The 56,513-nt window shown below is 55.1% G+C and overlaps 3 protein-coding genes across 3 annotated transcripts; 1 reads left to right on the top strand and 2 right to left on the bottom strand.

The window, feature by feature from the left end:
- Positions 1-3,928: 3,928 nt before the first annotated feature.
- On the bottom strand, positions 3,929-12,376 carry LGALS12 (galectin 12; the record flags this gene model as incomplete). The annotated part of the gene is made up of 9 exons (XM_081099286.1): positions 3,929-4,846; positions 5,197-5,347; positions 8,064-8,152; positions 8,709-8,735; positions 9,341-9,379; positions 9,936-10,055; positions 10,226-10,439; positions 10,568-10,656; positions 12,308-12,376. 9 exons carry the CDS (start codon positions 12,374-12,376, stop codon positions 4,700-4,702), a joined length of 945 nt encoding a protein of 314 aa, XP_080955412.1. The 3' UTR covers positions 3,929-4,699.
- An 11,003-nt stretch (positions 12,377-23,379) lies between these two features.
- Positions 23,380-28,322, top strand: PLAAT5 (phospholipase A and acyltransferase 5; the record flags this gene model as incomplete). The annotated part of the gene is made up of 4 exons (XM_081099285.1): positions 23,380-23,469; positions 23,696-23,804; positions 25,824-26,086; positions 28,131-28,322. The coding sequence occupies 4 exons, from the start codon at positions 23,380-23,382 to the stop codon at positions 28,320-28,322; spliced, it is 654 nt and encodes a 217-aa protein (XP_080955411.1).
- Positions 28,323-34,716: 6,394 nt separating this feature from the next.
- On the bottom strand, positions 34,717-46,777 carry LOC308525043 (organic anion transporter 7-like; the record flags this gene model as incomplete). The annotated part of the gene is made up of 10 exons (XM_081099742.1): positions 34,717-35,682; positions 36,503-36,706; positions 37,395-37,503; positions 38,804-39,018; positions 39,908-40,023; positions 42,324-42,447; positions 43,212-43,380; positions 43,865-44,019; positions 45,053-45,156; positions 46,376-46,777. 10 exons carry the CDS (start codon positions 46,775-46,777, stop codon positions 35,622-35,624), a joined length of 1,659 nt encoding a protein of 552 aa, XP_080955868.1. The 3' UTR covers positions 34,717-35,621.
- Positions 46,778-56,513: the final 9,736 nt, after the last annotated feature.

Here is a 56,513-nt window from a genome sequence, read left to right as displayed (position 1 = left end):
TGTTTTCCTGTTTGCGTCCCGTGTGGGCTCAGTAGTGGCCACCCCCCTCTCCTTCAAGGCTGCTGGGCTGTGCATCTACCACCAAGCTTCCCCAGAGACTGACCCCAGGAGTCTCCGCCTGTGGGGTCACCATGGCCACCACTACTCTGGCCCTGGGGATAGATGACACTTTCCACTTGGCTTCCCATCCCAAAGACATGAAAGTCTGGACCCTCAATCCCCAGAGCTCAGCGAATCCCAGTCTGTAGCTAATAATGGGAATTTACCAGAAGCTCAGAGAATTTACCAGGAAGGAAGAACAGCTAGGCCAGTGGTCAGCAAACTCATTAGTCAACAGAGCCAAATACCAACAGTACAGTGATTGAAATTTCTTTTGAGAGCCACATTTTTTAAACTTAAACTATATAGGTAGGTACATTGTTATTAACATAATTAGGGTACTCCTAAGGCTTAGGAAGAGCCACACTCAAGGGGCCAAAGAGCCACATGTGGCTCACGAGGGGATAACTCTTCGCTGCCACGATGTAATGTGACCATGCTCCGATCCAGGACGCACGTCCGTTCATATATTTACAGAGTCAAGACTGGCTGTCCCTGCAATGACCCTGACCTGCCTCCACGCCCACGGGCTCAGCTCACCTTCCACCAGGCGACGCTGGGACATGGCTGCCCTCCCAGAGCCACACACAGTGGAGGAGGACCTTCCCTGTTCCAGCATGACTCACGCTCTGACACCTGAGCTGCCCCAGGATCGGCTTCTTCCCAGGACAGCTAACAACGCGCATGCCCTTCCCCGGTCGGAAACGGGCTCTCTCCTGTGGAGCCCGCGTCTGCTCCCTGTGACTAGGTCGAGGCGCCCACGTACTTCTCCCAACTAGCACTTGTCACACTCCAACTTCACTTGGACTGGGTGCTTTGTGGCAACTATGTGCTTTCCCTACAAGAACTGTTATTCTACACAGCCAGGCCTCATGACTCCTTTCCTTCCCCATTGTCAGCCCTGAGCCCACCGCAATCTCTGGAATATGAAAATGTTCCCACTGAAGATGCCTACTAAGTGTACGGCTGAATATAAACGCTGATATACCAGGTGCCGGGAGTGAAGGTGAGTTGAAGTGGTAGTGACCCTGAGCCGGCACCTGTGCACCAGCTGGAGCGCAGATCTGCGGGTTTAGTCCAGGTCCAGCCCCCAGAGGCCTCCGGGTGGAACTGCAGGGCCTGTGTGCGGACAGGGGTGTGCGCGCTGGGCCAGGAGAGCTATGGGAGGGGAACTGGGATCTGCAGAAAGCTGAAGCCCCGAAAGAAAGAACCCCTTGGTAAGAGGGGAAGGATGATGGACACCACCCACCCCCACCCCCCAGAGCTTTGGGTGTAAAACTAGAAATGTGTCCCACGAGAAATGGCAAAGCGGAGCCATTTCTGTGTGCAAGGGGCAAGTCTGTGTTGCTGCTACCCCTGGAGGAAGCCCGTGTAGATGAGGTGGTGCCCGCAGCCCTAAAAGCAGGGCACGCGGCCCCCACAGGAGCACCCGAGCCGTCAGCCGTGGGGGCAGCAGACACCTCAGCGGGAGGATGGGTGGCTTCAGGACTGAAGATAAGAAAGCCTGGCAGTGCGTGGGCTTTTTCGGACACGTGCACGCAGTTCTCTTGCGTCCGTGGCCAGCTGGCAGCTGCCTGGTCACGAAGCCGAGGAGTGTGTGCTCAGCTCTCGTACACGCAGCCCAGCTTCTCTGAAGTGGCTAAACCACGCACCCCTCCTCCGGGAGTGTCCGTCTGTTCCCCTTCTGGTCCCCTTGTGCCCTCCTCCCTGCTCCTCATGCTCTGTCCCTCCTTCAGGGCAGCTGAGTGTCTCTAGGCCGCTCTGCCCACCAGCTTCCATTCTGGGGCCTTAGGAGACAGAGCACTGCTGGCTGCCTAACCAGCCCGCCCCCCATCACCACCTTCGCCGGGGACAAAAAAGCTCCTGAGGTTAGGAAAAAAGAGCCTCTTTGCAGAGCCCTCGGTGGCCTCGGAGCTGCTGGGCGGAGCCTGCGCCCCTGCCTCCGCTCCCCCTGTCCCAGCGGACAGATGGCCAGGCTGGGGAAGCCGCTCTCAGGGAAGTTCAGCTTCTCACAGTCACAGGCACCCCAAAGCCAATGAGCTCCGGGGCCCCTTGTCCTAAGGCACCGCCTGCTGGAGGTCCCCCCTGCGGGGTGCAGGAGCCCCTGGATGCCCCACCGTCTGCGGCCCAGTATTCTGAAGGCCTTGCTAAGACCATGTCACGGGGGGGGGGGGGGGGGGCCACGTCTCTGTGCCTGGAAATGCCTATTCTCTCGAGACAGAAATGGCAGCCCAGGGTCCAGTGGGAGAGGCCCCGAGTTCCTCCAGCAGGGGCGGCGGGGGCAGAAATGCGGCTTCACGCCTGCTCGGGCTGCTCCCGGGGGCTGCGAGCCGGGCGAGCCCACCTTCGGATGCAGGTTATTGCACATTTCCATTTAGGACAAGGCACCGATGTGTCCATCTTCTGATGTAGTTAACAGTTAGTTTTCGAGGTAGACCATATCTCCCAGAGCGCCATCTGAAGGAAATTGGGAATGGAAGTCTCCCTGTGGCATAAAACCCGCCCACCAGCCCCAGGACCCCCGACGTGGCCGGCCGCCGCGAAGTCCCCTGGAACCTCCTGCCAGTGGCTCTACAGAGGAGTGTGTGTCCCTGGCCTTGGCCACCGTGAACTGTGAAGTCTCGTTTCGGAGGCTTTCATGAAAACGTGCTTGCCATTTGCCCTCTTCTTCTGTGGGCCAGTGAGGTCTTCAACAGAGCAAGCCTCCTCACTGCGCTGTCTGGCACAGCGGGTGGGGGGTGGCAGGAGAGCCCTGAGGTGCTGCGGGCACCCAGTGGGCAGAGCTCACGATGCTGCTAAATGTCCTGCAAGGCACGGGCTGCCCAGCAAGGATTGATCTGGCTCAGGACGGCATTGGTGCTGAGGCGGAAAGTCTCTGCCCTAAGCCCTCACTAAGAATGCAAAAGAGGAGGCCAAGCTGATGAGTCCATAACTGGGGTGAAATAGAAACAAAAAATACTCAATTAAGGTAAAAGACAGAAGTAGAAAAAGAAGGGAATAGAGAAATCATAGGACAAGTAGAAAACAACATAGCAATAATGTAAACATATCATGTATATGTAAATAGATGGAGATGGAGATGGAGATGGAGATGGAGATGGAGATGGAGATGGAGATGGAGATGGAGATAGAGATGGAGATAGAGATCTATATATATAAAAAGCTAGCAACCTTAATGCCGTCACAACCAGAATGACCAAAGACCAGAACACCATGGCCCCTCGCCCAGGCCGCCTCACCCTCAAGTGGAGACCCCCCACCCGGATATGGGGCCCCCATCAGGGCAGGCCAGCCGGTCCCCACCCATGCACCAGGCCTCTATTCCTATATAATAAAAGGGTAATATGCAAATTGACCCTAAAGGCGGAATGACCAGAACGACTGCTGGACCAGTCACTACTGAGGTACCCTGACCACCTCTGGGTCCCTTTCCCCGGGCTGGCAGGCTCTGATCACCTGATGGCGAATGGGGAACGGGGGTCGGTGGTGGGGGATGCGGGCAGCGCCAGGCCAAGGCCTCCACCCCGCCGATCGCCCCACACACAGTGGGCAACCTGTGGTGGGGCGGGGCCTGTGAGCAGGCGGGAACAGCTAATCCCTCAGTCCCTTCCCCCGGCCGTCAGGCACTGATCACCCGATGGCCGGTGGGTGGCAGTGGGGGGTGGGGCCAGCCGTGGGCAGCTGGGGAAGATGGCCCTGATCGCAGGCCAGGCCCAGGGACTGTACCTGCACACAAATTTTGTGCACTGGGCCTCTAGTATAGAGATACAGAGATAAAGATATAGAGATAGAGAGAGTTATAGTTAGATTAATGTAAATGGTCCAAGTTCTCCAACAGCAGTGAGAGCCACCATTTATTGATTCCAATTCGGTACGTGGCATGTTAAACAATTTCAACTCATTATTTCGCACAACCACCTGCTAGGTGGGTTTCACTTCCCACGCCTTTCCGACGAGCACACGGTGTTTGCCCAAACCCATGGCGGCTGACCTCCTACAGGTGTTTCTCCTCCCGGGACAACGCTGTGGCCGGGGAGCCGCACGCCCAGCACCGTCCATGGGAGCCTGAGCATGAGCGCTGACCAGGGGACAGAGCTGCTTCTGACCTGGTGCCCGGGGACCCGCTCTGCGACATCGGACAAGCCCGCCACGCTTTGTCCTCCATCCCGTCCGCATCCCTGGGTTCTCACAAGAACGAAATGTGTGGGCAAGTGCCAGGAGCAGAGCCACCCCGACGTGCTGGCCTGGGGCGGTGGGACGCTGGCCTGGATGACCCGGGGGTCCGTGGGCACAGCCCGTTCTCTCCCGCTATCAGGTGGGTGGCAGGAGCCTGTCACGTCCCTGAGCCAGGACTCTGTCCCTTTGTTCGGCTACACAACCTGCCTCCTCTCCAAGCCCTGAAGGAAGATGGAGGCAAACCCCCAGCTCCTGGGGGAGGGAGGCCCAGAGCTGGAGGCGCCCTCACACCCCCCTGCCTGCCTGCCCTCTGCGGGGGGCCCAGCCCCTGCGGACCCTGGAAGTGAGCTGGGCCTGGCATGGCGGCGACAGGCAGGCACTTCGAGGGGTGGCAGAGCGCGGGGCCGGGTGTGGCGGGCCCTCCTCAGTGGTGCACACAGTACAGCTGGACGGTGCCGCTGACCCGCAGCTCCCGCAGCCGCTCCAGGACCTGCCGGCCCAGGCTGGTGGCGCCCAGGCCCTGCCCGTTGAGCGCCAGCTTCAGCCCTCCCTCCTGGCACAGCAGCAGCACCTGGCAAAGGAGGACGTGAGGCCCGCGGGCTTCCTGGCGGGCCCTCCGCTGCCTGCCTGGGGCGCGCCCAGCGAGCCCCCCTCCCCTCCACGGGCCCATGGGGCACCCCGTGCTGCCCCCGGACAGAACGAGGGCCCCGCTGGCCACCAGCCCTCCCACCGGGATCTCAGCTCGGGGCCTCACTTCCAGCAGCTGTCCCAGGCGCTGCTGCCCTCGGACGCTGGTGCCAGGCCTGCCCCGGCCCATGGGGCCCCTGGCCACAGTGCGGGGTGGAGAGCCCTGGCATGGCGGTCCCCCCGGGACGCACCCCTGCTCAGTGTCCCGGGTGGGCGTGCTTGGCTCTGACCCACCTCGAAGAACCGCTGGGGGTAGAAGAGGAAGGGGGCCAAGATCAGCTGCTTCCGCCCCCAGGGCGACACCCACGCCAGCGTCCTGTCCGCGAAGGAGGCCCTGAGAGCCACGGGGACACGCGCGGCCTCGTCCACCAGGCTCAGCGTGAAGCTGCGGGCAGGAGCGGAGAAGGGGCTCAGCCTCCGGAGCCCCCGGCCCTGGCGCCCCGACGCCTCCAGGCTGCGGCTGCCGGGCCCTGAGGGGAGGCGGCGGCTGGAAGATTGGGCGGGTCCCCCCAGAAAGCAGCTCTGGGCCCCTGACAGCCCCTTGTGGCCATTCACGGGCTGCAGGACCACGGGGGAGCCCACGACCTCGCCCGAGCCTCAGTTTCCCCTCCTCGAAACGGGGAGAATGACCACCTTGGCGAGGGCCAGCGCTTCCTGCGGGCGTGTGCCAGGTACTGTTTACGTGTTTTGCAAACGGCGCAGGGGTTAGAGTGAGGCTGCCTGGGTTCAGCTCTGCCTCGGCCTCTCTCCAGTCCCGGGGCCCTGGGCAAGTCAGTGTCTCTGTGCCTCAGTTTCCCCATCTGTAATGTGGAACGACAGTACTGAGCAGAATTAAATGAGTTAACACATTTCACTCAAAGTGCTCAGAGCCACAGCTGCTGTACAACAAGCACTCAAATTACACCTATCGTTTAAAAAACACTATAAATGTTAAAATACTGTGCCAGACCCCTCAGGGCACTGCGAGGAACAGAGGAGGAATGTGTGTGACACGTAGCAAGTACCTGGCACGCAGTAGGTGCTTTGTAGATGCAGCGTTGGCTTTTCTGGTCCTGTCCCGGGGTGTGTCAGCCCATTTTTTCGGAGGCAAACGGGAGGGTAGAGGACTTCCCTGCTACTAGGAACAGCCGCGGGGCTTCCCACGGGTTGTGCACCAGGATTCAGGACTCGGGGGGTGGGGGGTGTCTTTCTGTCAGGACAGCCAGGTTCTGTCCCAAAGTCACTTTCTTTGAAACAGCAGCCCCGACACTGTGGCCGGAGCCCTCGGCAGGAAGTGGCTGGGAGTGGAGAGGGGCCTCGGGCTCAGAGGGCACGGAGCCCGGGAAGGGCCTGCCTGGGGGGCCTCTCAGGGAATCCCTTCTGGAACCTGTTCTGGCGGACGCTCCATCCATGTGCAGCTTTGGGAAGAGGACGGCAAGGACTTGACGCCGGGCAGAAGCTTGAAGGCGGGGACCCTGGAGAGGGGCCTGCAGGGAGCCTCCAGCCGCAGTGGCCGGGAGCTGGCCAGCCCCCCCACCCCCGTGTCCCCCTCAGCCCTGCCCAGCACAGTCGATGCGTACTGACTCCCTCCGGATGCCCGGGGAGCTCTGGGGGAGCTCTCTGAGGCTGCCGCCGAACCCCCAGATCCTCAGTGCTTGGGGGATGGGTCAGAGGAGGAGGACACCCTTCCAGGGCACACGAGGCCCGCGCCCTCACATGCTCGCCCCGTTTGTCCCAGGCCAGCCACAGCTGCTTTCCGAAAACCAGCGACAGCAGCCGTGGCGGCGTTGCCTGCAGCCACTGTGCTGAGCCTGGGTGCGGGAGGCCCCGGCCCCGGCGCCTGTACAAGTGCTCTGGCCGGTCCGCGCTATTCTTCCACTCTCCAGCCATTCCCTGTCCCGCAGCTGCGAGCGTTTGTGTAAGAGATGGCTCCCAGCTTCTCCTTCAAAATGACCCGATCTGTCATGGACACATGCTCTCCACTCCCCCGTTCCCCAGCCTGCTTCTGCCACCTGTCGGGCCTCAGAGGGCCCGCGGATTCATGGCCTGGCAACAGAGCGGCTAAATCACTCGCCCTGTCACTGATAACCGCGGGACTCGGAGCCTGGTCTCAGGCCTCCACGTTTTGGGGGGACAGGGAGGGTGTTCTTTATCCCTGGGAACCATTCCCTATATGGTTGGAATTATTTCTCTTTTTTTTTCCTGGTGGGGAAACTCGGGGCCTCTGACACAGAGGTGTGGGACCTGCCCAGGCCACCTGGTGTCGGAGGCAAAATCAGGAGCCCAGCCCAGCCCAGCCTGGCTCTGAGGTCCGTGCTGTCCAGGGCTGGAGCAGGAGGGCAGGGTTGAGTGAGGTCAGTGACCTCAAACACAGTCACAGAGCCAGCAGGAGAGTGGGGGCACTGAGGCGGTCCCCCCACTCCCCCGCCCCTCCTCCTCGGGAAATCGGATACAGCACCGTGGAACACCAGCTGTGCCTGGCACAATAGGAGCCTTCACACCGCCCTGAAGTCAGCCCTGTTAATACCCCTTTCATAGGCACAGAAGCTGAGGCGTAGAAAGGGAAAGGAATGCCTTGAAGTTGCAGAGTTAGTAACTGTGAGTCAAACCCAGGAGGCAGCCTGCCCCTCCCCCCCCCCCGCCCCCCCCAAAAGCCAGGGAATCCAATGCGATTCCAGGGACAGGAAGAGGAGGCAGGGTTGGGGGTGGAGCACGAGTGCCCCCAGGGGGAGCAGTTAGGCAGCTACGTGTCCCTCCAGGTCCCCACTCCCAGCGCCAGGCCTCCTCTGGGGCCGCCTGCTGTGTCGCCGCTGGAGGTCGCATCCTCTCGGGCCTCAGCCCGCGCCTCTCCAGGGCCTGTCCCGAGCCCCCAGGCAGGGCCTGCGATGAGCGGCCTGGAAGATACTCCCAGAACTGGGGCTGCTGGGGCGGGGAAGGCAGCTGGGTCCTGGCCCCAGTCCCAGCCTCCTTGTGCAAGCCCTGCCACCCTGACCAGCTGACTCCTCTGTCCGCTCGTCTGTAAAACGGGGTTAAATGGCGGCTTTGGAGACTAAGGCAAATGCGTGTAAAGCTGGTGCCTGGCCTGGCGCAGGGATGCCCTCCCTCCTCCGTCCTATACTTACTCCTTGGGCTCCGGCAAGACCAGCCCCCGCAGCACGATGACCTGTCCCGGCCAGAGACCCCGGGGAAGGGGGCGTGAGCAGGGCACCTCCTGAAGGAACATGGGAGGTGACTGAGGGGACTCACAGGGGGCTCAGGGAGGGCAGCTTCCCCCAGGAGCACTTTGGGGGGCACCCTCAGGGGCGGGGGGCCCTGGAGCAGGTAAGTCTCTGCCTCGAGGCCTGCAGCTGGGGGGACTCGGCTCTGCCCGTTATCAGACACCCTCTGCAGGCCTGGCCTCTCCCTGCCTTTCCAGGCTGAGCTCGCTGCCGCTATGCTGCGGGCACCACGATGCCCCCCATCCCGCACCCCGAACTGCAACGGCCCGTTCCTTGGGCAGCCTCCCACCAGCCTGTGAGCTGGGGGCCTGGGACTGGCTTGTCCCTCTGTCCTAGAGCCCAGCCCGGAGAGGATCCAGTAACCGTAACCGTGAGCAGAATAAAGTCAAGGCCAAGGGGAGCCGGAGCAGCCTGCCACTGCCCACACCCCCACTTCTCTCTGGAGGGACGGAGAACCCTGGGGGGGGGACGGGAGAGGGGGCGGCATTTCCCGCCGGGTGGGGGCCTCCTACCCCTGAGGGCAGGTGAGGGCTGGGGGCACTCACTCACCAGCCTGGGGCTCCCCAGCAGGAAGGGCTGTCAAGGAAAGAAGAGGGACGCGGAGGTCAGGCGGGGTTCGCTCAGTGAAAGGGAGACTCTGGGCATTATCGTGAAAGACAGGGGGTCAGTGGGGTTTGTCTCAGAGATAGTACAGGTGAATGAGTGGGGCCCCGGTGGGACCCTCGTGAATTCAGATGGACGCCAGCTCTGGAAACGGGGCAGAGGTCTGTCCCTCACTCACTGGGTGGCCTTGGCAATGCCTGCGCCTCCTCCCCCGCCACCCTGCAGGCCAGCCCAGCCCAGCCGCCTCCCTCGTGGGCTGTGGGAATCGGAAGCTCCCATCTACAGGGACCTTCTGCTATGAATGCGGGGCCTGCCCGTTCAGGGCACCCCTCCCCCATCCTCCTCCCAAGCTGGCCCAGGAGAGGAGCTGGGCGCTGGGCCAGGCCAGGCCAGGCTCTCCAGGGACCAAGGCAGAGCTAGTCGTATCCATGGCAACCATGCAGTGAGGGAGGGGCAGCTGGGCCTGTGCCGGGGGACCACAGCCCAGCAGGCGAGGGGCGGGTCACGTGGGGAAGGGAAAATGGGGGCTCGGCTCCTGTGTCTGGGACAAGGGCCCACCTTGCTCCCAAGAGACTCACGTGTCCAACTGGATACTCGCTGCCGCCCTCTGGGAACGGCTGTTGGGAAAGAGAAAAGGCAACCCCGGATTCAGGGCTGCTGCCCGCCCCGGGGCCATCTGGTTGCCCTGCCTGCCTGGCCGGATGCTGGGCCCGGATGGGGGCCTTGAGCGCTGCCCACAGGCCTGGACAGTGGTGCTCAGAGCTGGCCTCGCGGGTTCCCAGGCTCCATCTCAGACTTGGAATCAGAATCTCTGGTCTTGGCCCCCAGAAACCTGCCTTTTAATCCGCCCCTCGGGGGAGTGACACCGCCAGCCGCGATGTCTGGGCCCCTCAGCACCACATTTCCAAGTGAGTCGCCTCCTGGCCACCGCTCCCCAAGTTGACCAGACCCCACGCCCAGCGCAGACTTCCGTCCCCGGCTCCCGGACCCCTCCTGTCGTCACCTTCTCCTGCCCTCACCTCACCCATGCCCGGCACCTCCAGAACCCCTCCACCTTGGTCACAGCTGCTGCGACAGGGCTTGTCTGGGGCGGGCGGGGGTCCCGGGCCTGCCCACATGTCAGAGGAGGTCAGAGGTCACTGCCATGCCCGCCCTGGCCCCACGGGAACTTACGTTGATGTTCAGGAATCCAACAGCCTTCACCAGGATGTCCCCGAATATGCCCAGGGTGTCCACGCGGGACAGCGGGAGCCGGTAGCGGTAGTGGAGAAAGTGCCGGCCGTTCACGCTCACCTGCAGGCGCGGGGCCGCCTCAGCGCAGCTTGGAGCCGGGCTTGGCAGCTCCTTGGTCCTCTGGGGCCCTCCCCTCCCCCATCCCCTTGAACACAGTGCCGTGGGGGACTCCGCAGAGGAAGGACGGACGGAAGGACGCCCGTTCTAGGGCCCGGTGCCCACGCACTCACCTTCATGTCCTCGTGTCCAAAGAGGAAGAGGATGCGGAAGCTGGCTCCCCGGCGCAGGGCCAGGCGGGGCCACCGGGCCTCGGCCTGCCAGCGCCCGGCCTGCAGGGTGTTGCAGATGGCGTGCGGCTGGGTGGTGTGGAAGCGAGGGTTGAAGTGGATGGCGATGTCGGGCGGGGGGTGCAGGCTGCAGCCGCACTGGAAGTCCACTTGGAACCTGTGGGCGGCGAGGCTCCGAAGGGCACTCCGCTCAGCAGCCCCGGAGGCCCCGAAGGCAGAGAAGAGCCCCCCTCACCCCCCCTCCATCCCCCGGGGCTGAGCCCGCACCCCGGGAGGCACCCCTACCTGCGTGCCTCTAGCGGGACCTCGCCCTGTAGCATGACCATCTTGCCGGCACGTAAGCCGCCGAAAATGGTTGTGACATAAGGAACCACCTGACGAGGGGAGAAACCGCCCTGACGTGGTTGGAGAAGAGGCCGAGGGACCCCATATCCCACGGGTGGGGAAGGGAGAAGAACGAGAAAATTCGGGTCTCCCCCCCCAAGCAGCTGGGGGAATTAGTTTTCTCTGGAATGTAGTCTTCTACCCACTCCTCTTTCCTGGACCTCCACCTGTCAAGCCACACTGCCCTGGGGAAGCCAAATTCAGCTCCTCTGCCCCCATCCACCCCTCCCCCCGCCCCCAGCGTAGGCCCAGCCCCTCCCCCAGCACCTAGGGTGCAGCAGTGCCCCAGGGAGGCCCGCTGCCCACTGCTTGCACCCTCCGGGAGTCGGCAGTGAGGCTCCCTGAGGACTGTTCCCTGGCCAGAGCCTGGGACCTGGGAGACAGGAGGATGGACAGGTGGGGACCTGAACGTGGCCCCTCATCTGGACGCCTGGACAGGTACCTGACAATGGCCTCGAAGCTGCCTGGCAGCCATAAAACACACGCACTCTTCACAGCTCCCTGCCTTCTCCGGGCTGCCTCCTCCCTCTCCCTGTGCCCCGGGACCTTGACCTTTGAGGCTCCTGACATCTTCTCTGACAGCTTCTCTGGCTCCTTCTCCAGCACCAACCCTTTAGTGTCTGGATTGTTTCTCCCCTCCCCGTGCTCCAGAAAACTAGGCTGGTTTGGCGAGCGTGGCCCTTGCCGGCTGGCTCACGGCGCCGTGTGGCTGGCTGGCCATGGGAGGCACAAGGCCCTCAAAGCCGCAGCCCCGCCCCTCCCTTCTGTAGGCGCAGTGCCCGGCCTGGCACAGCGTGGGCTCTGAACAGGTGTCTGCGGCAGGTACACAGCGGGCAGGGTCACAGGACCAGCCTTCGCGCGGTTTCCCCACCCCCAGCAGCCTCCAGGAGCCCCAACCACCTGGACCAGGGGTCGCCAGCCTTCTGGACCTCACAGACCACCGGCTGGCGGCCGCTGACCCGGACGGAGCCCAGACCCCAAGGCTCTGCCCCCCGGGTGGAAACTGCAGCCTGGAAAGCAAGGAGGGGCTGTAGCGGGGGGCAGCGGCTTCCCCCCATACTAGGGCCTGGAGAGATGCGGGGGGTCCGGAGGCCAGAGCACCCACAGCTCGGCTGGGCTGAGCTCCACGTCCCTCCACTCCCCAGGCTCCAGGCTTGGCCTGTGAGTAACAGCTGCTGCGGCTCTTGTGAGAGAAGAGGCCACGTGAAGAGAAAGGGCTCACTGCTGCCCCCCAGTGGAGGGTGCCGTCGCCTGCGGGCTCAGCCTTCCACAGCTCGGCCAGGCTCCCGCAAATCCTCAGGGACACAGCGGGAGGAGGCAGCCAGGAAGCCCCCTGCCAGGTGCTCAGGGTCCCCCCAACGTCCCCCCAACGTCCCCCCAACGATACTACCCACTCCCCCAGGCCCTCCTGGTCACCCACTCCCGCAGATGCTCCTACTCACAGCTCTACTGCTTTTTAAATGCAAGCTCAACAGTCACTCACACCCAAGTGGGAACAGCTGGCCGGCACTGTGCTCAGCTCAGGAGGACCTTCCGGAGCTGGAGGGCAGGTGCAGGGGAAGCCGCCGGCCAGCTGGGGGCTGCGTCCCTCCCTCCCACCACCTGGAGGCGGGCCCAGCCGGATGGGAGGCGGCTGCTCACCGGGTGGAAGACGGGTGGCTGCAGGATGAAGGTGTCAGGAAGCGGGTCCAGTTTTTCTGCCGGTGACATGGGTGGTGGGGCGCCCCCAATGGGAGCTGCTGGTCGGGATTCCAGGAGCCCGGCCCGCTGGCTGACTCACCTTCCCAGCTGGGATCCTAAGCCCTGGGGCAGCGTGTCCAGCTGCTGGTCCTAACGCTGCTGGGAGCTGGCCTGGGAGGGCATGGGCCACCCACTCCGGGTGCCACACCCACACTCTAGCCCCACCAGCTGGACTGGGCTGTCCGGGTAGGAAACTCACACTAACTCACCAACCAACTGACCGGCTGCCCCTCTGGGCCTGCAGCACCGGGCCAGCTGTCGCAGAGCAGAGCGGGGTGAAGGGTCAGAGGCTGGCTCCTGGGGGCCAGGGAGGTTGAGGTTTCCAGGCCGGCCCCCTGAGCCCTCCCGGGTCAGAGGCAGGCTGGTAGCCCCGCCCCCAGTTCCCCAGCTTCCTGGACACCTTGGCCGGGCTTCCCATTCCCTCCTCCCCTCCCGTACTCCCCACAAGAGGTTCTCCTCTCTCCCCCGTGCCCTTGCCCTTTTCTCCATTTTTCTCAGTTTTGTAAGTTGTATCGTTCCCTGGGGCTCCATTTCAGCATTGGCTGGAAATGCCAGGGCCCAGCTGGTGCCCCAAGAAAGTGGGGGAGGGGGTGAGGAAGGGGCAGGAGGGAGAAGGACCCCTTCAAGTTCAGAAAAGGCAGTGTAGCACAGTGAGAGACACAGCGTGCCCAAGGGGACCTGGGTTCTTGCTCAGCCACTGCACTACGTGCTGGGTGCTCTGGGACAATCACGTCCCTCGCGGGGCCTCCCTCTGGTCGTCTGTATGTAGAAGGGCGACCATAGCCGTGTGTGTGTGTGTGTGTGTGTGTGTGTGTGTGTGTTTCCTGGGGAGGTCTGTGTCTGGGGGTGCACTTGGACACCTGCATTTTCATCAAGTTCCCCCATGACCCTTTAGAACAGTGGTTCTCAACCTTCTGGCCCTTTAAATACAGTTCCTCATGTTGTGGCCCAACCATAAAATTATCTTCGTTGCTACTTCATAACTGTAATGTTGCTACTGTTATGAATCGTAATATAAATATCTGATATGCAGGATGGTCTTAGGCGACCCCTGTGAAAGGGTAGTTCGACCACCAAAGGGGTCGCGACCCACAGGTTGAGAACTGCTTCTTTAGACAGAGGCAGTCCAGTTACGGTTTGAATCCCAGCAAGGCTTTCCCTGTAAAAAGCAGCACAGCTGTTCACCTTTACCCTGAGTTGGGAGGTCCCGGGATCTGCCCAGTGTCAGACTTGGCAGCAGGGAATTCATGGCCACACCAGGCTGGGCAGAGGCTCAAGTGCAGCGGGTGCTGGGGAAGGGCCAGGGCTGTGTTGAAGGAGGGCGAGTGCATGGGCTGTGGGGGAGGGGAAGGCATCTCAGCTGCCAGGCAAGGACGGTACCAGCATCAGCATCAGCATCAGCAGCAGCTAAAAGCTTGTTAGAAATGCACACGGTGACCACACCCTCTGTCTGAGGAACAGCCGCTGTGTGTGAAGCCTCCCCCCACCAGCCAGAGGAGCCACCACAGCTGTGAACAGCACCCACCAGAGGAGCTGCTGCCAACTGAGGAGCAGCTGCTACCACAACCGCCCGAGGAGCAACCGCAGCCCGAGGAGCCACTGCCACCCAGAGAGCAGCCACTGAATGACTCACCATCTAGATATGTCGGTGAGATCAAACATGGGTAGACAAAGAAATCCCCAAAGGAAAGAAAAGGAGGACTCGCTAGAAAAGCTGCTAAGTGATACAGAGGCATGCAATATGACAGAAAAAGAATTCAGATTAAGGGTCCTAGAGTGCATAAACCGGATGGAGGAAAAAATCAACAATTTATGCAAGAAGCAAGAAGAAACAGATGAAAAAAATCAATAAATTATGTAAGAACCAAGAAGAAATGAAGAGTGATATAGCTGCAATAAAAAAACACCATAGAAAGTTTCAACAGTAGACTAGGAGAAGCGGAGGACCGAATTAGCAAATTAGAAGACAGGGAAACAAAATATACCCAAACTGGACAGCAACTGGAGAAAAAAATTAAACGACAGAAGGAGAGCCTAAGGGAGCTATGGGACAACATGAAACAAAACAACATACAAATAATAGGGGTGCCAGAACAACAGAAAGAGGAACAAGGATTAGAAAACCTATTTGAAGAAATAATATCAGAAAACTTCCCTGAGGTGGGGAAGAAAAAAGTCACACAAGCACAGAGAGTCCCAAACAAGATGAACCCGAAAAGACCCACACCAAGACACATCATAATTACCATGGCAAATGTTCAGGACAAAGAGAGAATCTTAAAGGCTGCAAGAGAGAGACGGAAAGTTACATTCAAGGGATCTCCCATTAGATTATCAAATGATTTCTCAACAGAAACACATCAGGCCAGAAAAGAATGGACAGAAATTTACAAAGTGATGCAAAGCAAAGGACTGAATCCAAGAATACTCTATCCAGCAAGGCTATCATTCAAAATTGAAGGGGAAATAAGAAGCTTCACAGACAAAAAAAAAAGGCTAAGGGAGTTTATCACCACCAAGCCAGCAATGCAAGAAATGCTAAAGGGACTGGTGTAAAAAGAAGAAATAAAAAGCTCAGAAAGAAAACAGCCACACACAAAAAGAAATGGCTACAAACAAGTACCTTTCAATAATAACTTTAAATGTAAACGGACTAAATGCTCCAACCAAAAGACATCGAGTGGCTGAATGGATAAAAAAACATGACCCATACATTTGCTGTCTACAAGAGACCCACCTCAGAAGAAGGGACTCACACAGACTGAAAGTGAAGGGATGGAAAAATATCTTTCAGGCAAATGGAAATGAAAAAAAAGCTGGGATAGCAATACTTATATCGAACAAAATAGACCTCAACGTGAAGGCCATAACGGGAGATAAGGAAGGCCACTTCATAATACTAAAGGAATCAATACAACAAGAAGATATAACCCTGATAAACATATATGCACCCAATACAGGAGCACCCAAATACATAAAGAAATGCACACGGTGAGGGGGGATCTCAGGGCCAGGGTGACTCTGACGCACACTGAGGTGTGAGAAGCACTGACTGGTCCTCACGGGCAGGGCTGGGAGTGTGGAGCCAGGACGTGTGTTCACATCTTTCTGAGTGGGTGGGGCCGGGCCGCTCTGTGTGGGGAAATTCGATCCGAGGTGTGTTCAGGTAGAAAAGTCTATATGCAGACGGGGGATGGGGGGCGAGCAAAGGTGGAAAAACCAGCTGGGCAGCGACCCTGGGCATCAGATCTGGGCCCTGTTCCCAGCCTCCCAGCCTCCCAGCCTGAGGCAAGTGCACCATCTCCCTCCTTCCCACCCCAGCCTCAGCTCCTGTCTGTCAATCAACCAGGAGGACGTGTTCACTCGCTCGGGCTGTTACAGACATTAAACATCAGATGTTGAATGTCTCATGATTCTGAGGGCGGGAAGTCCAAGGTCACGGTGCGGCAGGGTCCTTTTCCCTGAGGCCTCTCTCCTCGGATTGCAGATGGCTGTCCCTCAGTCTGTGTGCTTGTGCCCTAACCTCTTTGGCTAAGGCAGTGCTTCTCAACCTGTGTGTCGCGACCCCTTTGGCGGTCGAACGACCCTTTCACAGGGGTCGCCTAAGACCATCCTGCATATCAGATATTTACATTATGATTCAGAACAGTAGCAACAATACAGTTATGAAGTAGCAGCGAAAATAATTTTCTGGTTGGGTCACAACATGAGGAACTGTATTTAAAGGGCCAGAAGGTTGAGAACCACAGGTCTAAGGGGATGCGATTCAACTGTAGCTGTAACTGTTCACTTTCTAAACCCCAAGGCTAGTGCCCAGCCAGGCCTGGGGCTGGTGACAGCCTGCAGTGGAGGGGGGCGGGGGACGGGAGGGGGTGGTAGCAGAAAGAAGGACGATGGCACATTCCGTTTCCCTTTGCAGGTGATTCGGGACTTTGGCAGCTCGGAGGGGCTTCTAGCGCCCCCCCAGAGCTTGTTGAATAACCGAGGTTCCAGGGTAAGAGAGAGCCTTCGTGTCTGTTTGTCTGTCTGGGCTGGGGGAGGGCAAATCTTCCGTCCTGAGCCCGAGTGAGGGGGCTCGTCAGGGAGGTCCAGGCTGGCAATGACCCTGACACCTGCAGGGGGATCCCCCTCTTCCCCAAGCTGGCGGCCCCACTCCCACTCCCACTCCCTTTCCTTCGGTCAGAGCACTTATCAGATCTCGTCACAGTATGTTGACGTCTTGTTTAATGTTTGTCTCCCCTGCTCTCCAAACATGAGGGCAGACTGGGTCTCACACCCTCAGTGCTGCGCAGACGCCTGACACAGAGCCAGCGCTCAAAATGTCGTTCCAGAATGAGTGACAGTAACAGGGATGGTGCAGGGCCCCTGCCAGTCTCGGCCGCCTCCTCTGTCCCCCCCAGCAGAGGTGGGATTGTGGCCCAAGCCACAAACTAGTCACGAACTGTTCTAACCGGGCACAGGTGACAGGTGATCAGTTGCCAACCCACAGCCTGGGGAGCGTACCCGCGGCCAGGGATCTCATGGTGCCCGCTCCCCCATTCTGCGACCCGGTGGCCTCTCTCACAGTCCCTGGTCTTGAACGGGCCTCTCCAGGGACAAATGCAGAGAGAAACCGACTTCGGTTTACATCTCTGCTCTTTTCTTCTGTCTGAGTCTTTTCTGCGTCCCTGCAAACTCTCACCGACCCTGGTTCTCGAGGGACCAGTTTGCAGCATCCTGGACAGAAGGTGGATAATCAGGAGAAACGCTCGGCGAGAAGAATCCACGGACCTGGCAGACAGATCGGGCGCCGGCCGATAAGGGAGGCCCGGGCAGGGTCCCAAAAGGGCGACTCCAACACGGGACCGAACGATGGGGAGGCTCCGCTGGCCTTCCTGAGAGGCGGGTGCGGGAGCAGCATCTGCGCCGGGACTTCCCATCCTCACCTGGGATGCAGCATTCGTGGGCAGACATTGTATTATCATGTGTCATCGCTGCGTGTGCTTCATGTATGCTTTTGTATACGGTACATGGTACATGGAATTTTAATTAAAAATATAAAATAAACTATATGTGTGAAAAAATGCACATAAAACCCCGAATCCCTCAAGATTTTAACTCCTGAGCGAGCCGCCCCAGTCCCTCCTCACCTGGCCTCCACCCCTCTCTCCTCTGCTGCTCGTGACCTCAGCTTCTCCCGTGACCTCAGCTTCTCCCGTGACCTCAGCTTCTCCCGCCTCGTCCACGCCACCTCCGAGCCTGTGCGCACTGTGTTGCGTTTCCTTGCGCCCCTTTCCCGGCCTTTCCGCTCAGAGCCCATTTGCACCCTCTCTCTTCCGGGTGCGCTCAGCGCCCCGCGCTCCCCCTCGCCCCGCGCCCCCCTCGCCCCGCGCGCCCCCCTCGCCCGCGCGCCGCCCCATCGCCCCCCCCCCGCACCCCCTTCGCCCCGCGCGCCCCCCTCGCCCCGCGCCCCCCTCGCCCCGCGCCCCCCTCGCCCCGCGCGCCCCCCTCGCCCGCGCGCCGCCCCATCGCCCCGCGCGCCCCCCCCCCGCACCCCCTTCGCCCCGCGCCCCGCCCGTTTGTGGACACCCGCATCCCCCTCCCCAGTTCTGCCCGCGGGGACCTGCGGCCACGCCCACCGGGAACCGGCTGCCTCCTCCCCTCTGCGAGGCCTGAGGACCCCCCACGCCACAGCTTCGGGATGGGCCTGAGCCCGGATGCGGGGAGGAAGGGCCCGCTCTGTCCCTCTAGGTTCCCCAGGTTCGGGCCCAAACCGACCTCAAGAACAGCAGGTAGGGAGGGGCCAGGTGACGCGCAGCCCGCCCCTGACATTCCGCTGGGCGCCAGTGGGTGCTGGGAATGGCCCCTCCCATGGAGCCGCCACGGTGGGGGTCCCCCCAGAAAGTCACCCTGGCTGTCTTCGAGCCCTTCTTGTAGACGTTTGTTGTTTGTGCGAAATGCCTGTTTCCCGGAACGAGCGGATACGTGGGAATGATCGCTTATTGTTAACTTCAGTGGAGCAGGCGCCCAGCGTCCAGCGCCCAGCATCCAGTGTCCAGGGCCCAGCGTCCAGGGCCCAGCATCCAGTGTCCAGGGCCCAGCGTCCAGGGCCCAGCGTCCAGTGTCCAGGGCCCAGCGTCCAGGGCCCAGCATCCAGTGTCCAGGGCCCAGCGTCCAGGGCCCAGCATCCAGTGTCCAGGGCCCAGCGTCCAGGGCCCAGCGTCCAGGGCCCAGCATCCAGTGTCCAGCGGTGGCACAGCGCGGGCAGCTCCCGCACGACCTCCGCAGACGCCTCTGTGCTCAGGTCTAGCCTGGGGTTTCTTTTCTTTTTTTCTTTAATATGTTTTTTTATTGATTTAAAGAGGAAGAGAGAGAGAGAAACATCAGTGATGAGAGAGAATCATTGATTGGCTGCCTCCTGCACGTTGGACGGAGCCCACAACCCAGGCAGGCGCCCCTGACCGGAATCGAACCTGGGACCCTTCGGTCCGCCGGCTGATGCTCTATGCACTGAGCCACACCGGCCAGGGCAGCCCGAGGTGTCTGCAATCTGGAATAGAGGCACCCGTCTTCCTCCTCTCCCAGATCCTGGCCCCTGGAATTCCCAAGTCCTTCCCTCCCAGAGAAACTGAGCCCGCTCCGGCGTCCAGTCCTACAAACCCCTTCGTTCATCCAAAAATCAATCCCAGCTAACGGGCCTGCCAGGGTCTAGACCGGAGCTTGGAGCCCACCTTTCCAGGCAGTCATTTGAGCCCTTGTTTCATAGGTTTAACCTCCCAGGAATGCAAGTGTGTTTAAATCACTATTTTTTTTTTTCTTGAAATAGAAGAATCCTTGGGATTTCAAGTGCTGGTCCAGCTCTCGCCCAAGCAGGGCCCGTTGGAGCCGGGGTAAGTTCTCTGCTTGGAAGGCCTGAGTCCGAGTGGGAGAGCCTTTTGAAGAACGGGTCTTGCTGGTAGTTTTGTAAAAGCAAATCTTGGGGTGATTTCTGTGCAAACCAGCCTGCCACTAAGCAGTCAGCAGAAGGCGGAAGGGGGGTGGGGCAGGGGGGGGTGCCTCGCCACAGGAGGGCTTTCTCGTAGCAATTCCCGCCCACAAGGCCTTCCTTCTCCAGAACCTGGGGATGGAATTGCTTTGAAGGACCCTCCCGACACTGCCAGTTGGTAACCAGTGCAGGATGCAACCAGTGTCCTCAGTTCCCTTTCATTGAAATCAGGGTTTGCTTCTTTTTTTAAATCCCGAGGGGCTTTGAGTTTCCAGACGCGCATTAAATATGACAGCCTCCCCCCGCCCCCCCTCACTACACTTTAGAGAAGATTTAAAGCTGCGAAAAGGTCAACAAAATGCCTTTGGGGGCTGGTAACGGGCCGGATACATACGTCACTGTGGTCACAGTGTTGGGGCTCAACAAGATTTCTCAGGAACATGGAGCTAATTGTCGGAAGCAGCAGCTCAGGGCTTCCAGGGGCCAGCCTCTGGCAGTAGGACCCCGGGTGACCCGGAGGGAGCAGAGGCCTCTTGCATTTCATTATAAGCCACTGTGTACTGTTACCATTTTTTAAATTTTTTTATTGATTTCAGGGAGGAAGGGAGAGGGAGAGAGAGATAGAAGCATCAATGATGAGAGAGAATCATTGATCAGCTGCCTCCTGCGTGCCCTACACTGGGGATCGAACCCGCAACCCGGGCATGTGCGCTTGACCGGAATCGAACCCGGGACCCTTCAGTCTGCAGGCCGATGCTCTATCCACTGAGCCACACCGGCTAGGGTCTGTTGCCATTTTTTGACAAAACGATATGCAAGTGTCACTTTGATAAACGTTCAAAAAATATTATTAGCAAATACAAACATTCTGAAAGCTACTCACTGTTGTCATTAGCATTTAGAACAATTGTCTGGAAGGCAGTAAGCGGCAGTTCTTTTGTGTGACAGTGGACGGTGTCCCAGAAGCAAGCTTGGGGGGTGGGGGGGGTGTGTCCTAGGATCTCAAAAGTGGAAAGTGCCTTAAAGTCACATATCGGGGTCATGCAGAATGTCTAATCATTGTGAAGTCATGTTATCCGTTAACTGTATGATCACAAAACTCACCAGGGAGAAGCCGGGAGTTACCTCTGAGCCCTCGCCCAGGCAGCGGAGAACAGAGTCGAGCTTGTCCCTGAAGTCGGAGAGCGCCAGCCAGGTAGCGAAGCAAGCAGCCGAGGTGGGTGTCACGGGTTCTCACACAGCCCTGGTGGCCGCTCTGCAAGTTCTAGTTCGCTCCGTTTAGACGGTGTGGCAGGCGGAACTGCATCCTGACTTGGGGTGTTGGCTGTGGCTTTTTAGTTTTGTAGAAAACAGCTTTGTTGAGCCGTTTATTGAGCTTCATTGAGGTGTAACTGACGTTCCTATAACTGGCAGACCATCAACCGCACATAGTACTTGGGATATGGAGTTGAATATGCTTTTGACATAGGTATGTACCCCTGAAGCCATCACCACAAGAAAAACTTCCCTTTCTAAGTCCCTCCCTCTCCCCACCCCTCCCCATCCCCAGGCCACAACTGACCTGCTTTCCACCGCTATACAGATTGGTTTGCATTTTTGTTTTGTTGTGTGGTTATTCATCCTCACCCGAGGATATTTTTCCATTGAATTTTTAGAATGGAAGGGAGAGGGAGAGATAGAGAGAAACTTCGATGTGAGAGAGACACATCAACTGGTTGCCTCCCTCAGGCATCCCGATCAGGGCTGGGAATAGAACCTGCAACCGAGGTACCTGCCCTTGACTGGAATCGAACCCAGGACCCTTCAATCTGAGGACTGGCTAGTTTGCATTTTTAAGAGATTTATATGAATGGGATCATATGACATAGGCCCTTTTTTTTTTCTGTCTCCTTCCACATAATTATACATAATTATGTTTGAGTTATACCCACGTAGCACGTTATCAATAGTTCATTCCTTTTTTTATCACTGAGCAGTATTCCGTTGTAGGAAGATTTATTTGTTTGTTTGCTCATTGGGTTGCTTCCAGCATTTAGCTATTACAAATAAACATTATGAATATTTGTGAACAAGTCTTTGCAATACACAGCTTTCCTCTTGAGTGAACACCTAAGAATATACTGGCTAGATCATGTGGTACATGCATGTTCAACTTACTCTTTTCCAAAATAGTTGTGCTATTTTACATGCCCACGAGCACTTGGCATAGTCAGTCCCTTTCATTCTAACTAATAGGTATGTAGGTGTCTTGTTGTGGTTTTCGTTTGCATTTCCCTCGTGACCACCCACCTTTTCACGTGTTTATTTGCCGCCCGTATATATCTTCTTTGGTGAAGCATCCAAATCTTTCGCCCATTTTTTTCTCTCGGCTCGTACGTCTGAGATCAGGTGTGCCGTACTTCTCCAGATAAATGCCCTGCGGCGCTTCCTGTCCGTCTGTGGCTTGTGTGTTCATTCTCTGAGTCTCTTTTTGAAGAGCAAAACGTTCTAATTTTGATGAAGTCCAGGTACCAGCTTTCCTCTTGTGAATTGTGCCTGTATTGTTATAGCTCTGAAACCACTGCCTGGCCCAAGTACAAACTCCGTGAATTTACTAAAAGTCATTGAACTGTAGGCCTAAAGCGTGTGCATTTTATGGGATGTTAATTATATCTCAGGAAAGTGTGAAAAACAAAACAGGCGACACGCCCTTTTTCCTGCTGTGACTTCTTGCCCTGGCAAACGGGGGCCTCAGCCAGGGAAAGAAGGCGGGGAGCTGGGGGAGAGAGACACCTCGGAAGCCGGACCAACAGGAAATGATTGCAAGTTGGGGGAGGCAGCCAGGTTCTTGTCAAGCCGATGGGTGGGTGGCGTTCTTGTCTCTCTACCTGGCTCAGACTTCCCAGCATCCTCCTCCTGCAGGGGTCTCAGTGAGCCGGCTTCTTCCCTGCACCACTGAGCAAACCTGGAGGTCCCTGGGAGGGAGGAGGAGCCTGGGAACAGAACGTAGGTAGCATTTGTTGTTGTTGTTGTTGTTAATTCTCACCCGAGGATACTTTCCCATTGATGTTTAGAGAGAGTGGAGAAGAGAGGGAAAGACAGAGAAAGAAACATCGATGTGAGAGAAACACATCAATTGGTTGCCTCCTGCCTGAGCCCTGACCAAGGCCCGGGCCGGGAAGGAGCCTGCAACCAAGGAACGTGCCCTTGAGCGGATCGAACCCGGGACCCTTTGGTCCGCGGCCCGTGCTGTTAGGTGGCATGCGTATGGTTCTGAGGAGGAGGGAGATGGGGTGTGGGCATGAGTTTCATTTATTTAAGTGTGGGCTTACAGTGGTAAAAGCTCTGGAATTTCTTTTTCTTTTCTTTTCATTTTTTTAATTGTGGTACGAGCAGTTAACATGAGTTGCGCCCACCCTGTCAACAAAATGTGAAGGGCACAAAACTGGCACACACCCAATGCCTCTTCGATGGACAGGCTGGCCCCCGGGCCTCTCTGAAGACTGCCAGCCGTCTGGGTCCGGTCGGGAGAGAGAAACCTCACATGGGTCCAGCAGGGGCAGCTTAACAGGAAGAATTACTAAGATACCAGGAAGCCTGACGTGGTCTCCCAGGGCTGAGGGCCAGGAGGGCGCTCAGGAGAGGACAGACTCGCAGGGGCTCAGACCTCCCTGGAGCGAGACGGCCAGCCCACGGGATAGCGGGGAGATGGCTGGGCAGGCGCCAGCCTCTGGAATGCAGGTGGCGAGCCGGCTCTCAGCAAGCTGGTGTGTGGGCATCAGAGGAGGGGCACCCCCGGGGCGACAGGAGGGCCACACGGGGCACCTGCAGAGGGAACCCGGAGGCCAGCAGGGGCAGGAGGCACTGGTTTCTCTGTCCAGAGGGTCCCAGAAAGGCCACCCCCAGGCCAAGCCTGCAGGGGGTGGGGACGGAGGGATCCGGGCTCAGACTGAGCTCCACCAGGTGTCCTCACACCCCATCCGACCGTGGTCCCCTCGTGCCAGCCAGAGGAGCGCCCGATCCTCTTGCGATGGCCCTCCACCGAGACAGCTTCGCCTGGGGCGCAGCTTCAAGCAGAGACGCTTACAGGAGCCCGTCACTCACCCCGCAGCATGTGCGCGTACGGAGGGCGCCCTACCTAGATCCTAGCCTCACCGCCTTTAATAAGGAGAGAGATGGCGGGAGGTGGGCCCCCGTTCCCGCGTGTGAGGAGCGCGTTCCCCGGCCTGGGCCCTGCACAGCGAGGAGCCGCCGTGTCTGCAGGCTGAGCGGTGGCTGCTGCCCGGACAGGTCTCTGGAGGCCCTGGGCGCGCGAGTCTTTGCTGTGACATCTTTTTCCATCGCAGGGCAACCCGAGACCGAGACCTGGGGACCTGATCGAGATTTTCCGGATCGGCTATGAGCACTGGGCCATCTGCGTGGAGGGCGACCACGTGGTCCACCTGGCGCCCCCGAGTAAGAGTGGCTACGCGGCCAAGCTGGGGGCGTCGAGGCGCCCAGGGAAGCGGGCCCCGCCCATCCCCGCTTCCTCAGCGCGGCCCACTGAACAGTAAAACACCCAACGCACGACTAGACCGAGCCCCGGCCGGTGTGGCTCCGTGGAGAGAGTGTTGGCTTGCAGACTGAAGGGTCCCGGGTTCGATTCCGGTCAAGGGCACGTACCTTGTTGCAGGCTCGATCCCCCGCCCTGGTCAGGGCGCATGCAGGAGGCAGCCAATCGATGTGTGTCTCTCACATCGATGTTTCTCTCTCTCTGTCTCTCCCCCTCCCTTCCACTCTCTCTAAAAATCAATGGAAAAATATCCTCGGGAGAGGGTTAACAGAGAGAGAGAGAGAGAGAGAGACAGACAGACATAACTGTACGGTGGGACAGAGCTTGGTCTCTGTCTACCAGACACAGTGTGTCCAGCCCTAAAGCAGAAGCGAGTGAGAGCGTCCCAGCTTCCCTTTCGTTTCCATGGCGTTTAGGAACGTGAGCCTCCGACCCGCCCGTGTTGACAGCAGTTCCACATTCTCCCCTGTTCCTGAGGCCCCGATTGCCACTTGCTTCCCGTTGTCCCCAGTGCTGCTCCCGGCTTCCCCGGGCGCTGGGAGGAACGGAGGGAGGGCCCGTGGCCGGTCCTGGTCCTTCGATGCCTTTGGGATGTGTGCCCTGTGCCCACACGGCCCATTCGAGGCTAAATGACAGCGGGTCCCGGCGCCCATGGCCCGGGGCCTTGTTCGCAGCTCTCACCCCGGCCTGTGTCCTGTCACCTCACCGCCCAGCCCGTCCGCGTGCTGAGAGCTTCCCGCAGAGCCGCCCCTCTCCCAGCCCCCCTGCAGGCCCACCCGCCCACACCCCCACTTCGGTCTGGGAGCCCACGCGGAGGGCAGAGCGAAGAAGGTGACAGGGCTTCTCGCTGCATCCCCCCACCCCCCATCTCTCCTTCCCAGGAGCCTCCCTCTGTACAGCCTAAGGGACTGTCACAGCCCCGTCCCGCCCTCCCGTCAGATCTGTCTCTAACCTTCCGCCTCCCTGTCCCCGGAGGCTGAATTGCCTCCTGCCAGCTTTGGTGAAATAGGCAGCTCTTCTTCCAATGCGTAAGGAAGAGCCAGGGCCCTCCAACAGCTTCGCAAGGGGGCGGGGACACGGACACGTTTGCAGAAAAACAGCCCTGGTGTTAAAGGGCCACCCACCCACGTGGGCAGCTTCCTGACCCTCCCTGAGCCTCCGTGCCCCCTGAGGGCCGAACATGGTAACTTACCAGCTTCCAAACGTCCCTTTTTTCAAAGCCGTGGAACCCTGGGTGAAACTCCATGTGTGAGTGGAGAGAGGCCGAGTGGCCCTGGGGGAAGCGGGTGGGGGTCCCATCCAGAGCCCCATCTGTGCGGCCTCACCTGCGCCCTGGCAGTGGCTACAGAAGGACGCGTGTCACGGACCCACACATTAGCCCAGGGGTCTTCAAACTACGGCCCGCGGGCCACATGCAAATACAAATATTGTATTTGTTCCCGTTTTGTTTTTTTACTTCAAAATAAGATATGTGCAGTGTGCATAGGAATTTATTCATAGTTTTTTTTTAAACTATAGTCCGGCCCTACAACGGTCTGGCCCCCTGTTTAAAAAGTTTGAGGACCCCCTACTAGCCCCTTACCCAGGAGCCGACGCCTACCCGGCAGGGCGCCCGGCACGCGTGTGACGGCTCCTGAAGTCTGGTCGGTAGGACACAGAGTGCAGTCGGGGCCACACCATCGGCCACTGTGAGAGTTTTACGAGAGAGGCCGTGGATGGAAAGTGGGGGTGCAGGGCAGGCCCAGGCTTCCTGGGGAAGCTGGCCCTTTAGCTCATCTACTCCAGCCCCCCCTCCTCTGCACGCCCCTGACAGATGGGGAAACCGAGGCCCGGAGGACAGCAGCTAGCCGGGCGTGGGGCTGCGCGCCGGGCTCTGCCCGCTGTCCCTGGCGGCTCTCCAGCCTGTTTGCCTCTGGCCTCAGGTGAGGAATTCGTGGCCGGCAGCATCACCTCCATCTTCAGCAACCGGGCCGTGGTCAAGTGCAGCCGGCTGGAGGACGTGCTGCACGGCTGCTCCTGGAAGGTCAACAACAAGCTGGACGGGACGTACCTGCCCCTGCCCGTGGACAAGATCCTCCAGCGCACGAGGAACATGGTCAACAAGATAGTGCAGTACAGCCTGATCGACGGCAACTGCGAGCACTTCGTCAACGACCTCAGATACGGTGTGCCCAGGAGCCAGCAGGTAGGGATGCCCAGGAGCCAGCAGGTAGGGGTGCCCAGGAGCCAGCAGGTAGGGATGCCCAGGAGCCAGCAGGTGTGTGTGCCCAGGAGCCAGCAGGTGTGTGTGCCCAGGAGCCAGCAGGTAGGGGTGCCAAGGAGCCAGCAGGTAGGGATGCCCAGGAGCCAGCAGGTGTGTGTGCCCAGGAGCCAGCAGGTGTGTGTGCCCAGGAGCCAGCAGGTAGGGATGCCCAGGAGCCAGCAGGTGTGTGTGCCCAGGAGCCAGCAGGTGTGTGTGCCCAGGAGCCAGCAGGTAGGGATGCCCAGGAGCCAGCAGGTGTGTGTGCCCAGGAGCCAGCAGGTGTGTGTGCCCAGGAGCCAGCAGGTGTGTGTGCCCAGGAGCCAGCAGGTGTGTGTGCCCAGGAGCCAGCAGGTAGGGATGCCCAGGAGCCAGCAGGTAGGGGTGCCCAGGAGCCAGCAGGTGTGTGTGCCCAGGAGCCAGCAGGTGTGTGTGCCCAGGAGCCAGCAGGTAGGGATGCCCAGGAGCCAGCAGGTAGGGATGCCCAGGAGCCAGCAGGTGTGTGTGCCCAGGAGCCAGCAGGTGTGTGTGCCCAGGAGCCAGCAGGTGCGCCACTGGCTGAGATGGACGACCGCTTCTGCTGAGCTGTCTTGGGCTCCGCCTCCTGTGGGCGGTCAGAATGGCGATCCGTGGTGTCATGTTACCTGTCTGTGAGCCCGTCGAGGAGTAGAAAAGGCGCTGGGCGGCAGGGTAGGGCACTGGTGGAGTCAGGCTGGGCCCTCACTGGCCTGGTCTCCTTGGTGAAGCCATTTTCTCTCCGAGACTGTGCCTTCCCTTACAAAACGGGGATTAACCAAGGCAGGCACTCAGCTGCTCAAGTTGCAAATTGAATGACGAGTATTTTTTACTCATTTGCCTGCATTTAAAAATGTAAAAATTTTATATTAAACAATATGGATTCCCAGCCGCTCTGAACAACCCATCGATCGGGCCATTGGGCCCGTGTTCACACTTGCTGATGGTCTGTGGGGCCCAGTCATGGAGCCCCCTTTCGATGGGTGGTGGTAGGGAGGCATGTCACCCACCAGTGTCACCACACACCTCCTGGCCCCACTGTATTTGGGTGTGTGCTGCCCTCCGCCCCCCCACCCCCCGTAATATAGGGGGGACACATTCAATGTGGCACAAGGGCTTGGGAAGCTACGTCCCTGAGCCAGTGTGAGCTGCTCTTGTTGACATTTGGTTCCCCTTGAGACCCATGAGAAGAGCGGAGGAAGTACGATTACCGCCTTGTAGCAGGTTTTCAAAATCAAGGATAAATGAGGCACGTCATTTTTCTAGGTTCTCTTCCACGTTCCCTGTTTTCCTAACACCCTGGGCAGATCCCAGCCTTGGTCTCTGTACTGTGCGACCCCATCCGCAGGCGACTGGGGGGCCTCCCACGCTCGCCCTCCTGCTTCTCACTTTCCGCATCTTCCTCCTCTGCATCCCCCCTGGGAGGCCTGTGGCAGCGAGGGCCATGGTGGACGCTGGGACGAGGGGTCCCCCACCCCTTGAGCATTTGTACACAAAGAGGAGATCCCAGGGGTCAAGGGATTCTAGGAGGTCCTCCTTCCTCCGAATCCTGGGCCCGGACCTGAGCGCGTGCACTAATTCACTGTGTGACGAGGTCCAAGGGAGGTCCCGCCCTGGCTCCCTGTGTACTCATCTGCAGAATGAGGGCCCAGGGGCTGTGCTGCTCTGAGGCCCTTTGCCTCTGAGCACCCCCACCCCCACCCCCCACACTGGAGGCAAACCCCAGGCTGAATGGCTCTGAGGCAGGAAGGGACCAGGAGCCCGGTGCCCCCACCGTGTGCGCCCGGGCCGTCCGTCCTGGCTTCTCTGGGTCTGTGCAGCTCTAGGGTCTTTGAAACTAGAGCACAGGTTGCTTCCTGCTCTCGGGAAAGGCTCCAGGCAGGCCGGTTCCTGAGCAGGATGGCGAGGTGGCGGTGGGGCTGGGCACAAGCCCAGGGTCCTGCCTGAGTGTCCTGTGAACGGGTCTGCCCTGCAGGTGGAGCAGGCCCTGATGCAAGGGGCGAAGGCGGCGGGAGCCATGCTCTCGGCCGCGTTGGAGAGCATACGGCCCAAGGCAGTCACCCCCAGCAGCGACTCTGGACACCACGCAGAGGAAGAGCCTGGACGGCAGCAAAGAGAACGTCCTCCCTTTGCTCCCCTGGTCTCCCTGCTCAGCGGCCCCATATAAGAAACTCGTGAGCTTCCGGAAGAATCTGGCATGTACCCAGTTACCCCTTTAGACGTGTGTCCGATGTGTGATGAGACCCAGGGACTCGCAGGGTGGGAAGAATCCAATATTTATTACGCAGCTGTGAGGCGCGGTCACCGCCACCCCACCCTGTAGAAGGGGGTCTCGCTCGTGCCTTAGGCTGAACCTAGTCTGTGATGCTTGAATACCATGGGGTACATCCTGGAAACCTGCTGGAATGTTCTCAGTAATAAGAACCCCTTACAAACGTCCTTTTTGTGAAACTAACACGTCTCTAGCTTGTCCGGGTCACTCCAGCCCTGCCCTTGGGGACCCACGGTGCCGTTCAAGGGAGGAGGGATCCGAAAACCTTGGCCTCACTGCTCAGGGCCAGCTGTGCCTTAACCTAGGAACACCTTTCCCAGGAAAGATTTTCCTTGTAAAATCACACGTCAGCTTTATTCTTTACTAGAGGCCCAGTGCACGAATTCGTGCACGGGAGAGGTCTGGCCGGCCCGCCCTGATGAGGCCGATCGGGCAGGGCTGGCCGGGGGAGGGGATGTGGGAAGTTACGTGGGAGGTTGGCCAGCCAACCCGCCCCCAATCAGGGTTGGGGAGCTGATCAGGGTGGGGTGGCCAGGGGGAGGGGCCACAGGCGGCTGGCCCTCCAGCACCACCCCCTGGTCAAACTCCTGGTTGAACTCCCAGTCGAGGGGACAATTTGCATATTAGCCTTTTATTATAGAGGATTACTTAAAAGCCCTAATTTAAAGTATAACCAATAAGACCCTTAATCTTGCTTTTCTATCTTATCAGTACAAGAAAGTTTGAAATTTCTATTTTCATTGACTTCAGATGAATATTTAGAATAGCTTAACCAATGCACCTTCTACTGTGTGAACGAGGGAAATCAAGGCGCAACGCGATGGAACATTTAAATTATGACCAGGGGTTGGCAGTCATCATTGGGAGCTGAAACCACACAAGGAAGCTAAGGAACGTCTAGGAAATGAGAAGGCGGGAGAGGGCAGGAGGGAGCCCATAAAACCTTTTAGGACCTCCCATGAGCCTTTCTCCCATTTGGAGAAAGTAGACTTGCAGTGAAACTCTTTTTCTTTTTTTAATCCTCACCTGAGGATATTTTCCCATTGATTTTTAGAGAGAATGCAAGAGAGAGGGAAAGACAGAGAGAAATATTGATGTGAGAGAAACACATTGATTGGTTGCCTCCTGTACACACCCCATCCAGGGCCCCTGGCCAGGGAGGAGCCTGCAACTGAGGCATGTGCCCTTGACCGGAATCAAACCCGGGACCCTTCGGTCCGCAGGCTGACACTCTATCCACTCAGCCAAACCCACTAGGGCCCTGCAGTGAAACTCTTGGATTGACCCCCTCCGTTCTTTTCTTAGCAATCCCCCTTTCCAGCTCCTTCTAGATCATAGACACTGGAGTGGGGGCGGGGGGGGGGGGGTTGGGAGCATTGATTGTCTTCCCCAGTGGAGGGCCTCTCTCTGCTCAGTCCCGGTGCTGGTGGCTAAGCACCCTGTGTCTGTGAACCCTGACCAGGACAAAGCCATTGCCTCCAGGTCCCACCATCAGCTCACCCCCACTCGCCGAGAATCCATTGAGTTCCCCATCGTCTTCAGTCTCTCTACTCATTACACAGGCTAGAGTGAGACTGCCTCTCAAGCAGAACCAAGATCCAAAAGTTCTATTTTATTTTAAATACTTTTATTGATTTCAGAGAGGAAGAGAGAGGTAGAAACATCAATGATGAGAGGGAATCATTGATCGGCTGCCTCCTGCACGCCCCACACTGGGGATCGAGCCCGCAACCCGGGCATGTGCCCTGACCGGGACTCAAACCCTGAACTCCCGGTTCATAGGTCAACACTCAACCACTGAGCCATGCTGGCTGGGCTAGAATTTTATTTTATAAAGTTTACTAGAGGCCCAGTGCATGGATTCGTGGCCTGCAAGGATCGGGCCAGAACTGGCTCTCTGACACCTCCCAAGGAGTCCCAGATTGCAAGAGGGTGCAGGGCCAGGCCGAGGGATCCCACTGGTGCACAATCAGGGCTGGGGAGGGACCGTGGGAGGGCTCCAGGGCGTGTCCGGCCCATCTCACCCATTCCTGATCGGCCATACCCCAGCAGCAAGCTAACCTACCAGTTGGAGCATATCTGCCCCCTGGTGATCAGTGTGCATCATAGCGACTGGTCAAATGGTCAAACAGTCGGACACTTAGCATATTAGGCTTTTACCATATAGGATTCCTTTTAGCTTGGAATCCCTCAGTTTTGCATTAGCGAACCTTTAGATCTGAAGCTGACTTTGAACTCACATAAATTATTGGTCAAACAAACTGATGTTTTTCATTTAACCAACAACTGCCCCGTGCTAGGGAGGGTAATAACGTCTAAACAGAGGCCTCCTCCAGGTTTTGCTCACATTTAGGACAGAAGGATACCCCTCTGGCTTCTTTCTGGTTCGGACAGACCCTGGGGAGCATCTCAGGGCTGATGTTCACTCATTCACCCAACGAGCATGCCTGAGTGTCTACCAGCTGCCAGGCCCGGGCCCCCACCTCTGCCTGAGCCCACAAGCCAGGCCAGGGAGGGCGGTGAGGAGTTCTGTGTCACCGGGAGGGCACGAGGCACCGTGGGGCAGGGGTGGACAGTGTCTCCTGCTCCCACGCCGCCCAGAAGGCCGCATGCCCTGCAGTGCACGCCGCACACGAGCAGGCGAGGAGCGGCACATCGCTAAGGCTGCAGCAGCCACTGCGTTCCAGCGTGAAAGCTGAAGTCTGCTTTAGTGGGGCCCCGGGGCGAGCCTGGTGAGCTTTGCCGCCAGCAGGCACGTGCCCACTGCTGGGGGGGGTGGCAGTGTGGGGGGGGGGGGGCCAGGGGGGAGGAGATACTCAGGGAAGGTAATCCCAACGCCAGTGTTTCTGAGATGCCAGATACTGGTGCCTTGTGTGTGCTTATTTTCCCGTGTTTATTCCTTTTCCCTTTGGGGGATGGGTGAGCCGGCCAGCGGTGGTGTTGGCATGTCACGGGGAAGGCCAGGGAATGGAAGCTGCCGGGTTCCTGGACTGTGGGAAGTGGGGGAGGCAGGACGGGGCAGAGGGAGGCGCGGGGCCAGGATGCGGTCCCAGCAGAGGCCTGGCCAGCCCCCGGGGGCTCTGGAGCTGGGTGCCCTGCAGGGGTGTCCTGCATCGGGGTGAGAGGGCTGTCCCCCTCAGCTCTCCCTGTGTCGTCGGTGGCTGCAGGCCGCCACGGAGGAGGGGGGACCCTCCCAGAGAGGGGCGCAGTGGGGAGCTGGGCGTCACCCACACTCCTCCATCCTGAGGCCGGGCAGGGGGGCACGCCACACGTGTGGGCAGAAGCTAAGTGTCTGTGTTAGTGTCTGGGGCCCAAAGGCAAAATTCAGCCTCTGGCAGGACACCCACGGGGGATGGAACCCGCACTAGCCGTCCCCGCGAGCTGTGGGCGCGACCCCCGCCGGCGTGCAGGTGGCAAGCGGTTCCACGTGAGAGGCGAGAGGTGCTGGGTGCCGCCCTCCAGGCGGGCGTGGCGTGGGCTTTTCTCTGCAGCCAGGTGACCAGGCTGCGCAAACATGTCGCTTGGAAAGGACACGCCGCCTCCTTGCAGAGGCCCCTTCCGCCTGCGAGGGGGCGGCCTTGGGAGCTCGTCACTTCCGGTTGGACGTGGAGTCATTTCAGTATTTGCTTCTCTTTGGCCAAGGGGGGACCTAGCTACCCAGCGGGCGCGGGAGAGGCATGGAGTCTGCCCTGCCACCCCCTCTGTCCTGCGGGCATCTGCCCTGCCAAGGCAGCTGTCAAGGCCTTGGACCCTGGGTGGTCTCTTTAAGGTGCACTTCCATCCCTTTCCAATAGGGTGCGCCCTCCTGGAGACTGAAGCTCCTTCAGGACGCCAGGTCTGAGCCCATCTGAGGCCCAGCGGGGCATGGGCTTGTCGGCTCGCCCTCCCGGGCCTCTGGCCACCTCTCCCCGGGAGCCGCCTCCCCTCTGTGGCATCGGGGGCACCCGGACTAGCTGGGCCTGTCCACAGGTGCGGTGGTTGCTCCTACCCTCACGTCCCCAACATCCGGGGGCAAACCCAGCATAGCTGCCCCCTGGTACAGGTCATGTTCTAAGCCCATCAGCCTCTGTCTGTCACAATTCTTTTCCGTAATAATCGTGCAATGAAACAAAGAATACTAATAGCCAGAAGAGACAGTGAAAAAAAAATGTTATTAACTTTACACACAGAACCACACAAGCAAAACCACAGAACGAAATAAAATATTTCAAAGCGCAACTGCTTGCTCAATCGTTTTTTTTCTACCTTACCGTTTGAACTTGGGTCCTTTGGCGATAGCCCGATATAAAATATTTTATAGAAATAAATGTCCAGTAAACAAAATTTTCCCAAAAAAATCAGCCAAATGTATAATCTAGGCAACTACAAAATTGTGCCACAGACATAACTTTTTTTTTTAATTTTTCTTTAGTTTTAAAAGTTAATCACTTAAAACTCAAAAATTTCCATTTAAGACTACTATTCAAATTCAGGGAAGTATTTCATATATAAAATGAAATGTTCGCTCACCAAGCACAAATGCACCTGAAACACGGGAAGAGCTCCACGGGGCCACATAACATGACATAATGGACATCATTCGCGTTCAGGTTCCTTATCTTTCCAATCGCTGTGCTTTCGTTGTTTATTTTGAATCCATTGTGTAGAGGCAGGAATATGTCGGACCACAGGCATGACAGTCCAAAGTGAGCTGGTCTGATTCTGAATCTTTGTAAACTTATTATTTTTTTTTAATCCTCACCGAGGACATTTTTTCATTGGTTTTTAAAGAGAGTGGAAGAGAGAGAGAAAGACAGAAACACCTGTGGTTCCGAGCCTTGGGCTCTGTGACCTTCCACATGAGCTTATGGGGTGGGCCACAACATTAGTCACAAAGAAACAGAATTTCCGGAGGATGAGGCCCGGAAATCAGGATTTTAAAAAGATTCCCAGGTGATTCTAATGTGCAGGCAGCCAAGGTTGAGGACCACTGCTCTAGGCGATGCTGGAATCACACCGACCTCTTGTCTTTGGTTTCTTTTGGGGATCCACAGCCTGCTGCTCTAGAAAGTGACTGCGTGCCCTCGCTGGGGTGGCTCAGTGGATAGAGCGCCGGCCTGCGGACCAAAGGGCCCCAGGTTCGATTCCAGTCAAGGGCAGGCGCCTGGGTTGCAGGCTCCTCCCCAGCCCCGGCCCTGGTTGGGGCTCATGCAGGAGGCAACCAGTCGCGATGTGTTTCTCTCTGTCTTTCCCTCTCTCTCCCACTCTAAGAATCCATGGAAAAATATCCTCGAGTGAGGACTCAAACAAACAAACAAATAGGAAGTGACTGCGCATTTGAGGTGCCTGGAAGGTCTACCAAGGATCCTGTGCTCTGGGCCACGGTCCCGTCCACGCGTGGCCAGGAGCTGTGACTGGGCCTAGTGTCTGGCTCTGTCTGTGGAGCCCACAGTTACCCTCCAAGGTCACTCAGCTATTGGCAGGGACAGGCTTCCGTGGAGTCAGGTCAGGCCCCTCAAATCATGTGTGGGAACTACCAGCCCGCGTGGCTCCGGCCTCTGGGGCTGCAGTAACCTCTGCTCGCCCCCGGGGGAAGCTCTAGGATCGCCGATTTCCTCTCCTAGGAGGGCGTTAGTAGTTTCCCCGTTTCCACGTGGCCTTTTCCACTGGGAAAGCTCTCAGCCCACAGGCCAGGGAACCCATGCGGGGTTCTGCACGCCTCCAAGTATGTCCAACCCCATTCTCACGCAGCGGCTGGGGAGACCATCGTTCTGTGCGTGTGGACCCCGCAGAGCTGCGGAGTCAGGCTTCGGTCAGTTACGCGGAGGGAGAGGTCCAAGCGGGTGGATACGTATGAGGATCCTTCTTATTCGAAGCACATTTTTGGAAATGGTTTATTTCGTCACTTGCTCTCTCACTGTTGACATCTTACAGTATTTTGAAATTTTTCTTAGTCCTTGTTTAAACTCTGAGTGCAGAAACAGAGGAGAAAGTATCCCTCGCTTTAAAGCTTGCCACTAAAAGTTAACTGTTTTCATCATTTTGGTGAATAGTTTTCTGGTTTTCTCCAATAATTTGTTAAGGTTTTGCCCAATAGTCGCTTTAAATAAGTATGATTCAGATGGCATGTCTCTAAATGTCTGGCATTTGCTTTCACTATTCAGAACATTTTTTATCCCAAGATTTTGTAGCCAAGCTTTCTACTGAAAATTATGGTTCATTTATTTTCCAATTAACTTTTTATTAAAGTAGAATATTGGGGAGGTTAGGGTATGAGGTCACATTAGTAGTCATTTATTTTTTAATATTTAGTTATGCTATTTGTTGCTTGAGCCTTTATTTTTCCAGTGATTTCTGATACCAAAATTCCATAGTAGATGTTACATCCACTGCGGTCTGTTTCTGGACTTCCTCTGATGTGTAAATACATCTGCTACTACTGTGTTGACTATTGCTGCTGTGATAAAGTCTAATGTATGCTACTTGAAACACTGGGCAGCCCCTCACTCATGATCCTCTTTTTTTAAAGCACTTTGTTTATTATTAACTAGAGGCCCAGTGCATGAAATTCATGCACGGGTAGAGTCCCTAGGCCTGGCCAGCAATCAGGGCCGATCTGCGGGCTGACTGGCTGGACAATCGGGGGCCCCCACTGGCACCCGCCTTGGCTGGCCTGGAGCCTGCAGGCTGGGGCAGCTCCTGCATTGAGCATCTGCCCCCTTGTGGTCAGTGCGTGTCATAGCAACTGGTCATTCCACCATTTGGTCAATTTGCATATTAGGCTTTTATTATATAGGATTTCTAAATAAATTTGTAAACTCTTTTTAAAATTCTTCCAAAAGTAAATGGTTTTTCGTTTTGATTAATTACTCCATCAACTACCAAGTAATTGGAACACAATCAACGTTTTCAATACGATTCTATCTTTCTATCCAGAACCATGCTATGGATCGACATGCATACACATATTTTATGATGATTTCTTTACGAGTATAATGATTTTTCTCAAACTTCTTTGTATAATTAATCACAGGTATTCTATACATAGTTATTTAGGGCTGCAATTGTCAGATTGTCAGTGGGATCCATCTTTTTCATTATATCTTTTAATTTATTTATTTCCCAACGTTTGCCAACACCTAGGCATGATCCCATCCCCTGCCCCTCCCCCCCCCCTCCATTTTTCCTGGATTAGCAGTCCGTTCCTGGAATTCCTTAAAACTGGGTCACTTTTATGAAGGTGTCTTGCTGGTCTGCTTTTCTTGAGCCTTTTCTCCTGGAACAAACACAATGAAAATAGCAAACAAACACAAAGCATTAAAAAACATATATGTTGTGTATTCTTTAGAGCAAGCTAATCCTTGACCCACCTTGGCCCCTTTGATGAAAACCATGGCCCCTACCCTGAGGATCTGAGTAAATGTTATGAAGAAAGTGGCCACGTTCCCAGGGCAGGATCCGGGAAGGCAGCTTGCACACATGACATTGGCCAAAGGGACTTGGAAAAGGCAAGGAAAGTATGCAAAACCTTACAAAAAGTCCGTCCCGATCCTCGACCGTCTACCATGCCAACATCTGCCACCCCTTTCCTCTTCGCTCAGCACTCGCATCCCCAGTGATGACCAGACGGTCTGACTGTCAAAGGCAGCCCTCCCTCCCTGAGAAATGGGCATCTGGGGGGGGGGCGGGGGGTGAGGGGGGCTCTGTCCTCTCCGTGACTCCCTCATATTCTTTAGGGACCAGGGCGTCCGCGTCCTCCAGGAGCCAGCCATCCAGAGAGCTCGCTGCACTCACGGGGCCCAGGGCTGCCAGGGGGCTGAGATGAGAATCTGGTGTTTGGATCTGTGCATGGTTGTGAAACACCTTCAAGTGGGGGTGTCACACTAGGGCCTACGGGTGCAGGCTGGGCAGAGCTGGTCTGTGTGGCCTGGGAGCCTTGGGGGAGTCAGGTCACTGCGGGCAGGGACAAGGCGTCGACCCAGTGGAAACCGTCCTGGTCTGAACCCGCCTGGAGGATGGTGGCCCGTTTTGTTTTGCCTTCCCCCTCACAGACCCGTGGCACAAGCTCCCCTAAGAGCCAGCCCGCGGTCACTCACTCTTTTTCCACGTCCTGGATGGAGTCGGGCAGCGGCTGATTCCTGGTCTCAGGAAGGAAGAAGACGATAATGCTGGGGACGAAGGAGGAGACGGCATAGAGGATCCAGGGCAGGTGGGGAGAGTACACCACCAGGATCATCAGGAGGGGGGCCATGGCCGCCCCGATATTACCAGCCATCGCAACGATTCCTGAAGCTGTGGCCCTTGGCGTGCAAACAGCAATGCAAAAGTCATCTGGTCAAAACCCACACATGTCATTTGCGATCTCTCATTTCGCTTTGACTGTGGGAGACAGCACAGCAGTGTTTAGGTCCCGAAGGTTGACAATATACGACTCCGTCTCAAATACTCTCTCTTATTTGCTTGCAATGTTTTCCGGTACACAAGTGCATCAAGCCATTTTCATTATTTAAAAAAATATTCTCACCCATAGCACCTACCTTTTGGTGGTTCAGGAGAACATGTGAGATGATATGATACATTAAAAGACTGAACCCAGCGCCTGGCAAAAAGTCAGCCGTAAATAAACCTTACCTATAAATTATTGTTGCTAGCCCGGGCGGCATGGCTCAATGGTTGAGTGTCAACCTATGAACCAGGAAGTCACGGTTTTATTCTCAGAGCACATGCCCTCATTGTGGGCTCAATGCCCACTAGGGGGCATACAGAGGGCAACCCATCAATGATTCTCTCTCATCATTGATGTTTCTCTCTCTCTCTCTTTCCCTCTCCCTTCCTCTCTAAAATCAATAAAAAGATTTTTTAAATAAATTGTTGCTGTTTTAATGGCTTGTTTTGATGACTCATCAGTCTAGTTTGCTTCCCACTGTAAATGTTCACTAGCCGGGAAAGGCCTGCTTGACCCTGGTGGGGCTTCGGCGAGTCGTGTACCTGATGACGGTGGGGATTAGCTCGTTTCCGTGGGCCAGAGAGCACATGATGGCCGCAGACGAAAATCCCACTCCCAGCGTCGACAGAGCCACGCGGAGGGTCTGCATGTCTGCAGAGGAAGACCAGGGAGACTCTGGGCACCTGAGCTGAGGGACCACCTTTCCCCAATCACTAGTGGAAAACATGCTGCTGAAGGCGCTCGCGTGGGCTACACATGTTGTAGAGGAAGCACACAGAGGCACAGAATACAGAGGAGGACAGCGGAGAAAGATGACTCATCCATACGTCGTCATCATCTTTTAAAAGCTGAGTTCTTGCATCACCTCTCCCTACTTATCAGAACTTCGCCAAAGACGAAGAGGGCAACTGCAGACCAGCAAGAGTTTGCCGTCATTTATTCTGTCCCGAGTCTCCTGCCTTTCTGGATGACGTGGGACTGTGACATGAGCAAGTACTGAGGGAGGCAAGACTCGGCAATGTCCTCAAAGAGTTCAAAACCCGGTGCCTATGCCACATGGGCACGGAGCGTCAGCAGCGCTGGAGTAGAGGGCGATGAGAGGGCAGGACTCGTGTCGGTGGACACGCTGGAGGGTGGCGTGGTCTAGCATAATGTTTGAAGACTCGAGAATAAGGACCGCGTTAGGTGACAGAAGTAGCCAGGCTTTGGAAACCTCTGAAAGGACACTTTGGAGCCAGTTGTCTACTCAGCTTAAAACAGAACACCATCTCATGAGAGCGTTACGTCGGAGTGGGCTGACACTCGAGGTGAGGGAAGCCCTCGGTCTGGGACCCTGTGAAATACGTCACATACTCTTCACTGGTGTTAGTGAATGTGGGACCCCTGGCGCCCCTCTCCGTGACATGTGGTCATTGAGTTTAGTGAGATCGAGTCTCAGAGAGGCTCTCACTGCTTGGAGCCTGTTCCTGGCGTCCACTCCTCTGCTTGAAGCCGGGGGGCCTCCCCGGGGGCAGCTGTGACACACGGGTGCACAGACGGAAGTCGGGAGTGGGCGGGCCTGACGCTGGAGTCATAGAAGGAGCCCAGACAGAGGGAGGGAGAGCGCTGTGTCGGCACATGAGACACAAATACCGCCGTTTCCAGCTGCACGTGTGATTGGCCAAGGGCAAGGCGTCATGGCTCTCGTAGAGAAATGGTCAGGAATGAATGACACCAATCCCTGGGCACTTCTCAGTGTCAATGAAGGCAGCCTGGTATCTGAACGGACCTCTGTGCCCTCTGACTCCTCCCCAGCCACCTGCTGGCAGGCTCTGTCCTCAATCCTGAGATTGCTTTGGGGAAGCCACTAGAAAACATTCTCCCTTTCCGTCTGGCCTCACAGAGGTGTGAGGAGGTTCCCCAGGAAAAGGGGGGAGACAGTTCCATTCTTCAACCTGCGCCCCTTTCTCACCTTGAGGCACAAACGTGATGGCCAGGATGAAGCCCCCCAGCAGGAGCAGGAAGAGCATCTGGCTGAGCCTCCGGCCCAGGCGATTCATGGCCAACAGTGCGACGTAATTGGCCGGGAGGGTGATGGCGCCAAAGAGAACCTGGAACAGGAACACGTTGCTCCCCAGGTACTGGACGTGCAGGCTCAGGCCGTAAAACGGTATGACGTTTGCAAATCTGTGGTGAGCAAAAGAAGAAAGATAGATGGCTTCAGGTTTAGAGCCTGCAAATGATGGTGAGAAATATTGTCAGCCAAGCAGCCGGCGGTTGGTGAGAAAGAATGAAGGCATCGTCCGGCCGTGGTGGCTCAGTGGTTGAGCGTCAACCTCTGAACCAGGAAGTCAGGGTTTGATTCCCAGTCAGGGCTCGATCCCAGTGTGGGGCATGCAGGAGGCAGCCGATCAATGATTCCCTCTCATCATTGATGTTGCTCGCTCTCTCTCTCTCCCTCTCCCTTCCCCTCTGAAATCAATAAAAATGTTTTGTTCTGTTTTAAAGAATGAAGACATGGTGGGTTCTGTAGAATATGTCTTTGCAGGGTCATGATTTTAAAACGTCATAAAATATTGTATGCTGATGGGGCTCATAATTGTTATAAGTGTTTCAGGAGGTGGCGAGTGTTGTGCTTGCGGGTACGTGGTGGGGCCTTCGAGGGTTTTCCAGTCCTTTCTACATCCCGATCTGGGTGTAGCTGCTTATTTACATGTGTACATACTCGTAGAGCGGTGTTGCTTGTGTGGTTGACTGTGTGTAGCTTTACCGAAATTACCATAGAAACAAACAAGGGAAGAAACTTAAAGTCAAAACCTGTGCCACGACTGAGGTTCCCAGCCTCGGTTCCCATGATGAGCCCGGTGGGGCCATGTGACAGACAGCACTCGTCATTGGGCAGTCAGGTCCGTGTCCGCCTTTGCATAGCTCTCCGACTGTCTCTAATCAAGGCAGTATTCCCTGCGCCTTCCTCGTGTGTTATCCCGACCCTGTTCCCAGGCACGGTGTGTCCTCTGAGGGCCACGGGGCCCCGCCTGCGCTACTTAGCATTCCCTGCGCACGCTGGGAAGCCTACCGCACACAGGACAGGAGGCAGATCCTCTCACGCATGTTGGGCGTTCGGAACAGGTCGGACACGGGGGGTTTGGTCTGCGCGGCCTCCAGCTCCTCCTGCATGGTCGACCTCAAAACCTTCAACGACAGCAACAGCACCCCAGTCAGTCGGCACAGCGCTGTGGGCGGAGGGCAAGGTGGACCCCTCCCCTCTCTGTCTACGGAAAATACGGCCACACGGATGCACGGACAGAGGGAAAAGGTTGGGGAAGGGGAGTCAGGGAGCTCAAGAGGCCTTGAGGAAATTGTGGAGCCACCAAGACATTAGGCATGAGATTCGACGGGGCTGCACGACGTCCGAAACCGTGTGCACGTTAGACATTCAGGTTGGGGAGGGCAGCGAGGCAGGTACGCGGGTCGTGGCCCAAAGCCCCACTGATGCCAGATGGACAGGAAAGACCCGGGAGCTGAGCGTAGGGCTCGGCTGGCCGGCCTCTGCACACACTGTTTGTCTCGGGGGGAAGAAACATTTCCTGAGTCTATTTTAGTTTCTCACTTAGTCTCAGACGGAAACACAAAAGACCCTAAATAGTCACAGCACTTTTTGAGCATAAAAATGCTGGAGGCATCATATGTTCTGATTTCAATATACATTACAAAGCTCCAATCACCAAGAATGTGGTACTGGTATAAAAATAAACATGTAGGCCAAGGAAACAGGATAGAGAGCCCAGCAATAAACCCATGCGGACCCAGTCGACTGATCTCTGATCGTGGCAACAAGAATTGACAATGGAGATAGAATAGTGTTGCCAATAAATGGCGCTGGGAAACCAGATATCCGCAGGCCAGGGCGTCACATTGGAAAGTTACCTGACACTGCCTGCACACAAAACTCAACTCCAAATGGGTTAAAGACCAACATGTAAGACCTGAGGCTGTAAGATTCCCAGAGAAAACTTCTTGGTATTGATCTTAGCAGTGAGTTCTTGGCTATGACACCGAGAGAACAGGCAACAAGCAAACATAGACGAGTGGGACTACAGCCAACGGAACACCTTCCGCACAGCGAGGGACAATTAACAAAATGGAAAGGCGCCTGCGGAACGGAGGAAATATTTACAAACTGTGTGTGTGATAAAGGGTTCATGTCCAAAATACACAGGGAGCTCCTACCATTCAAGAGCCAAACAGCCAAATAACTCAACTTAAAAACGGGCATGCGAACGGAACAGACATTTCTCCAAAGACGACATACAAACGGCAAACAGGTCCATGGAAAGGTGCCCATCGTCAGCAATCGTTCCGGAAACTCAAGTCAAAACCACAGTGAGGTAGCACTTCACACCAGTTAGGACGGTTATTAAAGAGGCAGTAAGAGTTGGCGAGGGCATGGAGGGTAGGATACCCTGTGCCGTGTTGGAGGGAATGTGAAATGGCGTAGCCACTAGGGAGACAGCATGGAGGTTCCTCAAAACATTAAAATTAGAACTATCATAGGATCCCATAATTTCTCTTCTGGGCATCTCTCCAAAAGAGCTGTGAAGAGGATCTTGAAGAGAGATTTGCACACGCGTGTTCATTAGAGAACTAGTCGCAAAAGCCAAGCCATTGGAAACAACCTAACTTCCCATCAATAGACAAGGAAAATGTGGTAAAAAGGATATCATTCATTCCTAGGAAACCCTGCCCTGGCCGGTGTGGCTCAATGGAAAGAGCGTCGGCCTGAGGACTGAAGAGTCCAGGATTCGATTCCGGTCAAGGGCACATGCCCAGGTTGCGAGCTCGATCCCCAGTAGGGGGTGCGTAGGAGGCAGCCAGTCAATGATTCTCTCTCATATTGATGTTTCTATCTCCCTCTCCCTTCCCCTCTGAAATCAATAAAAATATTTTTTTAAATATATTTTATTGATTTTTTACAGAGAGGAAGGGAGAGAGATAGAGAGTTAGAAACATCGATGAGAGAGAAACATCGATCAGCTGCCTCGTGCACATCTCCCACTGGGGATATGCCCGCAACCCAGGTATATGCCCTTGACCGGAATCGAACCTGGGACCTTTCAGTCCGCAGGCCGACGCTCTATCCACTGAGCCAAACCGGTTTCGGCAATAAAAATATTTTTTAAAGAAAAGGAGGTCCTGCCATTTGCTGCAACATAGCTAGCCCTGAGGACATCATGCTAAGTGACCCCTACACAAGCTCTGTCACGGTGAGTGACTGCCTCTGCGGGGGCAGCACCTGCGCCCAATTCTTCCAGCAGCTGCATAGTCCCTGGTGTTCACTCAAACAGCGCTGACAGCCCTTGGGGACCAGGGACGTTGGGTAAAATGACAAGGATTCCCGCCCTTCGTTCATCGCATGGACACCATCCAGGGCACATACGTGTCAGCTCATGTCTTCCCTGCACCCCATAACCAGCTCCCTTTAGGTTGTTCACCTCCATGGTGAGGGTGTCTCCAGCATTCTTTCTTCCATTCATGTGAGCAGCTTTTCTAAGTTCCTTTAAGCCCTCCTCCGGTTTGTTGGCGATAATCAGCCACCGAGCAGACTCCGCCAACCACCTGGTCAGAGAGGACGATAGGGGAGCAACCACGGCTCGCTTGCCAATTTCCCACATCCTTGGTCCTGCAATGCCTCTCCCTCCCCCTCTAATACCTACCTCCTGCCTTGTTATACCGGGGAATGGGGACTTAGGTCCTCCTGTACCGAAACTAGGAAACTGGGAGGATGCCCTCTCCACGCAACACACCTTCACGGCTGGGGATATAGAGTAGGAGTCATATTGGGCCCCCCCTCCATCCCAGGGAATAGAATTCGTTTTAGCAAATAACAAGGCTGTGCCTCGTTGCATGCTGTTAAACTGTAAATGCGAGTAACTGTCAAGTGTAACTACATCCCGTGCGATCTTTTGGACATACACGAAAATACATTTCTTATTTGGCATTTTACTTGCATGAGACACCCTTTATTTCACCAGGTTTGGAAACGAAAATGCAGACCTCTCAGATGAATAGAAATTATATATAAACAATGCATCATGTTTAGGGTCAGCGTACACCATGCAACGTTTGGGATGTTATACAAAAAGGAATGTTGCTTATCTGAAATTCACTTTTTTTTTTTCCTTTTTGAAATTCAAATTTAACAGAGTGTCCTTGGTTTACCTGGCAACCCTGCCTGTCCTGACCCCCGGATTGTGCACAAGGCACAGATCAGGAGAGCACATGCTCAAGTGTTGACTAAGGACCTGGCCACGTTCTGTGTCCTTACTCTGTGAGCCCACACCCCTGGGTCCTTAAGACAAAGGAAGAGAGACAACTGATACCTCGAAGAAAGAAACAAGACAAATAGCGGTAGAGAGTACACCAGCTGGAGGGTGTGCCAGTCACGGATGGCGAAGGCCATTCCTCCCAGGAGCAACTGCCCCACGCAAGCAGCACCGATGGTCGTAGTCATCCCCAGGGCTTGGAACCGGGGTGCCGTCCACTCCATAACTGAAAGGAAACACACACAGGGTTTTGACTTCAAACAAAGTTTGGATTCCATGTGCCGCGCCAGCACGGCGAAGGGTGAACCTGAGGCGAGGCGGTGAAGGATTAAAGAAAAGACAGACAAGAGAATACAGCTGGGGCTTGGTGGATCTCCCGTGCCTGGATGAGGACACAGAAGACCCAGCCTGCAAGCCGATGCTTTATTTTATAGTCTGATTAAAACAAGGGTAGATGAACATGTATACAAATGTTCTTGTTTTGGCAACACTTGCTGCACCTCCCACAGCCCATGAACTACTTAGGAAGGAATTAGGGAGGGCTACAAGGTCAGGCTTAATTATGCTAGGAGAGCTCTGCCCTCCAGGCTGGGACTTGTTTGTGGCCCTGCCCCAGGTCAGCCCGAGGCTTGACCCTAGAGCGGCTCCCTACAATTCCAGAGTCAAAAGTAGGGCTTGAAAAATGTCAAAGACCCAACGTTTGTACTCACTGAGCACAGAGCTGTTGTTGAGGATGCCCATGGTGGAGAAGCCGGCCAAGAAGCGCAGCGCGCAGTAAGCGAGGAGCAGGGGCACAAAGGCCGCACAGGTCTCGGCGATGGCGAGCGCGAGGGAGCACCATCGGAGAATCAGCCTCCTCCCGAACCTGAGGCACAGGGACAGGTTAGATGTGGGCATGATAACAGCCTGTCGCAAAAATCATCACAAAGAAGGCTTCTTCTGATGCTAAGGTGACGTTTCAGTAAGTGAAAGTTTGCACTTGAAACCAGAAAGAATCAACAATACTAGCAGATTATCTCAGAAGCAGCCCTCCTGTTTGCAAATAGATACTGAGTGCAGCAAAGCGGATTCTCCAATCTGTTGCCAGGGGAACTTTGAGATCAATGAAACCGTGTAAGACAGCTGCAACACCATAGTCCTCTTTTAGCCCAGGTTTTGCTTTGCGTGGTTTCAGTCACCCACGGTCAACCGCAATCCAAAAATATTAAATGGAGAAAGAAGAACAAAGTTGGAAGAATCACGCTACCTGACATCCAACTATACTACAAGGCCATCGCAATCAAAACAGCATGGACTAGCATGAAAACAGACATCTAGGGCAATGGAACAGAATAGAGAGCCCAGAAATAAACCCACGCCTATATGGTCAATTAATATTTTACAAAGGAGGCAAGAACATACAATGGAGTAAAGATAGTCTATTCAATAAATGGTGCTGGGAAAATTGGACAGATCCATGCAAGAAAATGAAACTAGACCACCATAATACATCATATACAAGAATAAACTCAAAACAGATTAGACTTAAATGTAAGACTCGAAACTATAAAACTCCCAGGAGAAGACACAGGCAGTGAAATCTCAGACATTCCTCGTAAGTAATACTTTGATATATCTCCTCCAGCGAAGGAAACAAAAGGAAAAATAAATGAGACTCCATCAAACTAAAAAGCTTTCTGCAGAGGAAACTATCAACAAAATGAAAAGACAGCCTACTGAATGGGTGGACATATTTACCAATAATACATCTGATAAGAGTTCACATCCAAAATGTATCAAGAGCTCATGTGCGGGGCCCAGAAAGCCGCAGGACAGCGTAACCTGTCATACGTGCTTCTCACGGAGAGTGATGCATGGAGATGCCCCCGAGCCAAGGGGCTGTGACCAGGGACACTCACCTGTCTGATAAGTGGCCGTAGATGGCCCCTCCCACCAGCATGCCCACCATGAACGAGAACTTGGCCATTGATTTCAGCGTCTCAGCTTCACATACCAGGTCCCACTGGAAGGGAAGGAAACCATCTCAGCAGAGCTTCACAGCGCCTGTTCCCCTCAGCTGAGACCTGATTGAAACAGCTTCTGGGACTTGCATGTGTCGATACAGAACAGCCTTCTTCCTCTGCAGCGGCCTCTCCAGCTGCCTTTCCAGCTGCTTCTCCAGCGGCCTCTCCAGCAGCCTCTCCAGCTGCCTTTCCACCTTCCTCTCCACCTTCCTCTCCAGCTGCCTCTCTGGCTGTCCTTTCTTATCAGATCTCAGCTTAAACATAACTTCCTCTGGGAAGCCTCCTCTAAACCTGTTGGCTATATGAATGCCTTGGTTTATTTCATACTCAGTAGTTCTCAATCTTGGCTCCATTGTACAATCGTTTGAGAAGCTTTAAACTTACTTCCCTGGCTGGTTTGGCTCAGTGGATAGAGCATCAGCCTTTGGACTGAAGGGTCCTGGGTTCGATTCTGATAAAGGGCACATGCCCAGGTTGCAGGCTCAATCCCCAGTGTGGAGCATGCAGGAGGCAGCTGATCCATGATTCTCCCTCATCACTGATGTTTCTATCTCTCCCTCTCCCTTGCTCTCTAAAATCAATAAAAATAGATTTTAATAGCCGAAACTGGTTTGGCTCAGTGGATAGAGCGTCAGCCTGCAAACTGAAAGGTCCCGGGTTCGATTCCGGTCAAGGGCATGTACCTGGGTTGCAGGCACATCCCCAGTGGGAGATGTGCAGGAGGCAGCTGAACGGTGTTTCTCTCTCATCGATGTTTCTAGCTTTCTATCTCTCTCCCTTCCTCTCTGTAAAAAATCAATAAAATATATTTTAAATATATATATATATATATTTTTTTTTTTTAATAAATAAATTTACTGATGACAGAATGTCACCACAGACTTTCTCACACGGCTGTTTCAGCCGTACAGTCTGTGGTTGGAGGACCATCAGCTTCCCAGATGTTTCTAATTTTCAAGCAAGGCTGGGCATCGCGGAGCTTGCACAACATTGTAAACACATCACATACATGAATTGCTCCACCTTCAGTCTTCCTATTTAAAACAAAGCTATGCACTAGCAAGGTCACGGCTAATTTGGAGTTCATCACGCTCAGTAAGCATGCCGGAGTCTGGCATGGAATGGAGTCATTCACATGTGCTGAAGGAAGAAGGAACGAGCCCCTACCTGGTGACATCACCCGCTTATCCCTCAACTCCCAGACCGCGGACCTCTCACCTCGGTCACGATGGTGGAGGAGAAGGCGCTCCGGTCATACACCCAGCCGTCCACACAGGGCTCCGTGGCCGGCTCGCTCGCGTTGGCCAAGGTTCCGTTCGGGTGAAGGAGCTGCCACTGGGGGTGGAGGAAGCGGCGGCACTTCTCCGGCCTCCGGTCCGAGTCCAGCGGGATGGAGACCCGCAGCAGGGCGTCCGGCCCGAGGGCCCCCGAGCCGTCGGCCCAGCCGCTGGTGTTGTCGAGGATGGGGACCCAGCAGCGGTGCGCGGGCGCCGCGGCCGTGAAGTTCTCCAGGAGGATGTGCGGGAACACCAGGAAGCAGGACAGGCAGAGGAGCACCAACTGGAGGAGCTGGAACCGGCCCAGGCCGCCCACCGCGTCCAGCAGCGTATGAAAGGCCATCGAGGGGCGACAGGCGAGCCCCGAGGGGAGACAGGAGGACTGTCGTTAGAAAAGTTCAAAGAGGGAAGAGCCTTCCTTTCGGGGGGCACATGGAGTGTGCCCCGATCCGGACCCCGCGCTCTCGCTCTCCGCAACGGGCCCAGCAGCACTCCCTCCAGGTTGTCTGAGGATGGCCGGCTGCTGTTTTCCTGAAAGTTAAAGAGGAATGATTCGCTGAGATATTGCCATCGGCTGGCAATCCGCACCGTGTCAAGGTCTACGTGGTGAAGAGGGATTTCATCAGCAGTGCCCCGAGGCAGCACCGGACTCTGCCCCCCGCCTCTGCGCACAAATAAACAAACCCATCGCGGCTGGCAGACCTCACACGTCACGGGGGGGACTCCGCAGGGAGATGCTTTCTATGTTTCCTGTGAAACGTACTGAAAGGAAGTGCTTGGCTTGCATTTTGATGAAAAGAGTTCATGAAAACCATCCTGAGTTCAGTTAAAGCAAACGAAACGTGGCGCAACCCTTCCCTCGGGGCGGTGACGTTCTGCTTCGAGTCCAAGCAAGCCACGAACTCGCTTTGACAATAAGTTACTCAGAATGGGCAGAGTGGGCAGTGTTGGGGGGCGGAGGGCGGAGCCAGTGGTAAGAGGCTTATTTTTGCAGCTTATTGACTCATCCAGAGAGCACTTGTGAGCTCGCTTTCTGTTCTGGGAATGCAGCCATGTGCAGGACAAGGTCTTCACGGCTCTCACGCTGCAGTGAGTAGGGAGAGGCAGGTAAATGACTACCCTTCAATATTGTAAAACATACGGTAAGTGCATGTGCACAGTGGAAGAACTGAAGAGAAAATATTGCGGGGGGGGTCTCCTTTGTTAGTACTAAACCTTCCATTAAAAATTCTTTTTTCCCCCGGGCGGCATGGCTCAGTGGTTGAGCATTGACCTATGAACCAGGAGGTCACGGTTCGATTCCAGGGAAGGGCGCAGGCCTGGGTTGCGGGCTTGATCCCCAGTGTGGAGCGTGCAGGAGACAGCGGATCAGTGATTCTCTCTCATCATTGATGTTTCTATCTCTCCCTCTCCTTCTTCCTTCCTCTCTGAAATCAATAGAACTATTTTACAAAAAAAAAAATTCTTTTTCTGAAGGCTTATTGATTCAATTCACTCTTTAAAATGCACAACGCCGTGGGCCTTAGGCATTCTGAGTTGTGGATCCATCAACCCTCTGTCATTCCAGAACATTTTCGTCACCACAGAAGAAACCTGTACTCATCAGGAGTCACACCCCCACCCCCACCTCCTATCGATAATATCGACATCTTCAAAGATCTACCTTTTAATTACATTGATTTTCTATATTGATTCCCTGTTTTCAATTTCATGGGTTTCTGATTTAATTTTTATCTTTTCTTCAGTTTATTTTTACTTAATTTGCTCTTTTTCTAATTTCTTAAAATGAAAGCGTGGCTTAATGATTTTAGATCTCTCTTTTTGTCTAATATATGCATTTGATGCCGTACATTTCCCTCAAACATGACTACACAACGTCCCCCAAACTTTCATAAGCTGCATTTTCAATTTCATGTAGTTCAAGGTATGTTTAAGTTACTCTTGAGAGCTCTCCTCTGACCCGTGTGTTATTTAGTAGTGTGTTGTGTAATCTCCGAGTGTTTGGGGACAGTCCCGCTATGATTTCCTGGTTGATTTCCAGTTAAATTCCATCGCTGTGTGAGAGCGTACATTATATAGTATCTATATTTGAAAACGGCTAAGGTGTGTTTTATGGCCCAAAATATCTTGGTGAATGTTCCACATGAACTTGAGAAGAATGTGTGTTCTGCTATTGTTGAATGAAGCGGTCCGTACATGTTAATTATACATTTGGTTGAAGGTGCTGCTGAGTACAACTACGGCCTTAGATTCTCTGCCTGCTACGTCTATTTCTTCTAGAAGGCTATTGAAGTCTGCAACTGTAATAGTGGATTCGCCTATTTCTCCTTGCCGTTCTATCGGGTGTCTTGTGTTTTTTAATATATATTTTATTGATTTCAGAGAGGAAGGGAGAGGGAGAGAGAAATGGAAACATCAATGATGAGAATCATTGATCGGCTGCTTTCTGTATTCCTCCTACTGGGGATCAAGCCCACAACCCAGGCATATGCCGTTATAGGGAATCGAACCATGGCCTCCTGATTCATAGGTTGATGCTCAATCACTTTTTACCTCACATATTTTGATGCTCTGCTGTTTGGTTCATACACGTTAAGGGTTGTTATGCTTTCTTGGAGAATTCTCCAGTTCTTTTCTCCCTGATCTTCATGTTTCTTAATCTCTATTGCTCTATCTTCACAGCCATTCTTTTTTGAGACACTTAGTAGATTTATCACTTCAGCAATTGTGCTTTTCAAGCTACAAATTTTCAAGTGGTTCCTTTTATAATATCTGTCTCTCTATTGACGTATTTTATTTGACAAGTACTGCTTATCATGCCTTCCTTTAGTTCTCAAACCTGTTTTTGCAACATTTAATAACTGCTTTGGAGTCTTTATCTGCTAAGCCTAATGCCTGGGGAAACTTTGAAATGACAATAATTATCTAATTTTAGACCATTTCCATCACCCCAACAAGAAACACCATTGCTATTAGCATCCAATCCCAATTACCTCCATCCAAACTCTGGCAACCAATGATACAATTTCTGCCTGTATGCGTTTGTCTGTTCTTAAAAGAAATAAATCTCCTTGAAGCCTTTCCATTGATTTTGGTTTGATGTTTGTCCTTAATTTGGGGAAATGCTCAGCCATCATCACTCTAAATATTTCCACGACTCCTTCTCCATTCTTCTCCTTCTGGTAGTCCCATTACGCGCATACTACACCTTTTGTGCTTGTCCCCAGTTCTTGAATGCCCTGTTACATCTTTTCATTCTATTTTCTCTCTGTATTTCAGTGTGGAAGTTTGCTATTGACACATCTTCAAGCTTACAGATTCTTTTCTTAGCCATATTTAGTCTACCTTTGAAGCGTTCATTTCTATTAGAGAGTTTTTGATTTCTAGCATTTTCTTTTGGTTCCTTCTTAGAATTTCCAGGTCTCTGCTATATTACTTTCTGTTCTAGCATATTATCCACTTTTCCCTTTGGGGCCCTTTACATATTACTCATAGCTACAGTATTTTAAATTCCTGGTCTGATAATTCCAAATTCCACGGTATATCTGAGTCTGTCTCTGATGTTTGCTTTGTCTCCCGTGCATTGGGTAATCAGATTGAGGCAAGCAGGCCTTTAGTATGAGGTTCAATGTATTTGTATGTGTCAGAGGCTTCAATTTCCTCGAGTGTATTTTTTGTCTCTCCCCTACTGTCCTTGGTTCTTCTTATATGGAATCTCTAGCAAGTCCTTGTATGGAATCTGTGTCTTGCAGCTCTCTCCCTTTACTGTTATTGTCCCAGTTGATGTGATGGTTGGGTCCCGGGAAGGGAAACATTCTATAATATTACAAAGAATGTTTAAATTTCTTTTCTTTGTGCTGGGTGGACATCCCTGCACGGGGATCTTCAGCTGAGAGACAGAAACTCTAGAGGGGAGTGGCGCTGACTAATCACCTTTCTCCGTGTCAGACAAGACGTGGGCAATGCAGCTTCTCTCATGGTCTGGCCTGCCTTACAGAGCACGGAGCGAGAGCAGATATCCTGGCTGTGGGTAAAGCTTAAAATATTTACTTTGCTTCTCCTCCTGTTGAAGGAAGAAGGCATTTTTCTTTGATCTTCATACTGAGAACCTGGTGGGGCTCCACGAATGTGTGGGAGCCTCACTTTCCCAGAGTTTTTAAATCTCAAACTAGCCTCCACTGAGACTCTGATGACCTTCGATTAAGTCCAGGTGTTCCTGCCAGCACTGCTCCAGGGAAGCTGTGAGTCCCTGTCGCTCTCTGCCTCTCTAGTTTTGGGGGCAGTGGACGCCCTTGACCTCAATTCTCCCGTGGACCTAAGAGTAGTCGTTTCGCAGTGTATGTACTTCTGCCCTGGAGAAGTAATGCCTGTAACAACCCATAAAAGGTGAGGCATCCACTCACCTGCGATAAGACAGTAGCAACTGAACAACAAGAAGCCATGTCAGTCCACGGTGATTGCGTCACCCCGCCTGGGCATTGAAAGGTGGAGCCAAACCGGCTAGGGCTCTGACGTGCATGTTTAACTTAGAAACCGGCTAGTTATGCTCTTGCATTATAGGGGAGGTAGCTGTATCAGACAGCCAATATAGCCAAAGTATGGCGGTGAGATCTGAGACAGAGAAATTTCTAGAAAAGGCACATTAAGTCACTTGTCAAAAGTTACTGGGATTCCCGCACTGGCTTTCCTGTGTGTGCAGGCAGCAGCCCGTGGAAGTTCTCAGCTTTCCTAACCGTGTGAGTGAATTCCTTTAACAAATCGCCTTTGGGCCCGGCCAGTGTACTCAGTGGTTGAGCACTGAGCCAGAAACCAAGAGGCCACTGGTTGGATTCCCAGTCAGGGCACATGCCTGGGCTGTGAGCTCGACCCCCTTGTGGGGGGCGTGCCGGAGGCAGCCGATCGATGGTAGTTCCCTCTCATTGATGTTTCTGTCTCTCTATCCCTCTCCCTTCCTTTCTCTAAATAATCAATAAAATATATTTTTAAAAGAAACTTATGTAAATTAATTTAAGAAAAAATTCTCCTTTGGTCTGTTTCTCTGGAGAACGCGAACAAACATAGCTTACCAGGTGTGTTCGTTTCAGGCGTACAGCGTAGTGGTGAGACAGTCATATACCTTACAATGGTCTTTGTATCGAGGACTTTGCATCCGGAATGGGAGCATTTGCACCAGTTGATGCAGAGAAGGCATCAAATACTGACCCAGGTTAAGAAGCCAGCAGTCAAGGAAAGCAATCACTAACCTGAGCGGGTGAGTGGACCCAGTAGCCATCCGCAGGTGAATGGTAGACACATGTGGTCTCTACACACCATGTGAAGGTATTCATCCCTAAAGAGTGAGTCTCTGCTCCATGCGACAACATTCATGAGCCTGGGAAACAGACACAAAAGGACAAATACTGTATTATTGCACTTGCAGAAAATGCCTAGAAGGTGCAAACTCACAGAGAGTAGATTAACAGTTACTTTCTAGACCAGAGGTTCTCAACCTTGGCTGCACATTAGCATCACCTGGGAATCTCTTTAAAATCCTGATTTCTGGGCCTCATCCTCCAGAAATTCTGTTTCTTTGTTACTAATGTTGTGACCCCACCCCATAACAAAGAAACAGAGTTTCTGGAGGATGAGGCCCAGAAATCAGGATTTTAAAGAGATTCCCAGGTGATGCTAATGTGCAGCCAAGGTTGAGAACCACTGGTCTAGAGGGAAGTTTGCAAAGAGGCTGGGGTCAAATAAACGAGATGGGGGTGGGGTCATGGAAGAAGGAAGAGTTATTGCTCAATGAGTCCGGAGGTCCTGTTTGGAGTGATGAAAGAGCTTGGAAATCAATAATGTTAATGATTGTACATTATTGTGAGTGCAATTCATGCCACCGAATTGTACACTGAAAAATGGTCAGAACTGCAAATTTGTTATATATATATATATTTTACCAAAAAGCAAGGATTCGTGGTGAAGAAGCATCGTGATTGAAGGTATAGGAATTCCACGGTGGTGAGAAGGTGGCCCATGTTTCGGGGAGCAGCAAACATTCCTCAAGTACCTGGTTAATATTTCTTTGGTCTTCATTTTGCAACAGGATTCTCAGCGATTTTTTTTTCACTTACTGATAGTTTATAATATTTTAAAAAATAAATTTTATAAAAGAAAACTGTTCTCATCATAACAACAACACAGAAGTAAGTGCATGAGGTGCAGATGTGAACTAACCTTGCGGTAACTTTCACGATATACAGGGGCACGAATCATCACACGGCACCTCTGAGACCTACGCAATGGCATATGGCAACTGGGTGTCAATAAAGCTGGGGCATGATCTGCATGGAAACGATTGCTGAAAACTTCTAGAGCAGTGATGGCGAACCTTTTGAGCTCGGCGTGTCAGCATTTTGAAAAACCCTAACTTAACTCTGGTGCCGTGTCACATATAGAAATTTTTTGATATTTGCAACCATAGTAAAACAAAGACTTATATTTCTGGTATTTATTTTATATATTTAAATGCCATTTAACAAAGAAAAATCAACCAAAAAAATGAGTTGCGTGTCACCTCTGACACGCGTGTCATAGGTTCGCCATCACTGTTCTAGATGGTGGTTGCTCATCAAATGGCAGGAAGGGATGTCATTATTCTGCAGGGACACGCGTGCTCCGTGGTCCCTCGGGGTCTGGCAGCGCCGTTGGTGGGAGTGGAAGTTGGTACCGCCACCTGGAAGGGAGGAGGCACCCACAGAAGCGGCTTTCAGATGCGACTCTTAACGCTGTGCTCTACCGCCCTCTAGCGGAGCCACCTGGGATTGGCACAGTCGCTGAGTCGCTGCCTTGGCAAAGCGGAGGGCATGTGGGAAGACGGCCTCCGGGGCACCGAGGGGCAGGGGAGAGGCAAAGGGGTCTGGGCAGCACCTAGAAGGAGAGAGGCCCGACCCCCGTCTCCCGCTCCTGGCTCCGGACGCTCACCTCGCTCTCCTGGGGTGAAACCCCTGATGTCAGCTGAGAGCAGAACAGCCCTGAGTTTCTGTCTGTATCGCAGACACACCGACAGGGCACCACGCGGCCCTGTGCTGCCTTGGCTCTGGCTCTGCTTTCCGGACCAGTTTCCGGACCAGTTTCCTTCCCAAGATGCGCTGACTCAGCAAAGGTGAGGCCGGCGTCTGGCTGCTCTGCAGGTGGAAGGAGCAGGGGTGAGGCGCGGCCAGGGCGGAGCTGGGGCAGGGCCAGGGCCTGGGCCCACCTGGCTTCTCTGCTGGGAGCTCTGGGTCCACGAGTCCAGACCCTGCCCTCCCAGAGCCCTGAGACTGCCTGGCTTCACCTTCACCCATAACCACGGCGGCCACCGTCCTGGTCCTGCGCCTGCTGTGGGCCTGTAACCAGCAGGGAGCTGGGAAGGCGCCTCTCCTGCCCTCGGGCTCTCTGCTGAGGCCCCAGAGCCAGAGCATAGAGGCTCCGCTGGCCGTGCTGTAAGGAAACACCAGGCCCTCCACCCTGGCCCATCCCCCCACACACACACCCCAGGCCAGGTGAGAGGCTGCGGACCCAGAGGCTGATCCCAGTGAGGACTTCTCCTGGAGCCGGTCAGCCCTGGGGGGAGGGGGGGCGGGACGGGGCTCACACACTCAAATTAATCATCCTCACGCCAGCGAGGGGGCCTCAGGGGCACCCCTCGAGGGCAGGGGTTGCCAGAAGGGACCTGGGCACCTTGTCCCCCCCCCCACACCTCCCTGTCCTGAGCGCTGGCTCAGTTGATGATACTCAGGCACCAAGTGTGTAGGGCACGGTGTGGGCAGAGTGCCTGCAGGGCACACCCGCAGCACCCCCAGGTGGGGCTCAGCGGGCTGGGAACCCTCCCCGCCCGTCTTCCCTCCTCCCCTCTGCACCTGGAGGGCCAGGAAGCAGCTGCTGCAGTGGCCGAGGAGGTGAACCACAGAGCAAGACACCCACAGACCACCCACCCGCACCCGCCGCCCCCCTGTGGGAACCTGGGGGCTGGAGCAGGGGAAGCTCACAGGGGGTGGGAGATAAATGTTTTATTTAGAGAGGGCCAGGCTCATTTTTCAACTTGGCAAAGCAGTTTCGTTTTTGCCCAACTTTTTATATGAATTTCCAAACACACAGACAAGTTGCAAGACTAGCACAATAAACAGCCATATACTCACTGAAAGGTTCCGTGTGGGCCGGGGTCGCACACCTATGACATGAGGCCATAATGGATCAAAAGAGGCTTGATTCCAGACACCTGGGTGCAGGTGGGCTGAGACCGAGAAAGGCATCAGCAGAGAGAGCAGGGAGAGGCAGGTTTCTGTGGATCCTTGGTGGCTGCAGCCACTCTGCTGACGTGGGGGTCTGGTCCGTCCTTGGTTCCTCCCATGCCAGGTGTCTCCCGGTTATCTGAGCTGTGCTGTGCTCAAGGCTGCAAGCTTTCTGCGAGATATCTGCTAAGCACAACAAGTCTTTCTCTGCCCCGTTTTATTCTCCTTAACCCTTTCACTCACCAAGCAGGTTTATCATTTGTTAATGTAATGGTGTGTGCGTGGGTGTGTGTGTGTGTGTGTTGGGTGTATGTCTATGTGGTGTGTGTGTGTTGGGGTGTGTGTTGGGGTGTGCTGGGTGTGTGTTGGGGTGTGTGTGTTGGGGTGTGTGTGTTGGGATGTGTGTGTGTGTTGGGGTGTGTGTGTGTTGGGGTGTATTGGGTGTGTGTTGGGGTGTGTGTGTTGGGGTGTATTGGGTGTGTGTTGGGGTGTGTGTGTTGGGGTGTATTGGGTGTGTGTTGGGGTGTGTGTGTTGGGGTGTGTTGTGTGTGTGTGTGTTGGGTGTGTGTTGGGGTGTGTTGTGTGTGGTGTGTGTGTTGGGTGTGTGTTGGTGTGTGGTGTGTGTGTGTGTGTTGGGTGTGTGTTGGGGTGTGTTGTGTGTGGTGTGTGTGTTGGGTGTGTGTTGGTGTGTGTGTGTGTGTTGGGGGGGTGTTGGGGGTGTGTGTGTGTGGGTGGGTGGGTGGGTATGGGCATGTGCAGGGCTGGGCTGAACCATTTGAAAGCGAGTCTCGGCACCAGGACTCCGCACCCTCCCGTGCCCTCTCCCCCTGAAGAGCGGCCTGGCAGTGCCTGCGGTGGAAGCTGATCTGACGCCTGGAGGAACCCGCAGGGCTCCCTCAGCTGCCGCGCGTCCCCGAAGCGGGAAGAGGGAGGCGACAGCAAGCGCGCGGATGATGGCGGAGAAAACGCCGTCTGCCTGCGTCCGGCCGGGTGAGGCAACGTTCCATAAAGAAGATAAAACCTTCAGAGGAGAAGGCGGCCGGCAAGAAAGGGCATCAAACAGGATGGCGGCGACACAAGAAGACGAGGAGGCAAGACAACACGGGAGCGGGGTGAGGCGTGGCGTCCTCGGAGGAAAAGTGACATCTGAGCTGAGACCTGAGCGAAAGGGGCGTCAGCAACACACGACAGTCAAGCAGACGGTGTCCCCGGCCGCGTGGCTCGGTGGCTGAGCGATGACCTATGAACCAGGAGATCACGGTTCGATTCCCGGTCAGCGCACATGCCCAGGTGGTGGGCGTGGTCCCCAGCTGATCAATGATTCTCTCTCATCGTCGATATTTCTATCTCTCTCTCCCTTCCTCTCTGGAATCAATAAAAATATTTTTTTAAAAAAAGAATCCGATGTTCAAGGAAGTCTAAGCAGCAAGGCCAAACGCCTGGAGGCAGAGAGGAGAGGGTGGTGGCGTGGGGAGAGGGGCAGAAAGTCCCAGCGAGGACAGGTGGTCTGGGCCAGGCCTCGTCTGCCCGGGGGAGGAGTTCGGAGAGTGTTCAGCAGGAGAGTGACTTGGTCTGACAGTGTTAGGGACGCCGGCTGCTGGTGGAAGAGGACTTGGCCAGGAGGGGCGAGAGTGAGGGAGGATGGGGGCCTGGGCCAGGGCAGTGGCCACCCTTGCCCGCCACCTCACAGACGAGGTAACCGAGGCTCAGAGACGCTCAGGGGCCTGACGAGGCCATGCAGCCTTTAAGTGCAGGTCCAGAAGCTATTCTGAGGGGGTAAAATTCTTATTGTGGTAAAATGTACGTAACATAAAATGGACCACTTTAACCAGC

This window comes from Myotis nattereri (assembly GCF_964212035.1).
Source record: "Myotis nattereri genome assembly, chromosome: 9".
Classification (NCBI taxonomy): Eukaryota; Metazoa; Chordata; class Mammalia; order Chiroptera; family Vespertilionidae; genus Myotis; species Myotis nattereri.
This window is presented reverse-complemented; position numbering and strand designations above follow the sequence as displayed.